This window comes from Heptranchias perlo, unplaced genomic scaffold, assembly GCF_035084215.1.
Source record: "Heptranchias perlo isolate sHepPer1 unplaced genomic scaffold, sHepPer1.hap1 HAP1_SCAFFOLD_931, whole genome shotgun sequence".
NCBI lineage: Eukaryota > Metazoa > Chordata > Chondrichthyes > Hexanchiformes > Hexanchidae > Heptranchias > Heptranchias perlo.
The window spans coordinates 1-72,089 of NW_027139972.1; the positions used below are offsets into that span (position 1 = coordinate 1).

At 52.4% G+C, this 72,089-nt stretch overlaps 1 protein-coding gene and 1 pseudogene across 2 annotated transcripts; both read right to left on the bottom strand.

Moving 5' to 3' along the window:
- Positions 1-690: 690 nt before the first annotated feature.
- Positions 691-27,549, bottom strand: LOC137319908 (rho guanine nucleotide exchange factor 3-like). Of its 2 annotated transcripts, XM_067981804.1 has the most exons (9): positions 27,272-27,548; positions 25,717-25,768; positions 17,421-17,486; positions 14,662-14,724; positions 8,785-8,946; positions 7,917-7,979; positions 2,147-2,243; positions 1,026-1,102; positions 691-940 (listed from the first exon to the last, which is right to left on the bottom strand). In XM_067981804.1, the coding sequence occupies exons 1-9, from the start codon at positions 27,328-27,330 to the stop codon at positions 743-745; spliced, it is 837 nt and encodes a 278-aa protein (XP_067837905.1). In that variant the 5' UTR covers positions 27,331-27,548; the 3' UTR covers positions 691-742. The 2 variants fall into 2 exon arrangements, with proteins under 2 accessions (XP_067837905.1, XP_067837906.1); XM_067981805.1 differs by lacking the exon at positions 7,917-7,979 and having other exon boundaries at positions 27,272-27,549.
- Positions 27,550-32,957: 5,408 nt separating this feature from the next.
- LOC137319909 (probable G-protein coupled receptor 173) lies at positions 32,958-34,118 on the bottom strand (annotated as a pseudogene).
- Positions 34,119-72,089: the final 37,971 nt, after the last annotated feature.

Consider the following 72,089-nt stretch of genomic DNA (forward strand, 5'->3'; position numbering starts at 1 on the left):
TGTTCCTCCTGTTTCCCCCTTTCCCTGTTCCCACCTGTTTCCCCCTCCCCCTGTTTCCCCCCTCCCCCTGTTTCCCCCCTCCTCCTGTTTCCCCTGTTTCCTCCTCCTGTTCCCCCTGTTTCCCCTCCCCCTCTTTCCCCTCCCCCTCTTTCCCCCTCCTGTTCCCCCTGTTTCCCCTCCCCCTCTTCCCCCTCCCCTCTTTCCCCCTCCTGTTCCCCCTGTTTCCCCACCTCCTGTTCCCCCTCCCCCTGTTCCTCCTGTTTCCCCCTTTCCCTGTTCCCCCTGTTTCCCCCTCCTCCTGTTCCCCCTGTTTCCCCCTCCCCCTGTTCCCCCTCCCCCTGTTTCCCCCTCCCCCTGTTCCTCCTGTTTCCCCCTCCCCCTGTTCCTCCTGTTTCCCCCTTCCCTGTTTCCCCCTCCCCCTGTTTCCCTCCCCTGTTTCCCCCCCTCCCCCTGTTTCCCCCTCCTCCTGTTTCCCCTGTTTCCTCCTCCTGTTCCCCCTCTTTCCCCCTTCCCCTCTTTCCCCCTCCCCCTCTTCCCCCCCCCCCTGTTTCCCCCACCTCCTGTTTCCCCCTCCTGTTCCCCCTCCCCCTCTTTCCCCCTTTCCCTGTTCCCCCTCCCCCCACTGTCCCCCTCCCCCCCCACTGTCCCCCCACCCCCCCGTTCCCCCCTCCCACTCTAACTCACGGCTGTGCCCAGGTGCTGTTGGTCAGAATGGTCAGTGGGGTGTGTCGGGCGATTTCCTTCAGTACAGTGGATATTTGACCAGACGACTCCGCGGCAGGTCCAGGAAGTTCCACAGGTCGAGCTTCCGGCTGAAGGACGATTCCTGGCAGAGCCGGAGGAACTCGTCCACGCGGTGCTGCTGCTTCTTGTAGTCGAGCAGCGCCTTGGCAGACACCTGGTTGCAGCAGTAGGTCTCGTAGGCGACGAGGGACGGGAGCTGGAGGGCAGAGAGGGGAGAGGTTGGTGATTGGGATCAGGAGCAGGGTTTAGAAAAAGGACTTTAGTTCAGGCTGAAAACTAACCCATTCGACCAGTGTGGGCCCCACTTCAAACACAGTCCCGTCCGCCCTCTGCAATCGCTGAAGGTCACTGAGGAGATCTAACAAAAGAGAGAGAGGCCAAAGTCATTCCGAGCTTTGGAGTAAACCCGTCACGGCCCGTGTGTGTCTCAGTGAACGATTCACTCCCGTCTGGGACTGTACGGCCCCGTGTGTGTCTCAGTGTCAGCTCCTGTACATTGTACAGTACACAGTGGGTAAAAGGGAACGATTCACTCCTGTCTGGGACTGTACGGCCCGTGTGTGTCTCAGTGTCAGCTCCTGTACATTGTACAGTACACAGTGGGTAAAAGGGAACGATTCACTCCTGTCTGGGACTGTACGCCCCGTGTGTGTCTCAGTGTCAGCTCCTGTACATTGTACAGTACACAGTGGGTAAAAGGGAACGATTCAGTCCTGTCTGGGACTGTACGGCCCGTGTGTGTCTCAGTGTCAGCTCCTGTACATTGGACAGTACACAGTGGGTAAAAGGGAACGATTCACTCCCGTCTGGACTGTACGGCCCCGTGTGTCTCTCAGTGTCAGCTCCTGTACATTGTACAGTACACAGTGGGTAAAAGGGAACGATTCACTCCTGTCTGGGACTGTACGGCCCGTGTGTGTCTCAGTGTCAGCTCCTGTACATGGACAGTACACAGTGGGTAAAAGGGAACGATTCACTCCTGTCTGGGACTGTACGGCCCCGTGTGTGTCTCAGTGTCAGCTCCTGTACATTGTACTGTACACAGTGGGTAAAAGGGAACGATTCACTCCCGTCTGGGACTGTACGGCCCCGTGTGTGTCTCAGTGTCAGTTCCTGTACATGGACAGTACACAGTGGGTAAAAGGGAACGATTCACTCCTGTCTGGGACTGTACGGCCGTGTGTGTCTCAGTGTGAGCTCCTGTACATGGACAGTACACGGTGGGCAGAAGTTTGTACACGTGCTCGGGGTGAGAGGAGGCTGCTGCCATCACACAGTGACCTTGCTCTGCGTTTGGCGGTGATGGCTGCGACGAGCCCAGGTATGATGGGGGCAAGTCGGGTGTAACTGGTGTGATGGGGCGGTACATTTGGCTGCAGACAGCGTGTGAGACGAAGCATACCTTGGTGTAACGGGATCAGTGAGTACAGGCTGCCGAATATTTGGTTCAGTTCCTCCTCGGACATGATGCAGAGTTTGAGCATGGGTTCGAAATAGGCCTGAGGAAGAGAGAAAGGCCTGAGTGGCAGAGAGAGTGGCAGAGAACGAAGGGGAGAGGCAGTCTCGACCGAAGCTCAGAGATCAACAGACATACAGAGAGTATCTGATTCTATTTAATATACAGAGACCCTCTCCCACTCCCCGTATCTGATTCTATTTAATATACAGAGACCCTCTCCCACTCCCCGTATCTGATTCTTTTTAATATACAGAGACCCTCTCCCACTCTCCGTATCTGATTCTATTTAATATACAGAGACCCTCTCCCACTCTCCGTATCTGATTCTATTTAATATACAGAGACCCTCTCCCACTCCCCGTATCTGATTCTATTTAATATACAGAGACCCTCTCCCACTCTCCGTATCTGATTCTATTTAATATACAGAGACCCTCTCCCACTCTCCGTATCTGATTCTATTTAATATACAGAGACCCTCTCCCACTCCCCGTATCTGATTCTATTTAATATACAGAGACCCTCTCCCACTCTCCGTATCTGATTCTATTTAATATACAGAGACCCTCTCCCACTCCCCGTATCTGATTCTATTTAATATACAGAGACCCTCTCCCACTCTCCGTATCTGATTCTATTTAATATACAGAGACCCTCTCCCACTCCCCGTATCTGATTCTATTTAATATACAGAGACCCTCTGCACTCCCCGTATCTGATTCTATTTAATATACAGAGACCCTCTCCACTCCCCGTATCTGATTCTATTTAATATACAGAGACCCTCTCCCACTCCCTGTATCTGATTCTATTTAATATACAGAGACCCTCTGCCACTCCCCGTATCTGATTCTATTTAATATACAGAGACCCTCTCCCACTCCCTGTATCTGATTCTATTTAATATACAGAGACCCTCTCCCACTCCCCGTATCTGATTCTATTTAATATACAGAGACCCTCTCCCACTCCCTGTATCTGATTCTATTTAATATACAGAGACCCTCTCCCACTCCCCGTATCTGATTCTATTTAATATACAGAGACCCTCCCCCACTCCCCGTATCTGATTCTATTTAATATACAGAGACCCTCTCCCACTCTCCGTATCTGATTCTATTAATATACAGAGACCCTCTCCCACTCCCCGTATCTGATTCTATTTAATATACAGAGACCCTCTCCCACTCCCCGTATCTGATTCTATTTAATATACAGAGACCCTCTCCCACTCCTCCGTATCTGATTCTATTTAATATACAGAGACCCTCTCCCACCCTCCGTATCTGATTCTATTTAATATACAGAGACCCTCTCCCACTCCCCGTATCTGATTCTATTTAATATACAGAGACCCTCTCCCACTCTCCGTATCTGATTCTATTTAATATACAGAGACCCTCTCCCACTCCCCGTATCTGATTCTATTTAATATACAGAGACCCTCTCCCACTCTCCGTATCTGATTCTATTTAATATACAGAGACCCTCTCCCACTCCCCGTATCTGATTCTATTTAATATACAGAGACCCTCTCCCACTCTCCGTATCTGATTCTATTTAATATACAGAGACCCTCTCCCACCCTCCGTATCTGATTCTATTTAATATACAGAGACCCTCTCCCACTCTCCGTATCTGATTCTATTTAATATACAGAGACCCTCTCCACTCCCCGTATCTGATTCTATTTAATATACAAAGACCCTCTCCCACTCTCCGTATCTGATTCTATTTAATATACAGAGACCCTCTCCCACTCTCCGTATCTGATTCTATTTAATATACAGAGACCCTCTCCCACCCTCCGTATCTGATTCTATTTAATATACAGAGACCCTCTCCCACTCCCCGTATCTGATTCTTTTTAATATACAGAGACCCTCTCCCACTCTCCGTATCTGATTCTATTTAATATACAGAGACCCTCTCCCACTCTCCGTATCTGATTCTATTTAATATACAGAGACCCTCTCCACTCCCCGTATCTGATTCTATTTAATATACAGAGACCCTCTCCCACTCTCCGTATCTGATTCTATTTAATATACAGAGACCCTCTCCCACTCTCCGTATCTGATTCTATTTAATATACAGAGACCCTCTCCCACTCCCCGTATCTGATTCTATTTAATATACAGAGACCCTCTCCCACTCTCCGTATCTGATTCTATTTAATATACAGAGACCCTCTCCCACTCCCCGTATCTGATTCTATTTAATATACAGAGACCCTCTCCCACTCTCCGTATCTGATTCTATTTAATATACAGAGACCCTCTCCCACTCCCCGTATCTGATTCTATTTAATATACAGAGACCCTCTGCCACTCCCCGTATCTGATTCTATTTAATATACAGAGACCCTCTCCCACTCCCCGTATCTGATTCTATTTAATATACAGAGACCCTCTCCCACTCCCTGTATCTGATTCTATTTAATATACAGAGACCCTCTGCCACTCCCCGTATCTGATTCTATTTAATATACAGAGACCCTCTCCCACTCCCCGTATCTGATTCTATTTAATATACAGAGACCCTCTCCCACTCCCCGTAATCTGATTCTATTTAATATACAGAGACCTCTCCCACCCTCCGTATCTGATTCTATTTAATATACAGAGACCCTCCCCCACTCCCCGTATCTGATTCTATTTAATATACAGAGACCCTCTCCCACTCCCCGTATCTGATTCTATTTAATATACAGAGACCCTCTCCCACCCTCCGTATCTGATTCTATTTAATATACAGAGACCCTCTCCCACTCTCCGTATCTGATTCTATTTAATATACAGAGACCCTCGCCCACTCTCCGTATCTGATTCTATTTAATATACAGAGACCCTCTCCCACTCCCTGCATCTGATTCTATTTAATATACAGAGACCCTCTCCCACTCTCGTATCTGATTCTATTTAATATACAGAGACCCTCTCCCACTCTCCGTATCTGATTCTATTTAATATACAGAGACCCTCTCCCACTCCCTGTATCTGATTCTATTTAATATACAGAGACCCTCTCCCACTCCCCGTATCTGATTCTATTTAATATACAGAGACCCTCTCCCACTCCCTGTATCTGATTCTATTTAATATACAGAGACCCTCTCCCACTCCCCGTATCTGATTCTATTTAATATACAGAGACCCTCTCCCACTCCCCGTATCTGATTCTATTTAATATACAGAGACCCTCTCCCACCCTCCGTATCTGATTCTATTTAATATACAGAGACCCTCTCCCACTCTCCGTATCTGATTCTATTTAATATACAGAGACCCTCTCCCACCCTCCGTATCTGATTCTATTTAATATACAGAGACCCTCTCCCACTCCCCGTATCTGATTCTATTTAATATACAGAGACCCTCTCCCACTCCCTGTATCTGATTCTATTTAATATACAGAGACCCTCTCCCACTCTCCGTATCTGATTCTATTTAATATACAGAGACCCTCTCCCACTCTCCGTATCTGATTCTATTTAATATACAGAGACCCTCTCCCACTCCCCGTATCTGATTCTATTTAATATACAGAGACCCTCTCCCACTCCCCGTATCTGATTCTATTTAATATACAGAGACCCTCTCCCACTCCCTGTATCTGATTCTATTTAATATACAGAGACCCTCCCCCACTCCCCGTATCTGATTCTATTTAATATACAGAGACCCTCTCCCACTCACCGTATCTGATTCTATTTAATATACAGAGACCCTCTCCCACTCTCCGTATCTGATTCTATTTAATATACAGAGACCCTCTCCCACTCCCTGTATCTGATTCTATTTAATATACAGAGACCCTCTCCCACTCCCCGTATCTGATTCTATTTAATATACAGAGACCCTCTCCCACTCCCTGTATCTGATTCTATTTAATATACAGAGACCCTCTCCCACTCCCCGTATCTGATTCTATTTAATATACAGAGACCCTCTCCCACTCCCCGTATCTGATTCTATTTAATATACAGAGACCCTCTCCCACCCTCCGTATCTGATTCTATTTAATATACAGAGACCCTCTCCCACTCTCCGTATCTGATTCTATTTAATATACAGAGACCCTCTCCCACCCTCCGTATCTGATTCTATTTAATATACAGAGACCCTCTCCCACCCTCCGTATCTGATTCTATTTAATATACAGAGACCCTCTCCCACTCCCCGTATCTGATTCTATTTAATATACAGAGACCCTCTCCCACTCCCTGTATCTGATTCTATTTAATATACAGAGACCCTCTCCCACTCCCCGTATCTGATTCTATTTAATATACAGAGACCCTCTCCCACTCTCCGTATCTGATTCTATTTAATATACAGAGACCCTCTCCCACTCTCCGTATCTGATTCTATTTAATATACAGAGACCCTCTCCCACTCTCCGTATCTGATTCTATTTAATATACAGAGACCCTCTCCCACTCCCCGTATTCTATTTAATATACAGAGACCCTCTCCCACTCCCTGTATCTGATACTATTTAATATACAGAGACCCTCTCCCACTCCCTGTATCTGATTCTATTTAATATACAGAGACCCTCTCCCACTCCCCGTATCTGATTCTATTTAATATACAGAGACCCTCTCCCACTCCCCGTATCTGATTCTATTTAATATACAGAGACCCTCTCCCACTCCCTGTATCTGATTCTATTTAATATACAGAGACCCTCCCCCACTCCCCGTATCTGATTCTATTTAATATACAGAGACCCTCTCCCACTCTCCGTATCTGATTCTATTTAATATACAGAGACCCTCTCCCACTCCCCGTATCTGATTCTATTTAATATACAGAGACCCTCTCCCACTCCCCGTATCTGATTCTATTTAATATACAGAGACCCTCTCCCACTCCCCGTATCTGATTCTATTTAATATACAGAGACCCTCCCCCACTCCCCGTATCTGATTCTATTTAATATACAGAGACCCTCTCCCACTCTCCGTATCTGATTCTATTTAATATACAGAGACCCTCTCCCACTCCCCGTATCTGATTCTATTTAATATACAGAGACCCTCTCCCACTCTCCGTATCTGATTCTATTTAATATACAGAGACCCTCTCCCACTCCCCGTATCTGATTCTATTTAATATACAGAGACCCTCTCCCACTCCCCGTATCTGATTCTATTTAATATACAGAGACCCTCTCCCACTCACCGTATCTGATTCTATTTAATATACAGAGACCCTCGCCCACTCTCCGTATCTGATTCTATTTAATATACAGAGACCCTCTTCCACTCCCCGTATCTGATTCTATTTAATATACAGAGACCCTCTCCCACTCCCCGTATCTGATTCTATTTAATATACAGAGACCCTCTCCCACTCCCCGTATCTGATTCTATTTAATATACAGAGACCCTCTCCCACTCCCCGTATCTGATTCTATTTAATATACAGAGACCCTCGCCCACTCTCCGTATCTGATTCTATTTAATATACAGAGACCCTCTCCCACTCCCCGTATCTGATTCTATTTAATATACATAGACCCTCTCCCACTCCCCGTATCTGATTCTATTTAATATACAGAGACCCTCTCCCACTCTCCGTATCTGATTCTATTTAATATACAGAGACCCTCTCCCACTCCCCGTATCTGATTCTATTTAATATACAGAGACCCTCTCCCACTCTCCGTATCTGATTCTATTTAATATACAGAGACCCTCTCCCACCTTCTTGGTGATGTTGAGATCGTCGATCAGTGATTTTTCTCCTTGTGTGAGCTCAAATATCACCTGCAGTTCAGAGAAAGGATTTGTTGCTGGACTGGAATAATGGCCTCCTTCCTCTCTCACACTCTCTGCTCCCTCTTCCCTCCCCCTCCGTCCCGTGCCCCCCTCCCCCTCCGTCCCGTGCCCCCCTCCGTCCCGTGCCCCCCTCCCCCTCCGTCCCTTGCCCCCCTCCGTCCCGTGCCCCCCTCCCCCTCCGTCCCTTGCCCCCCTCCGTCCCGTGCCCCCCTCCCCCTCCGTCCCTTGCCCCCCTCCGTCCCGTGCCCCCCTCCGTCCCGTGCCCCCCTCCCCCTCCGTCCCTTGCCCCCCTCCGTCCCGTGCCCCCCTCCCCCTCCGTCCCTTGCCCCCCTCCCCCTCTGTCCCGTGCCCCCCTCCCCCTCCGTCCCTTGCCCCCCTCCCCCTCTGTCCCGTGCCCCCCTCCCCCTCCGTCCCTTGCCCCCCTCCGTCCCATGCCCCCCTCCCCCTCCGTCTCTTGCCCCCCTCCGTCCCGTGCCCCCCTCCGTCCCGTGCCCCCCTCCCCCTCCGTCCCTTGCCCCCCTCCCCCTCCGTCCCGTGCCCCCCTCCCCCTCCGTCCCTTGCCCCCCTCCCCCTCTGTCCCGTGCCCCCTCTCCTCTCCCTCCACCCTGTGCCCCCCTCTCCTCTCCCTCCACCCCGTGCCCCCTCTCCCTCCACCCCGTGCCCCCCTCTCCTCTCCCTCCACCCTGTGCCCCCCTCCCCCTCTGTCCCGTGCCCCCTCTCCTCTCCCTCCACCCCGTGCCCCCTCTCCTCCCCCTCAGTCCCGTGCCCCCACCACTCCCCCTCCGTTCCCTACCTCCTGCCGTTTGATTTCTTTGGCGGACAGTTCCTCGCTGACACGGTCGAATGTCTCGCTCCAGAGTTTGCTGTTCCGTGATTTCGAGGACCCCGGGGAATTCTTGCCCCATGGCCGGGAGGGATAGTAAGCCGGCCGGGAATCACTGCGGAAACTCAGGCGCTGAAATAAACAACAGAATAATGAGGACCGAGGATCACCGAGTGAGAGAGATCCCCTCCATTAGAGCGAGGCTCACTCCCACACCGGGCGGTGATCTCCAGCTCCGTGTCTCCCGGTCCCACACCGGGCGGTGATCTCCCGCTCCGTGTCTCCCGGTCCCACACCGGGCGGTGATCTCCCACTCCGTGGGGCTCAGTCCCACACCGGGCGGTGATCTCCCGCTCCGTGTCTCTCGGTCCCACACCGGGCGGTGATCTCCCGCTCCGTGTCTCTCACTCCCACACCGGGCGGTGATCTCCCGCTCCGTGTCTCCCGGTCCCACACCGGGCGGTGATCTCCCGCTCCGTGTCTCTCGGTCCCACACCGGGCGGTGATCTCCCGCTCCGTGTCTCTCGGTCCCACACCGGGCGGTGATCTCCCGCTCCGTGTCTCCCGGTCCCACACCGGGCGGTGATCTCCCGCTCCGTGTCTCCCGGTCCCACACCGGGCGGTGATCTCCCGCTCCGTGTCTCTCGGTCCCACACCGGGCGGTGATCTCCCGCTCCGTGTCTCTCACTCCCACACCGGGCGGTGATCTCCCGCTCCGTGTCTCCCGGTCCCACACCGGGCGGTGATCTCCCGCTCCGTGGGGCTCAGTCCCACACCGGGCGGTGATCTCCCGCTCCGTGTCTCGGTCCCACACCGGGCGGTGATCTCCCGCTCCGTGTCTCCCGGTCCCACACCGGGCGGTGATCTCCCGCTCCGTGTCTCGGTCCCACACCGGGCGGTGATCTCCCGCTCCGTGTCTCGGTCCCACACCGGGCGGTGATCTCCCGCTCCGTGTCTCTCGGTCCCACACCGGGCGGTGATCTCCCGCTCCGTGTCTCCCGGTCCCACACCGGGCGGTGATCTCCCGCTCCGTGGGGCTCAGTCCCACACCGGGCGGTGATCTCCCGCTCCGTGTCTCCCGGTCCCACACCGGGCGGTGATCTCCCGCTCCGTGTCTCCCGGTCCCACACCGGGCGGTGATCTCCCGCTCCGTGTCTCTCGGTCCCACACTGGGCGGTGATCTCCCGCTCCGTGTCTCAGTCCCACACCGGGCGGTGATCTCCCGCTCCGTGTCTCCCGGTCCCACACCGGGCGGTGATCTCCCGCTCTGTGTCTCTCTGTCCCACACCAGGCGGTGATCTCCCGCTCCGTGGGGCTCAGTCCCACACCGGGCGGTGATCTCCCGCTCCGTGTCTCTCGGTCCCACACCGGGCGGTGATCTCCCACTCCGTGTCTCTCACTCCCACACCGGGCGGTGATCTCCCGCTCCGTGTCTCTCGGTCCCACACCGGGCGGTGATCTCCCGCTCCGTGTCTCCCGGTCCCACACCGGGCGGTGATCTCCCGCTCCGTGTCTCCCGGTCCCACACCGGGCGGTGATCTCCCACTCCGTGTCTCTCGGTCCCACACCGGGCGGTGATCTCCCGCTCCGTGTCTCCCGGTCCCACACCGGGCGGTGATCTCCCGCTCCGTGTCTCCCGGTCCCACACCGGGCGGTGATCTCCCACTCCGTGGGGCTCAGTCCCACACCGGGCGGTGATCTCCCGCTCCGTGTCTCTCACTCCCACACCGGGCGGTGATCTCCCGCTCCGTGTCTCTCACTCCCACACCGGGCGGTGATCTCCCGCTCCGTGTCTCTCGGTCCCACACCGGGCGGTGATCTCCCGCTCCGTGTCTCTCACTCCCACACCGGGCGGTGATCTCCCGCTCCGTGGGGCTCAGTCCCACACCGGGCGGTGATCTCCCACTCCGTGTCGCTCAGTCCCACACCGGGCGGTGATCTCCCGCTCCGTGTCTCTCTGTCCCACACCGGGCGGTGATCTCCCGCTCCGTGTCTCTCGGTCCCACACCGGGCGGTGATCTCCCGCTCCGTGTCTCTCGGTCCCACACCGGGCGGTGATCTCTCACTCCGTGTCTCTCGGTCCCACACCGGGCGGTGATCTCCCGCTCCGTGTCTCTCACTCCCACACCGGGCGGTGATCTCCCGCTCCGTGTCTCCCGGTCCCACACCGGGCGGTGATCTCCCGCTCCGTGTCTCTCGGTCCCACACCGGGCGGTGATCTCCCGCTCCGTGTCTCTCAGTCCCACACCGGGCGGTGATCTCCCGCTCCGTGTCTCCCGGTCCCACACCGGGCGGTGATCTCCCGCTCCGTGTCTCCCGGTCCCACACCGGGCGGTGATCTCCCGCTCCGTGTCTCCCGGTCCCACACCGGGCGGTGATCTCCCGCTCCGTGTCTCTCGGTCCCACACCGGCCGGTGATCTCCCGCTCCGTGTCTCCCGGTCCCACACCGGGCGGTGATCTCCCGCTCCGTGTCTCTCGGTCCCACACCGGGCGGTGATCTCCCGCTCCGTGTCTCCCGGTCCCACACCGGGCGGTGATCTCCCGCTCCGTGTCTCCCGGTCCCACACCGGGCGGTGATCTCCCGCTCCGTGGGGCTCGGTCCCACACCGGGCGGTGATCTCCCGCTCCGTGTCTCCCGGTCCCACACCGGGCGGTGATCTCCCGCTCCGTGTCTCTCGGTCCCACACTGGGCGGTGATCTCCCGCTCCGTGTCTCTCGGTCCCACACCGGGCGGTGATCTCCCGCTCCGTGTCTCTCGGTCCCACACCGGGCGGTGATCTCCCGCTCCGTGTCTCTCTGTCCCACACCGGGCGGTGATCTCCCGCTCCGTGGGGCTCAGTCCCACACCGGGCGGTGATCTCCCGCTCCGTGTCTCTCGGTCCCACACCGGGCGGTGATCTCCCGCTCCGTGTCTCTCGGTCCCACACCGGGCGGTGATCTCCCGCTCCGTGTCTCTCGGTCCCACACCGGGCGGTGATCTCCCGCTCCGTGTCTCTCGGTCCCACACCGGGCGGTGATCTCCCGCTCCGTGTCTCCCGGTCCCACACCGGGCGGTGATCTCCCGCTCCGTGTCTCCCGGTCCCACACCGGGCGGTGATCTCCCGCTCCGTGTCTCTCACTCCCACACCGGGCGGTGATCTCCCGCTCCGTGTCTCTCACTCCCACACCGGGCGGTGATCTCCCGCTCCGTGTCTCTCAGTCCCACACCGGGCGGTGATCTCCCGCTCCGTGTCTCTCGGTCCCACACCGGGCGGTGATCTCCCACTCCGTGTCTCTCGGTCCCACACCGGGCGGTGATCTCCCGCTCCGTGTCTCTCACTCCCACACCGGGCGGTGATCTCCCGCTCCGTGTCTCCCGGTCCCACACCGGGCGGTGATCTCCCGCTCCGTGTCTCCCGGTCCCACACCGGGCGGTGATCTCCCGCTCCGTGTCTCCCGGTCCCACACCGGGCGGTGATCTCCCGCTCCGTGTCTCCCGGTCCCACACCGGGCGGTGATCTCCCGCTCCGTGTCTCCCGGTCCCACACCGGGCGGTGATCTCCCGCTCCGTGTCTCCCGGTCCCACACCGGGCGGTGATCTCCCGCTCCGTGTCTCCCGGTCCCACACCGGGCGGTGATCTCCCGCTCCGTGTCTCTCGGTCCCACACCGGGCGGTGATCTCCCGCACCGTGGGGCTCAGTCCCACACCGGGCGGTGATCTCCCGCTCCGTGTCTCTCAGTCCCACACCGGGCGGTGATCTCCCGCTCCGTGTCTCTCGGTCCCACACCGGGCGGTGATCTCCCACTCCGTGTCTCTCGGTCCCACACCGGGCGGTGATCTCCCGCTCCGTGTCTCTCACTCCCACACCGGGCGGTGATCTCCCGCTCCGTGTCTCCCGGTCCCACACCGGGCGGTGATCTCCCGCTCCGTGTCTCCCGGTCCCACACCGGGCGGTGATCTCCCGCTCCGTGTCTCCCGGTCCCACACCGGGCGGTGATCTCCCGCTCCGTGTCTCCCGGTCCCACACCGGGCGGTGATCTCCCGCTCCGTGTCTCCCGGTCCCACACCGGGCGGTGATCTCCCGCTCCGTGTCTCCCGGTCCCACACCGGGCGGTGATCTCCCGCTCCGTGTCTCCCGGTCCCACACCGGGCGGTGATCTCCCGCTCCGTGTCTCTCGGTCCCACACCGGGCGGTGATCTCCCGCACCGTGGGGCTCAGTCCCACACCGGGCGGTGATCTCCCGCTCCGTGTCTCTCGGTCCCACACCGGGCGGTGATCTCCCGCTCCGTGTCTCCCGGTCTCACACCGGGCGGTGATCTCCCGCTCCGTGTCTCCCGGTCCCACACCGGGCGGTGATCTCCCGCTCCGTGTCTCCCGGTCTCACACCGGGCGGTGATCTCCCGCTCCGTGTCTCCCGGTCCCACACCGGGCGGTGATCTCCCGCTCCGTGTCTCCCGGTCCCACACCGGGCGGTGATCTCCCGCTCCGTGTCTCTCGGTCCCACACCGGGCGGTGATCTCCCGCTCCGTGTCTCTCGGTCCCACACCGGGCGGTGATCTCCCGCTCCGTGTCTCTCGGTCCCACACCGGGCGGTGATCTCCCGCTCCGTGTCTCTCGGTCCCACACCGGGCGGTGATCTCCCGCTCCGTGTCTCCCGGTCCCACACCGGGCGGTGATCTCCCGCTCCGTGTCTCCCGGTCCCACACCGGGCGGTGATCTCCCGCTCCGTGTCTCCCGGTCCCACACCGGGCGGTGATCTCCCGCTCCGTGTCTCCCGGTCCCACACCGGGCGGTGATCTCCCGCTCCGTGTCTCTCGGTCCCACACCGGGCGGTGATCTCCCGCTCCGTGTCTCCCGGTCCCACACCGGGCGGTGATCTCCCGCTCCGTGAGGCTCAGTCCCACACCGGGCGGTGATCTCCCGCTCCGTGTCTCTCGGTCCCACACCGGGCGGTGATCTCCCGCTCCGTGTCCCTCGGTCCCACACCGGGCGGTGATCTCCCGCTCCGTGTCTCTCGGTCCCACACCGGGCGGTGATCTCCCGCTCCGTGTCTCCCGGTCCCACACCGGGCGGTGATCTCCCGCTCCGTGTCTCTCACTCCCACACCGGGCGGTGATCTCCCGCTCCGTGTCCCTCGGTCCCACACCGGGCGGTGATCTCCCGCTCCGTGTCTCTCGGTCCCACACCGGGCGGTGATCTCCCGCTCCGTGTCTCTCGGTCCCACACCGGGCGGTGATCTCCCGCTCCGTGTCTCTCGGTTCCACACCGGGCGGTGATCTCCCGCTCCGTGTCTCTCACTCCCACACCGGGCGGTGATCTCCCACTCCGCGTCTCTCAGTCCCACACCGGGCGGTGATCTCCCGCTCCGTGTCTCTCAGTCCCACACCGGGCGGTGATCTCCCGCTCCGTGTCTCTCGGTCCCACACCGGGCGGTGATCTCCCGCTCCGTGGGGCTCAGTACCACACCGGGCGGTGATCTCCCACTCCGTGGGGCTCAGTCCCACACCGGGCGGTGATCTCCCGCTCCGTGTCTCCCAGTCCCACACCGGGCGGTGATCTCCCACTCCGTGGGGCTCAGTATCACACCGGGCGGTGATCTCCCGCTCCGTGGGGCTCAGTCCCACACCGGGCGGTGATCTCCCGCTCCGTGTCTCCCAGTCCCACACCGGGCGGTGATCTCCCGCTCCGTGTCTCCCAGTCCCACACCGGGCGGTGATCTCCCACTCCGTGGGGCTCAGTATCACACCGGGCGGTGATCTCCCGCTCCGTGTCTCTCGGTCCCACACCGGGCGGTGATCTCCCGCTCCGTGGGGCTCAGTACCAATGCCTCCCCAACCCGCACCCCGATTGGCTCATGTTTTGTACCTGAAACGATTGGCTGAAGCGTTTTAGTCGGGATACTGGCTTCACCCGCTTGTTACAGGGCTCCTGGGGAAAGAGAGAGGCAGTGAGACAGGGGGACAGAGAGATTGACCCCCTCCGCACTCAGTACAGGGGGACAGAGAGAAAGACCCCCTCCGCACTCAGTACAGGGGTACAGAGAGAGAGACCCCCTCCATCCCCAATCCCCTGTCCCCGGTGTGAGGGCCCTGTCCCCGGTGTGAGGACCCTGTCCCCGGTGTGAGGACCCTGTCCCCGGTCTCAGGACCCTGTCCCCGGTGTGAGGACCCTGTCCCCGGTGTGAGGGCCCTGTCCCCGGTGTGAGGACCCTGTCCCCGGTGTGAGGACCCTGTCCCCGGTGTGAGGGCCCTGTCCCCGGTGTGAGGGCCCTGTCCCCGGTGTGAGGACCCTGTCCCCGGTGTGAGGGCCCTGTCCCCGGTGTGAGGACCCTGTCCCCGGTGTGAGGACCCTGTCCCCGGTGTGAGGACCCTGTCCCCGGTGTGAGGACCCTGTCCCCGGTGTGAGGACCCTGTCCCCGGTGTGAGGACCCTGTCCCCGGTGTGAGGACCCTGTCCCCGGTCTCAGGACCCTGTCCCCGGTGTGAGGACCCTGTCCCCGGTGTGAGGACGCTGTCCCCGGTGTGAGGGCCCTGTCCCCGGTGTGAGGACCCTGTCCCCGGTGTGAGGACCCTGTCCCCGGTGTGAGGGCCCTGTCCCCGGTGTGAGGACCCTGTCCCCGGTGTGAGGACCCTGTCCCCGGTGTGAGGACCCTGTCCCCGGTGTGAGGACGCTGTCCCCGGTGTGAGGACCCTGTCCCCGGTGTGAGGACCCTGTCCCCGGTGTGAGGACCCTGTCCCCGGTGTGAGGACCCTGTCCCCGGTGTGAGGACCCTGTCCCCGGTGTGAGGGCCCTGTCCCCGGTGTGAGGACCCTGTCCCCGGTGTGAGGACGCTGTCCCCGGTGTGAGGACCCTGTCCCCGGTGTGAGGACCCTGTCCCCGGTCTCAGGACCCTGTCCCCGGTCTCAGGACCCTGTCCCCGGTGTGAGGACCCTGTCCCCGGTGTGAGGGCCCTGTCCCCGGTGTGAGGACCCTGTCCCCGGTGTGAGGACCCTGTCCCCGGTCTCAGGACCCTGTCCCCGGTCTCAGGACCCTGTCCCCGGTGTGAGGACCCTGTCCCCGGTGTGAGGACGCTGTCCCCGGTGTGAGGACCCTGTCCCCGGTGTGAGGACCCTGTCCCCGGTGTGAGGACCCTGTCCCCGGTGTGAGGACCCTGTCCCCGGTGTGAGGACCCTGTCCCCGGTGTGAGGACCCTGTCCCCGGTGTGAGGACCCTGTCCCCGGTGTGAGGACCCTGTCCCCGGTGTGAGGACCCTGTCCCCGGTGTGAGGACCCTGTCCCCGGTGTGAGGGCCCTGTCCCCGGTGTGAGGGCCCTGTCCCCGGTGTGAGGGCCCTGTCCCCGGTGTGAGGACCCTGTCCCCGGTGTGAGGACCCTGTCCCCGGTGTGAGGACCCTGTCCCCGGTGTGAGGACCCTGTCCCCGGTGTGAGGACCCTGTCCCCGGTGTGAGGACCCTGTCCCCGGTGTGAGGGCCCTGTCCCCGGTGTGAGGGCCCTGTCCCCGGTGTGAGGGCCCTGTCCCCGGTGTGAGGACCCTGTCCCCGGTGTGAGGACCCTGTCCCCGGTGTGAGGACCCTGTCCCCGGTGTGAGGACCCTGTCCCCGGTGTGAGGGCCCTGTCCCCGGTGTGAGGACCCTGTCCCCGGTGTGTGGACCCTGTCCCCGGTGTGAGGACCCTGTCCCCGGTGTGAGGGCCCTGTCCCCGGTGTGAGGACCCTGTCCCCGGTGTGAGGACCCTGTCCCCGGTGTGAGGACCCTGTCCCCGGTGTGAGGACCCTGTCCCCGGTGTGAGGGCCCTGTCCCCGGTGTGAGGGCCCTGTCCCCGGTGTGAGGACCCTGTCCCCGGTGTGAGGGCCCTGTCCCCGGTGTGAGGACCCTGTCCCCGGTGTGAGGACCCTGTCCCCGGTGTGAGGACCCTGTCCCCGGTGTGAGGACCCTGTCCCCGGTCTCAGGGCCCTGTCCCCGGTGTGAGGACCCTGTCCCCGGTCTCAGGACCCTGTCCCCGGTGTGAGGACCCTGTCCCCGGTGTGAGGACCCTGTCCCCGGTCTCAGGGCCCTGTCCCCGGTCTCAGGACCCTGTCCCCGGTGTGAGGACCCTGTCCCCGGTGTGAGGACCCTGTCCCCGGTGTGAGGACCCTGTCCCCGGTGTGAGGACCCTGTCCCCGGTGTGAGGACCCTGTCCCCGGTGTGAGGACCCTGTCCCCGGTGTGAGGGCCCTGTCCCCGGTGTGAGGGCCCTGTCCCCGGTGTGAGGACCCTGTCCCCGGTGTGAGGACCCTGTCCCCGGTGTGAGGACCCTGTCCCCGGTGTGAGGACCCTGTCCCCGGTGTGTGGACCCTGTCCCCGGTGTGAGGACCCTGTCCCCGGTGTGAGGGCCCTGTCCCCGGTGTGAGGACCCTGTCCCCGGTGTGAGGACCCTGTCCCCGGTGTGAGGACCCTGTCCCCGGTGTGAGGACCCTGTCCCCGGTGTGAGGACCCTGTCCCCGGTCTCAGGGCCCTGTCCCCGGTCTCAGGACCCTGTCCCCGGTGTGAGGACCCTGTCCCCGGTGTGAGGACCCTGTCCCCGGTGTGAGGACCCTGTCCCCGGTCTCAGGACCCTGTCCCCGGTGTGAGGGCCCAGCCTCACCAATACCTTCTCTTCCTCCTGATTCAGCTCGTTACAAATCTCCTCAATCACCGTCTCCTGTTTTCGCTTTTTCTGAAAAAAAACCCAGCACATTGGAGATTGTTGTAGAACACCGTCTGTTATACCCCACTCATTATAGAACACCGTCTGTTATACCCCACTCATTATAGAACATCGTCTGTTATACCCCACTCATTATACAACATCGTCTGTTATACCCCACTCATTATACAACACCGTCTGTTATACCCCACTCATTATAGAACACCGTCTGTTATACCCCACTCATTATACAACACCGTCTGTTATACCCCACTCATTATACAACACCGTCTGTTATACCCCACTCATTATAGAACACCGTCTGTTATACCCCACTCATTATACAACACCGTCTGTTATACCCCACTCATTATAGAACACCGTCTGTTATACCCCACTCATTATAGAACACCGTCTGTTATACCCCACTCATTATAGAACACTGTCTGTTATACCCCACTCATTATACAACACCGTCTGTTATACTCCACTCATTATACAACACCGTCTGTTATACCCCACTCATTATACAACACCGTCTGTTATACCCACTCATTATACAACACTGTCTGTTATACCCCACTCATTATAGAACACCGTCTGTTATACCCCACTCATTATAGAACACCGTCTGTTATACCCCACTCATTATAGAACACCGTCTGTTATACCCCACTCATTATACAACACCGTCTGTTATACCCCACTCATTATAGAACACTGTCTGTTATACCCCACTCATTATAGAACACTGTCTGTTATACCCCACTCATTATCGAACACAGTCTGTTATACCCCACTCATTATACAACACTGTCTGTTATACCCCACTCATTATAGAACACAGTCTGTTATACCCCACTCATTATAGAACACTGTCTGTTATACCCCACTCATTATACAACACTGTCTGTTATACCCCACTCATTATAGAACACAGTCTGTTATACCCCACTCATTATCGAACACAGTCTGTTATACCCCACTCATTATACAACACTGTCTGTTATACCCCACTCATTATAGAACACAGTCTGTTATACCCCACTCATTATAGAACACCGTCTGTTATACCCCACTCATTATACAACACTGTCTGTTATACCCCACTCATTATAGAACACTGTCTGTTATACCCCACTCATTATAGAACACCGTCTGTTATACCCCACTCATTATAGAACACAGTCTGTTATACCCCACTCATTATAGAACACCGTCTGTTATACCCCACTCATTATACAACACTGTCTGTTATACCCCACTCATTATAGAACACTGTCTGTTATACCCCACTCATTATACAACACAGTCTGTTATACCCCACTCATTATAGAACACCGTCTGTTATACCCCACTCATTATAGAACACCGTCTGTTATACCCACTCATTATAGAACACCGTCTGTTATACCCCACTCATTATAGAACACCGTCTGTTATACCCCACTCATTATACAACACTGTCTGTTATACCCCACTCATTATACAACACCGTCTGTTATACCCCACTCATTATACAACACCGTCTGTTATACCCCACTCATTATAGAACACCGTCTGTTATACCCCACTCATTATACAACACCGTCTGTTATACCCCACTCATTATAGAACACTGTCTGTTATACCCCACTCATTATACAACACTGTCTGTTATACCCCACTCATTATAGAACACCGTCTGTTATACCCCACTCATTATAGAACACCGTCTGTTATACCCCACTCATTATACAACACCGTCTGTTATACCCCACTCATTATACAACACCGTCTGTTATACCCCACTCATTATAGAACACCGTCTGTTATACCCCACTCATTATAGAACACCGTCTGTTATACCCCACTCATTATAGAACACTGTCTGTTATACCCCACTCATTATAGAACACCGTCTGTTATACCCCACTCATTATACAACACCGTCTGTTATACCCCACTCATTATACAACACTGTCTGTTATACCCCACTCATTATAGAACACCGTCTGTTATACCCCACTCATTATAGAACACTGTCTGTTATACCCCACTCATTATAGAACACCGTCTGTTATACCCCACTCATTATAGAACATCGTCTGTTATACCCCACTCATTATAGAACACTGTCTGTTATACCCCTCTCATTATAGAACACCGTCTGTTATACCCCACTCATTATACAACACCGTCTGTTATACCCCACTCATTATAGAACACCGTCTGTTATACTCCACTCATTATACAACACCGTCTGTTATACCCCACTCATTATACAACACCGTCTGTTATACCCCACTCATTATACAACACCGTCTGTTATACCCCACTCATTATACAACACTGTCTGTTATACCCCACTCATTATAGAACACCGTCTGTTATACCCCACTCATTATAGAACACTGTCTGTTATACCCCACTCATTATACAACACCGTCTGTTATACCCCACTCATTATACAACACCGTCTGTTATACCCCACTCATTATACAACACCGTCTGTTATACCCCACTCATTATACAACACTGTCTGTTATACCCCACTCATTATAGAACACCGTCTGTTATACCCCACTCATTATAGAACACCGTCTGTTATACCCCACTCATTATACAACACTGTCTGTTATACCCCACTCATTATAGAACACCGTCTGTTATACCCCACTCATTATAGAACACCGTCTGTTATACCCCACTCATTATAGAACATCGTCTGTTATACCCCACTCATTATAGAACACTGTCTGTTATACCCCACTCATTATAGAACACCGTCTGTTATACCCCACTCATTATAGAACACCGTCTGTTATACCCCACTCATTATAGAAAACTGTCTGTTATACCCCACTCATTATAGAACACCGTCTGTTATACCCCACTCATTATACAACACAGTCTGTTATACCCCACTCATTATAGAACACCGTCTGTTATACCCCACTCATTATAGAACACTGTCTGTTATACCCCACTCATTATAGAACACCGTCTGTTATACCCCACTCATTATAGAAAACTGTCTGTTATACCCCACTCATTATAGAACACCGTCTGTTATACCCCACTCATTATACAACACAGTCTGTTATACCCCACTCATTATACAACACTGTCTGTTATACCCCACTCATTATAGAACACCGTCTGTTATACCCCACTCATTATAGAACACTGTCTGTTATACCCCACTCATTATACAACACCGTCTGTTATACCCCACTCATTATACAACACCGTCTGTTATACCCCACTCATTATAGAACACCGTCTGTTATACCCCACTCATTATAGAACACCGTCTGTTATACCCCACTCATTATACAACACCGTCTGTTATACCCCACTCATTATACAACATCGTCTGTTATACCCCACTCATTATACAACACCGTCTGTTATACCCCACTCATTATACAACACCGTCTGTTATACCCCACTCATTATACAACACCGTCTGTTATACCCCACTCTCCCGGTCTAACTCTCTCTGTACTCTCTCTGACCCATGGTCTAACTCATTTGACCTCTGGTCTAACTCTCTCTGTCCCCTGGTCTAACTCTCTCTGTCCCCTGGTCTAACTCTCTCTGACCCCTTGTCTAACTCTCTCGGACCCCTGGTCTAACTCTCTCCATACTCTCTCTGACCCCCGGTCTAACTCTCTCAGACCCCTGGTCTAACTCTCTCTGAACACTGGTCTAACTAACTCTCTGTCCTCTGGTCTAACTCTCTCTGACCCCTGGTCTAAATCTCTCTGACCCCTGGTCTAACTCTCCCTGACCCCCGGTCGAACTCTCTCTGACCCCCGTTCTAAATCTGTCAGACCTCTGGTCTAACTCTCTCTGTCCTCTGGTCTAACTCTCTCTGTCCCCTGGTCTAACTCTCTCTATACTCTCTCTGTCCCCTGGTCTAACTCTCTCTGTCCCCTGGTCTAACTCTCTCAGACCCCTGGTCTAACTCTCCCTGACCCCTGGTCTAACTCTCTCTGACCCCTGGTCTAACTCTCTCTATACTCTCTCGGACCCCTGGTCTAAATCTCTCTGACCCCTGGTCTAACTCTCTCTGTCCCCTGGTCTAACTCTCTCTGACCCCCGTTCTAACTCTGTCAGACCTCTGGTCTAACTCTCTCTGTCCTCTGGTCTAACTCTCTCTGACCCCTGGTCTAACTCTCTCTATACTCTCTCTGTCCCCTGGTCTAACTCTCCCAGACCCTTGGTCTAACTCTCTCTGTACTCAGACCCCTGGTCTAACTCATTTGACCTCTGGTCTAACTCTCTCTGTCCCCTGGTCTAACTCTCTCTGACCCCTGGTCTAACTCTCTCTGTCCCCTGGTCTAACTCTGTCCTCTGGTCTAACTCTCTCTGTCCCCTGGTCTAACTCTCTCTGACCCCTGGTCTAACTCTCTCAGACCCCTGGTCTAACTCTCTCTGTCCCCGGTCTAACTCTCCCTGACCCCTGGTCTAACTCTCTCTGTCCCCTGGTCTAACTCTCTCTGTCCCCTGGTCTAACTCTCTCTGACCCTGGTCTAACTCTCTCTGTCCCCTGGTCTAACTCTCCCTGACCCCTGGTCTAACTCTCTCAGACCCCTGGTCTAACTCTCCCTGACCCCTGGTCTAACTCTCTCAGACCCCTGGTCTAACTCTCTCAGACCCCTGGTCTAACTCTCTCTATACTCTCTCGGACCCCTGGTCTAACTCTCTCTGACCCCTGGTCTAACTCTCTCTGTCCCCTGGTCTAACTCTCTCAGACCCCTGGTCTAACTCTCCCTGACCCCTGGTCTAACTCTCTCTGACCCCTGGTCTAACTCTCTCTATACTCTCTCGGACCCCTGGTCTAAATCTCTCTGACCCCTGGTCTAACTCTCTCTGTCCCCTGGTCTAACTCTCTCAGACCCCTGGTCTAACTCTCTCTGTCCTCTGGTCTAACTCTCTCTGACCCCTGGTCTAACTCTCTCTGACCCCTGGTCTAACTCTCTCTGTCCTCTGGTCTAACTCTCTCTGACCCCTGGTCTAACTCTCTCTGACCCCTGGTCTAACTCTCATAGAGTCATAGAGTTGTACAGCACGGATAGAGGCCCTTCGGCCCATCGTGTCCGCGCCGGCCATCAGCCCTGTCTACTCTAATCCCATATTCCAGCATTTGGTCCGTAGCCTTGTATGCTATGGCATTTCAAGTGCTCATCCAAATGCTTCTTGAATGTTGTGAGGGTTCCTGCCTCCACAACCCTTTCAGACAGTGAGTTCCAGACTCCAACCACCCTCTGGGTGAAAAAGTTCTTTCTCAAATCCCCTCTAAACCTCCTGCCTTTTACCTTGAATCTATGCCCCCTTGTTATAGAACCCTCAACGAAGGGAAAAAGCTCCTTAGTATCCATCCTATCTGTGCCCCTCATAATTTTGTACACCTCAATCATGTCCCCCCTCAGCCTCCTCTGCTCCAAGGAAAACAAACCCAATCTTCCCAGTCTCTCTTCATAGCTGAAGCGCTCCAGCCCTGGTAACATCCTGGTGAATCTCCTCTGCACCCTCTCCAAAGCGATCACATCCTTCCTGTAGTGTGGCGACCAGAACTGCACACAGTACTCCAGCTGTGGCCTAACCAGTGTTTTATACAGCTCCATCATAACCTCCTTGCTCTTATATTCTATGCCTCGGCTAATAAAGGCAAGTATCCCATATGCCTTCTTTACCACCTTATCTACCTGTTCCGCCGCCTTCAGGGATCTGTGAACTTGCACACCAAGATCCCTCTGACCCTCTGTCTTGCCTAGGGTCCTCCCATTCATTGTGTATTCCCTTGCCTTGTTAGTCCCTCCAAAGTGCATCACCTCGCACTTTTCCGGGTTAAATTCCATTTGCCACTGTTCCGCCCATCTGACCAACCCATCTATATCGTCCTGCAGACTGAGGCTATCCTCCTCGCTATTTACCACCCTACCAATCTTTGTATCATCAGCGAACTTACTGATCATACCCTTTACATTCATATCCAAGTCATTAATGTAGACCACAAACAGCAAGGGACCCAGCACCGATCCCTGTGGTACCCCACTGGCCACAGGCTTCCAGTCACAAAAACAACCTTCGACCATCACCCTCTGCCTTCTGCCACTAAGCCAGTTTTGTATCCAAAGTGCCAAGGCACCCTGGATTCCATGGGCTCGTACCTTCTTGACCAGTCTCCTGTGGGGGACTTTATCGAAGGCCTTACTGAAATCCATGTATACCACATCCACTGCGTTACCCTCATCCACACGCCTAGTCACCCCCTCAAAAAATTCAATCAAATTAGTCAGACATGATCTTCCCTTGACCCCTGGTCTAACTCTCTCAGACCCCTGGTCTAACTCTCTCTGTCCCCTGGTCTAACTCTCCCTGACCCCTGGTCTAACTCTCCCTGACCCCTGGTCTAACTCTCCCTGACCCCTGGTCTAACTCTCTCTGTCCCCTGGTCTAACTCTCTCTGTCCCCTGGTCTAACTCTCCCTGACCCCTGGTCTAACTCTCCCTGACCCCTGGTCTAACTCTCCCTGACCCCTGGTCTAACTCTCTCTGACCCCTGGTCTAACTCTCTCTGTCCCCTGGTCTAACTCTCTCTGTCCTCTGGTCTAACTCTCTCTGACCCCTGGTCTAACTCTCTCTATACTCTCTCTGTCCCCTGGTCTAACTCTCCCAGACCCTTGGTCTAACTCTCTCTGTACTCAGACCCCTGGTCTAACTCATTTGACCTCTGGTCTAACTCTCTCTGTCCTCTGGTCTAACTCTCTCTGTCCCCTGGTCTAACTCTCTCTGACCCCTGGTCTAACTCTCTCTGTCCCCTGGTCTAACTCTCTCTGTCCCCTGGTCTAACTCTCTCTGACCCCTGGTCTAACTCTCTCTGTCCCCGGTCTAACTCTCCCTGACCCCTGGTCTAACTCTCTCTGATCCCTGGTCTAACTCTCTCAGACCCCTGGTCTAACTCTCCCTGACCCCTGGTCTAACTCTCTCAGACCCCTGGTCTAACTCTCCCTGACCCCTGGTCTAACTCTCTCAGACCCCTGGTCTAACTCTCTCTGTCCCCTGGTCTAACTCTCTCAGACCCCTGGTCTAACTCTCTCTGACCCCTGGTCTAACTCTCTCTGACCCCTGGTCTAACTCTCTCTGACCCCTGGTCTAACTCTCTCAGACCCCTGGTCTAACTCTCTCTGACATCTGGTCTAACTCTCTCTGTCCTCTGGTCTAACTCTCTCTGACCCCTGGTCTAACTCTCTCTGACCCCTGGTCTAACTCTCTCTGACCCCTGGTCTAACTCTCTCTGTCCCCTCGTCGAACTCTCTCTGACCTCTGGTCTAACTCTCTCTGACCCCTGGTCTAACTCTCTCTGTCCCCTGTTCGAACTCTCTCTGACCTCTGGTCTAACTCTCTCTGACCCCTGGTCTAACTCTCTCTGACCTCTGGTCTAACTCTCTCTGACCTCTGGTCTAACTCTCTCGGACCCCTGGTCTAAATCTCTCTGACCCCTGGTCTAACTCTCTCTGTCCCCTGGTCTAACTCTCTCTGACCCCCGGTCTAACTCTCTCTGTCCCCTGGTCTAACTCTCTCAGACCCCAGGTCTAATTCTCTCTGTCCTCTGGTCTAACTCTCTCTGACCCCTGGTCTAACTCTCTCTGACCCCTGGTCTAACTCTCTCTGACCCCTGGTCTAACTCTCTCTGACCCCTGGTCTAACTCTCTCTGACCTCTGGTCTAACTCTCTCAGACCCCTGGTCTAACTCTCCCTGACCCCTGGTCTAACTCTCTCAGACCCCTGGTCTAACTCTCTCAGACCCCTGGTCTAACTCTCTCTGACCCCTGGTCTAACTCTCCCTGACCCCTGGTCTAACTCTCTCTGACCCCTGGTCTAACTCTCTCTGTCCCCTGGTCGAACTCTCTCAGACCCCTGGTCTAACTCTCCCTGACCCCTGGTCTAACTCTCCCTGACCCCTGGTCTAACTCTCCCTGACCACTGGTCTAACTCTCTCAGACCCCTGGTCTAACTCTCTCAGACCCCTGGTCTAACTCTCTCAGACCCCTGGTCTAATTCTCTCTGTCCCCTGGTCTAACTCTCTCTGTCCCCTGGTCTAACTCTCTCTGACCCCTGGTCTAACTCTCCCTGACCCCTGGTCTAACTCTCTCTGACCCCCGGTCTAACTCTCTCTGAGATGGGGGGATAGTATTCAGCTGGTTTAACCTCCTTGGATATCTTACTGAATCCTTCACCCTTACAGTAACGATGGTGAGAGTACTCACCCCCACATCAGACAGTGATCCCGAGGTGAACGATCTCTCCCGTCGGACAAAACTGCAAATAGAAATGTGGAAATGGATTTGGTCACTGGTCTCAATGTTTAAACTCTTTCCCGAAACTCAAAACCAGCTTTTAAACTCTGATTCCTAAGTTAAAACTCCTTCATCACCAGCTCTCAGCCTGTATGTCCACTATACACAATCCCAATCGATCAAACCCCTTCCCATTCACTCCCATTGTACACAATCCCAATGGACCAAAACCCCTTCCCATTCACTTCCATTGTACACAATCCCAATGGATCAAACCCCTTCCCATTCACTCCCACTGTACACAATCCCAATGGACCAAACCCCTTCCCATTCACTCCCACTGTACACAATCCCAATGGACCAAACCCTTTCCCATTCACTCCCATTGTACACAGTCCCAATGGATCAAACCCCTTCCCATTCACTCCCACTGTACACAGTCCCAATGGACCAAACCCCTTCCAATTCACTCCCACTGTACACAATCCCAATGGATCAAACCCCTTCCAATTCACTCCCACTGTACACAATCCCAATGGACCAAACCCCTTCCCATTCACTCCCATTGTACACAATCCCAATGGACCAAACCCCTTCCCATTCACTCCCATTGTACACAATCCCAATGGACCAAACCCCTTCCCATTCACTCCCATTGTACACAATCCCAATGGACCAAACCCCTTCCCATTCACTCCCATTGTACACAATCCCAATGGACCAAACCCCTTCCCATTCACTCCCACTGTACACAATCCCAATGGACCAAACCCCTTCCCATTCACTCCCACTGTACACAATCCCAATGGACCAAACCCCTTCCCATTCACTCCCATTGTACACAATCCCAATGGACCAAACCCCTTCCCATTCACTCCCACTGTACACAATCCCAATGGACCAAACCCCTTCCCATTCACTCCCACTGTACACAATCCCAATGGACCAAACCCCTTCCCATTCACTCCCACTGTACACAATCCCAATGGACCAAACCCCTTCCCATTCACTCCCACTGTACACAATCCCAATGGACCAAACCCCTTCCCATTCACTCCCATTGTACACAATCCCAATGGACCAATGCTGTGCTGGCTCCCTTCCTGTTTTGCAGTGATTACAATGAAAATAATATATGGTTGTCCTTCAGGTACTCTGCCAATCCTCAGCTCGGTCCGTATTTACAGAAGGACCTGAGACGTCAGCCATGACCCTAAACAAACTCTCTCACTGCTTCAGCTGCAGCGTTAACACACTCCAGTCCTGGTCCACTCTGGGTTCTATCTGGACACATCTGGATTACATCTGGTGTAATTAATCGACACAAACTGCATTCTTCTCAGGTCTGGTGGAAGATCCTGTTTCCTACAGGTCTCCCTCAGTCCTAAAAGTTCAATTTCGAGTCAGTCGTGGTGAAATGAACTGTTCAATCCATATTACAAGTATTAAAGGCCCAGTACCACCTCGAGCTCCCTCAGTTCCTGCAGCTAACCAGGTATTGTCTCAGTGAGTCGCGATGTCTCACCATGAATCTTGGTCAATGTCTTCCTCCTCAATCTCACACTCATCGATTCGCTTCTCCATTACGAAGTTGATTGCTGGCCACTCTATTTGTACAGTGCCATTATCTATCACTGCAGCATATCCACCATCACTATAGCAACAGCAAAGGCATCAGTTGGTCCCACTAGGCCTCAGCCATGGCCTGAAATGTCTCCTCCAGACTGGAAGTGAAAGGCACGGAGACGCAGAAAATTCCGTTGCTGCCCTTGACAAAACTTCACTTCAGAAATGTAAAAAAAATTTCCATCGCCATTGGTTAGCCCGACCACTTCCTGTTACAAAATAACAGTGCACAGCAGCACTTCCTGTCTGAGGAGATTGCAGATAAGGTTTGCATCGATGTCTTCAAACTTTGAGGTTAAATCTTTCCACAGAACAGTCTGTGAGTTCCGGGAGATGGCCCTCTGCACCTCACAGAATCTAGTCCAAACTTAGATCCCACAACTATCTCACAAGCCTTTCTCCAGACTATCTCGGGCTTCAGATCGATTGGACTTTATCACTGCAGGCCTGTGTGAGGGTGTAACTGTGGCAGGGTGTCTGTGTGTCATGTATGTGCATCTGTGTGGGTCTTGTGTAGCATGTATGTGTATCCGCGCGTGTATCTGTGTGTGTCAAAGTGGGTGCATGTGACTTTGTGTGTGAGAGCATGTGTGTGTGTTAAACGGTTAACCTGGTATGAGGGATAATCGGGGAGAAAGGTGTGAAAGGGTTAATCCGATGCGGGGTGTGAAAGGGTTAATCCGTTGCCCGGGTGTGAAAGGGTTAATCCGTTGCCGGGTGTGAAAGGGTTAATCCGTTGCGGGGTGTGAAAGGGTTAATCCGTCGCGGGGTGTGAAAGGGTTAATCCGTTGCGGGGTGTGAAAGGGTTAATACGTTGCCCGGGCGTGAAAGGGTTAATCCGTTGCGGGGTGTGAAAGGGTTAATCCGTTGCCTGGGTGTGAAGGGGTTAATCCGTTGCCTGGGTGTGAAGGGGCTAATCCGTCGCGGGGTGTGAAAGGGTTAATCCGTTGTGGGGTGTGAAAGGGTTAATACGTTGCCCGGGCGTGAAAGGGTTAATCCGTTGCGGGGTGTGAAAGGGTTAATCCGTTGCCTGGGTGTGAAGGGGTTAATCCGTTGCCCGGGTGTGAAAGGGTTAATCTGTTGTGGTGTGTGAAAGGGTTAATCGTTGCCCGGGTGTGAAAGGGTTAATCCGTTGCCCGGGTGTGAAAGGGTTAATCCGTTGCCCGGGTGTGAAGGGGTTAATCCGTTGCCGGTTGTGAAAGGGTTAATCCGTTGCCGGGTGTGAAAGGGTTAATCCGTTGCCCGGGTGTGAAGGGGTTAATCCGTTGCCGGGTGTGAAAGGGTTAATCCGTTGCCGGGTGTGAAAGGGGTTAATCAGTTGCCGGGTGTGAAAGGGTTAATCCGTTGCCCGGGTGTGAAACGGTTAATCCGTTGCCCGGGTGTGAAAGGGGTTAATCCGTTGCCCGGGTGTGAAAGGGTTAATCTGTTGTGGTGTGTGAAAGGGTTAATCGTTGCCCGGGTGTGAAAGGGTTAATCCGTTGCCCGGGTGTGAAAGGGTTAATCCGTTGCCCGGGTGTGAAGGGGTTAATCCGTTGCCGGTTGTGAAAGGGTTAATCCGTTGCCGGGTGTGAAAGGGTTAATCCGTTGCCCGGGTGTGAAGGGGTTAATCCGTTGCCGGGTGTGAAAGGGTTAATCCGTTGCCGGGTGTGAAAGGGGTTAATCAGTTGCCGGGTGTGAAAGGGTTAATCCGTTGCCCGGGTGTGAAAGGGGTTAATCCGTTGCCGGGTGTGAAAGGGGTTAATCCGTTGCCCGGGTGTGAAAGGGGTTAATCCGTTGCCGGGTGTGAAAGGGTTAATCAGTTGCCGGGTGTGAAACGGTTAATCAGTTGCCGGGTGTGAAAGGGTTAATCCGTTGCCCGGGTGTGAAAGGGTTAATCAGTTGCCGGGTGTGAAAGGGTTAATCAGTTGCCGGGTGTGAAAGGGGTTAATCAGTTGCCGGGTGTGAAACGGTTAATCAGTTGCCGGGTGTGAAAGGGTTAATCTGTTGCCCGGGTGTGAAAGGGTTAATCAGTTGCCGGGTGTGAAAGGGTTAATCTGTTGCCCGGGTGTGAAAGGGTTAATCAGTTGCCGGGTGTGAAAGGGTTAATCTGTTGCCCGGGTGTGAAAGGGTTAATCAGTTGCCGGGTGTGAAAGGGGTTAATCAGTTGCCGGGTGTGAAACGGTTAATCAGTTGCCGGGTGTGAAAGGGTTAATCAGTTGCCGGGTGTGAAGGGGTTAATCCGTTGCCCGGGTGTGAAAGGGTTAATCTGTGTTTTGACAGGAGGTGCTGCCACCTGCTGGGCCTGGAGGAAGCGGCACTGGGTATTTCCCCCGGGCTCGTCGCCAAACAAAACCGTCCCCCCCTCCCATGAGGGACATACGGAGGGACAGAGGGACAGAGGGACATACAGAGGGACAGAGGGACATACAGAGGGACGTACGGAGGGACAGAGGGACATACAGAGGGACATACGGAGGGACAGAGGGACGGACAGAGGGACATACGGAGGGACATACGGAGGGACAGAGGGACGTACAGAGGGACGTACGGAGGGACAGAGGGACATACAGAGGGACATACGGAGGGACAGAGGGACGTACGGAGGGACAGAGGGACGTACGGAGGGACAGAGGGACATACAGAGGGACAGAGGGACGTACGGAGGGACAGAGGGACATACAGAGGGACAGAGGGACGTACGGAGGGACAGAGGGACATACAGAGGGACAGAGGGACGTACGGAGGGACAGAGGGACGTACAGAGGGACAGAGGGTCGTACGGAGGGACGTACGGAGGGACAGAGGGACATACAGAGGGACATACGGAGGGACAGAGGGACGTACGGAGGGACAGAGGGACATACAGAGGGACAGAGGGACGTACGGAGGGACAGAGGGACGTACAGAGGGACAGAGGGTCGTATGGAGGGACAGAGGGTCGTATGGAGGGACAGAGGGTCGTACAGAGGGACAGAGGGACATACAGAGGGACAGAGGGTCGTATGGAGGGACACCGGATGATACACAGGGACAAACATAGAGACATGTGAACGTGCATTGGGACATACACAGGGATATAGAAACATAGGAACTGGAGAAGGCCATTCAGCCCCTCGAGCCTGTTCCATTTTACCAGTTCATTGTGCAGCGATTTTCCAATCTTCTTGCGGGAGACAGGACTGTCCGGTTCTCTCTCGCACGCTGCCAAATTGCAGGGTCCGCGGCGCCGGTGAGCTGGGTGGTGAGCTGACCAGAATCGAGTCCCTCGGTAACTCGATCTTTATTGACCAGAGACAGTCCGTAGGTCTCAGGATCCCTCCCTTCATCTCCCTCACTCCCCCACCCCACAAATAATATAATCAAACATTACCAGACCCGGGCTCAAATCAGGTGGGGAGTGGGGCCGAGAAACACTTCAAATTAAGACAGAGATAATTCACTCTCCCTCACACCCAAACGTTAAATTGTTTTAAACAATTACAGGTCTCAAGAGAGCAGCAAGTGGACAGCGTACAGCACAATCCTCACACCTCATTCCTGTGATCATACTCACCACAAAAACTACAAGGTCAGACACCAAGAAACTTTACTTCAAAATCATCATCATCTTTAGTGTGTCCTATCAAAGAGCTTGTTCTGACTCTGCTCCTCGAGGTGATGAAGGCAGTGGTGACGGTCTCTCTCTCTCGTCCTTTTGACTCAGCTGGAGAGGGGCGTCATGTCCGCAGGCTCCAGCTTTCTGCTTGTGCCCCATAACTAATGAAATCGCAACCAGGCCCGAGTGGGGATGGAGCCAGAGGAGAATGTTGTTTCAAAGCTTTCCCTCTAACCCCCGCCCCCCTGCAGCTCCCCTCCTCTTCACTGCCCCCCCAGGACTGCTCCCGAGGCCTTGTAGATCAACTCATTGATGAATGTCTCATTTGGCCGGTCGAGCACAGGCCCCACCCGAGGTTCATCCTGTGAGACCCTGCCCCCATGGCGTGTCACCAGATTAGGCGTCCCAATAGGACCAGAGTTTTTCTGTTCCACTTCTCAATCGGGCTTTGGTCAGTAATGATGAGCACGCTGCTGCGTGATGCCTCGATTGGCGGTGCTGGGAGCACTGGTTTGGACCGCCATTGTGGGCTGGGAATGGCTATTAGGGCCGAATGGACTTAGTTAGCTCAGATCACACCGTCCCAGCCAGGCAGTGAGTGAACGAGGGAGTTAGAACAACCTGCTGCTCTGACCTGATGAGGGGTCCTGGGTGAAGGGTTAGTCACAATCTTTCAAAGCTCTCGATTCGGGAATTAAATCGGAAAGTTGCGAATGTCACTCCATTATTTAAGAAGGGAGGGAGAGAGAAACCAGTAACCCAGAGGCTGTCAATTTAACATCAGTCATGGGGAAGCTACTCGAATCTGTCGTTAGGGATGGAGGTGACTGGAGATGGTCAGAGCGAGTCAGCATGGATTTGTGACGGGGAGGTCATGTCAGACTAATCTCGTTGAATTTTTTGAGGAGGTCACTAACATGGTGGATGAGGGAGTGTCGATGGATGTTGTCTACATGGACTTCCAGAAGGCATTCGATAAGGTTCCACACAAAAGATTATTGACCAAAATGAGGAGTAGCCTTGTGACTTGGGCTGGAAATTGGTTCGGAGGTATGAGACAGTGAGTGGGGATAATGGGGGTGTGCTCAGATTGGCAGGATGTGACTAGTGGTGTCCCCAGGGATCTGTACTGGGGCATCAGCTTTTCACTATATTTCTAAATGTCTTGGATGAGGGACAGAGAGCCAAACATCCAAGTTTGCTGATGACACTAAGTTCGGTGGCACAGTAAATAGTGTAGATGGGAGCAGAAAGTTATAAAGGGACTTTGAGAGATTAAGTGAGTGGGTAAAACTGGGGCAGATGGGGTTCTATGTGGGGAAGTGTGAGTCATCCACTTTGGACCTAAGAAGGAGATCAGAGTATTTTCCAAATAGTGAGAAGCTCGGAACTGTGGAGGAGCCGAGAGATTGAGGGGTCCAAGTACAGAAATCACTAAAAGCTGGTGAACAGGTACAAGAAATAACTAAAAAGGCTCGTGGAAAGTTGGCCTTTATCTCGAGGGCTGGATTACTAAGGGATGGAAATGATTTTACAGCTGGACAGAGCTCTGGTCAGACCCCATCGGGAGATACTGGGTTCAGTTCTGGGCACCGCACCTCAGGGCTTTTTAATTGTATGTGTAAGGTGACAGAGCAGTGAACTGGTTAAATAACTCCTCCTGGGGCTCATTTTGAAATCATTAACAGCAACCAGGTGCGTGCTCCTGATGCCCGCGTACAAAACCCAGCCAGATGGTCAGCTGCGGCATTAAATGGGTGGACATTGGACCTAACCAATCTCCATCCATTTGTCTAATCACTGACCTCAATTTTACAGCTGCTGATTGTAAAATTTGTCCTATTGACTCCGCCAGTATCTGCCTGGTGAGAGACCCTTTGCCACAATCATACCAGGTTAACTCCTCACTATCCCTCCTTATTGTCCATGGAGACTAATTAGCCAGGCTGCTCAGAGTCTGAGCACTAAAACCAAACCTTGTTGGACCATTCCATCTCTCGCAAATGTGGCCCTAAGTGACCTGGTACGGTTCCCTGGGCAAAGCAGGGCAAGTTCTAGAACAGGGAACGAGGGCAGCCAAGCATCCCTTGAGTTCCCTGCTGAAGAGGAAGCTGATACTCAGGTCGACACCAGCCTGCCTGAAGCTTATCCAGACAGTGGTGGTCGAAGAGCTGTGAGGAACAGTACAGGTTTTGATAAAGACCCACCACAGGCAGGCAATGATGTAGGGCAACGAGAGGAGCAGGGAAAAATAACATCGAGCTCAGGTTCTTCTCCGCCTTGTATTCGTCTGTCAGCGGGAGCCTCCTGTTCTGATTGTAGGACGTTGGCCTGATCCCTACCAGGGTGAGGGGCATGGGCCCTCTCCCAAAGCCAGCTATCCAGTTGGCAACCGCTTGGCCTGTTGCCCCAGGTCCGTGGAAGGTCCAGTTGTGGCTGATTGCAGGGGCCATCTGAGCAGACTTCATCTTGTGATGTTTGTACTCAAACAGAGTCAACTTGATGTAGACCACATGAGTCGCCTCGATGAGGTCGGACACCAGCAATATGAAGCCCAAGGTGTCATTGGCTTTGAAGTATCTGCGCTCAGAGATGCACTGGTCTTCTTCCCTTGTGAACTTGTAGGTGTCCACGTTAAAGACCAGTGGGAAGGCCATGGCCACAGACAAGGTCCACGCCATGCAGATGGTGGCAAGGCAAGTCCAGAAGAGTCATTCTGTTTGAGTAGAAGTGGTGGTGAGCGACCACCATGTATCTGCTGACACTGATGCAGATCAAGTTGAAGCCAGTGTGAAAGCAGAACGGGCCCGTGATGGCCACGATCTTGGAGCTGAACGTACTGTAGGTCCAAGCCGAGCCATTCTTGACCGAGACCAGGACGAAGGGGAGGCAGATGGTGGAGCGGACGGTGTCGGCCAAACAGAGGACCTGTGCAAGGACCTATCCCTCAGCACCAACACCGGCAGCAGCAAGATGTCCAGATTATCACTCCCAGAAAAAACAACTTGATGTAGAAGGAAATCGCAGCAGAGAGATGGAGAGGATGGGTTTGAACGCTGGAGCTTGCCAAATAAACACTGCAGGCTCGGCCCAGACTCACCCTGTTTAAATAACACTCAGTCCTTAATCTGGAAAAGACATTATAAAATGGTTTAAAAACACCGGCCACCATTGTACCCCCAACAATGCCACTGAAAAAAAGGCCAGCACTACTGGTCCTCCAACAAAACCACCCCAACCTGCAAACTCTTCAGTCTTCATATCCCGTTGTCACTGGGAACTTTCCACATCAGAACAGCCTTCCCCGACCTCCTCGGTCCCTCTCTCTGCTTCCCTGAAAACACCAGGGAATCCTCAAGGGCAAATCAATGATCGTTGGAAAATAGACCAAGAGAGATCCCGACTGCCAGGAGCAGTGAGCACCTTGCTCTTTATTAATAGTTAAGCAGGTCATTGGATGTAGGTATACAGGGACTGAGCAGATCAGATACAACACAAGGGACAGAGCCATGTCCCCAACACTGCCTCACCCTCTCCGACTGGATGAGACCCTCTGCCCGACTCTCTCTCACCCCGGCCCATTTAAACATTAAATCCAGGCTGGGCACTGGGTAAACAGACGAGAGTGTCTCCGAGAGCAGCCACAGTCCTCCAACAAAAGTTTCTGCATAAAACCCATTCCATTTCTTGCAATAAGAACCAAATGCAAACCAACACCAATCCACACCTGCACAACACATCGATCCATTCAACTCCCCCACAGGCAGCAGTTATATCCTCAATCATCATCAGTTATATCCTCAATCTCCATCAGTTATATCCTCAATCTCCATCAGTTATATCCTCAATCATCATCAGTTATATCCTCAATCACCATCAGTTATATCCTCAATCACCATCAGTTATATCCTCAATCTCCATCAGTTATATCCTCAATCATCATCAGTTATATCCTCAATCTCCATCAGTGATATCCTCAATCACCATCAGTTATATCCTCAATCATCATCAGTTATATCCTCAATCATCATCAGTTATATCCTCAATCTCCATCAGTTATATCCTCAATCATCATCAGTTATATCCTCAATCTCCATCAGTGATATCCTCAATCATCATCAGTTATATCCTCAATCTCCATCAGTTATATCCTCAATCTCCATCAGTTATATCCTCAATCATCATCAGTTATATCCTCAATCACCATCAGTGATATCCTCAATCACCATCAGTTATATCCTCAATCATCATCAGTTATATCCTCAATCATCATCAGTTATATCCTCAATCACCATCAGTTATATCCTCAATCACCATCAGTTATATCCTCAATCTCCATCAGTTATATCCTCAATCTCCATCAGTGATATCCTCAATCACCATCAGTTATATCCTCAATCATCATCAGTTATATCCTCAATCATCATCAGTTATATCCTCAATCACCATCAGTTATATCCTCAATCACCATCAGTTATATCCTCAATCATCATCAGTTATATCCTCAATCTCCATCAGTTATATCCTCAATCACCATCAGTTATATCCTCAATCATCATCAGTTATATCCTCAATCATCATCAGTTATATCCTCAATCACCATCAGTGATATCCTCAATCACCATCAGTTATATCCTCAATCATCATCAGTTATATCCTCAATCATCATCAGTTATATCCTCAATCACCATCAGTCATATCCTCAATCACCATCAGTTATATCCTCAATCTCCATCAGTTATATCCTCAATCATCATCAGTGATATCCTCAATCACCATCAGTTATATCCTCAATCATCATCAGTTATATCCTCAATCATCATCAGTTATATCCTCAATCACCATCAGTTATATCCTCAATCATCATCAGTTATATCCTCAATCACCATCAGTTATATCCTCAATCTCCATCAGTGATATCCTCAATCATCATCAGTTATATCCTCAATCATCATCAGTTATATCCTCAATCTCCATCAGTTATATCCTCAATCACCATCAGTTATATCCTCAATCTCCATCAGTTATATCCTCAATCACCATCAGTTATATCCTCAATCTCCATCAGTTATATCCTCAATCATCATCAGTTATATCCTCAATCTCCATCAGTTATATCCTCAATCACCATCAGTGATATCCTCAATCTCCATCAGTTATATCCTCAATCTCCATCAGTTATATCCTCAATCATCATCAGTTATATCCTCAATCTCCATCAGTTATATCCTCAATCATCATCAGTTATATCCTCAATCATCATCAGTTATATCCTCAATCTCCATCAGTTATATCCTCAATCACCATCAGTTATATCCTCAATCTCCATCAGTGATATCCTCAATCATCATCAGTTATATCCTCAATCATCATCAGTTATATCCTCAATCACCATCAGTTATATCCTCAATCTCCATCAGTGATATCCTCAATCATCATCAGTTATATCCTCAATCATCATCAGTTATATCCTCAATCACCATCAGTTATATCCTCAATCTCCATCAGTGATATCCTCAATCATCATCAGTTATATCCTCAATCATCATCAGTTATATCCTCAATCTCCATCAGTTATATCCTCAATCACCATCAGTTATATCCTCAATCTCCATCAGTGATATCCTCAATCATCATCAGTTATATCCTCAATCATCATCAGTTATATCCTCAATCTCCATCAGTTATATCCTCAATCACCATCAGTGATATCCTCAATCACCATCAGTTATATCCTCAATCATCATCAGTTATATCCTCAATCATCATCAGTTATATCCTCAATCACCATCAGTTATATGCTCAATCTCCATCAGTTATATCCTCAATCATCATCAGTTATATCCTCAATCATCATCAGTTATATCCTCAATCACCATCAGTGATATCCTCAATCTCCATCAGTTATATCCTCAATCTCCATCAGTGATATCCTCAATCATCATCAGTGATATCCTCAATCTCCATCAGTTATATCCTCAATCTCCATCAGTGATATCCTCAATCTCCATCAGTTATATCCTCAATCATCATCAGTTATATCCTCAATCTCCATCAGTTATATCCTCAATCATCATCAGTTATATCCTCAATCATCATCAGTTATATCCTCAATTTCCATCAGTTATATCCTCAATCATCATCAGTTATATCCTCAATCACCATCAGTTATATCCTCAATCTCCATCAGTGATATCCTCAATCATCATCAGTTATATCCTCAATCATCATCAGTTATATCCTCAATCTCCATCAGTTATATCCTCAATCACCATCAGTGATATCCTCAATCACCATCAGTTATATCCTCAATCATCATCAGTTATATCCTCAATCATCATCAGTTATATCCTCAATCACCATCAGTTATATCCTCAATCACCATCAGTTATATCCTCAATCTCCATCAGTTATATCCTCAATCTCCATCAGTGATATCCTCAATCATCATCAGTGATATCCTCAATCTCCATCAGTTATATCCTCAATCTCCATCAGTGATATCCTCAATCATCATCAGTGATATCCTCAATCATCATCAGTTATATCCTCAATCACCGTCAGTGATATCCTCAATCTCCATCAGTTATATCCTCAATCACCATCAGTTATATCCTCAATCATCATCAGTTATATCCTCAATCTCCATCAGTTATATCCTCAATCTCCATCAGTTATATCCTCAATCTCCATCAGTTATATCCTCAATCATCATCAGTTATATCCTCAATCACCATCAGTTATATCCTCAATCATCATCAGTTATATCCTCAATCTCCATCAGTTATATCCTCAATCACCATCAGTTATATCCTCAATCATCATCAGTTATATCCTCAATCACCATCAGTTATATCCTCAATCATCATCGGTTATATCCTCAATCACCATCAGTTATATCCTCAATCTCCATCAGTTATATCCTCAATCACCATCAGTTATATCCTCAATCATCATCAGTTATATCCTCAATCACCATCAGTAATATCCTCAATCATCGTCAGATATATCCTCAATCATCATCAGTTATATCCTCAATCACCATCAGTTATATCCTCAATCTCCATCAGTTATATCCTCAATCATCATCAGTTATATCCTCAATCACCATCAGTTATATCCTCAATCATCATCAGTTATATCCTCAATCTCCATCAGTTATATCCTCAATCATCATCAGTTATATCCTCAATCACCATCAGTTATATCCTCAATCATCATCAGTTATATCCTCAATCACCATCAGTTATATCCTCAATCACCATCAGTTATATCCTCAATCATCATCAGTGATATCCTCAATCATCATCAGTTATATCCTCAATCACCGTCAGTGATATCCTCAATCTCCATCAGTTATATCCTCAATCACCATCAGTTATATCCTCAATCATCATCAGTTATATCCTCAATCTCCATCAGTTATATCCTCAATCACCATCAGTTATATCCTCAATCATCATCAGTTATATCCTCAATCACCATCAGTAATATCCTCAATCATCGTCAGATATATCCTCAATCATCATCAGTTATATCCTCAATCACCATCAGTTATATCCTCAATCTCCATCAGTTATATCCTCAATCTCCATCAGTTATATCCTCAATCACCATCAGTTATATCCTCAATCATCATCAGTTATATCCTCAATCACCATCAGTAATATCCTCAATCATCGTCAGATATATCCTCAATCATCATCAGTTATATCCTCAATCTCCATCAGATATATCCTCAATCTCCATCAGTTATATCCTCAATCTCCATCAGTTATATCCTCAATCATCATCAGTTATATCCTCAATCATCATCAGTTATATCCTCAATCTCCATCAGTTATATCCTCAATCATCATCAGTTATATCCTTAATCATCATCAGTGATATCCTCAATCTCCATCAGTTATATCCTCAATCACCATCAGTTATATCCTCAATCACCATCAGTTATATCCTCAATCTCCATCAGTTATATCCTCAATCTCCATCAGTTATATCCTCAATCTCCATCAGTTATATCCTCAATCTCCATCAGTTATATCCTCAATCTCCTTCAGTTATATCCTCAATCATCATCAGTTATATCCTCAATCTCCATCAGTTATATCCTCAATCACCATCAGTAATATCCTCAATCATCATCAGTTATATCCTCAATCACCATCAGTTATATCCTCAATCATCATCAGTTATATCCTCAATCTCCATCAGTTATATCCTCAATCATCATCAGTTATATCCTCAATCTCCATCAGTTATATCCTCAATCACCATCAGTAATATCCTCAATCATCATCAGTTATATCCTCAATCTCCATCAGTTATATCCTCAATCACCATCAGTTATATCCTCAATCACCATCAGTTATATCCTCAATCTCCATCAGTTATATCCTCAATCTCCATCAGTTATATCCTCAATCATCATCAGTTATATCCTCAATCATCATCAGTTATATCCTCAATCTCCATCAGTGATATCCTCAATCATCATCAGTTATATCCTCAATCATCATCAGTTATATCCTCAATCTCCATCAGTGATATCCTCAATCACCATCAGTTATATCCTCAATCATCATCAGTTATATCCTCAATCACCATCAGTTATATCCTCAATCTCCATCAGTTATATCCTCAATCTCCATCAGTTATATCCTCAATCATCATCAGTTATATCCTCAATCACCATCAGTTATATCCTCAATCACCATCAGTTATATCCTCAATCTCCATCAGTGATATCCTCAATCTCCATCAGTTATATCCTCAATCATCATCAGTTATATCCTCAATCATCATCAGTTATATCCTCAATCATCATCAGTTATATCCTCAATCTCCATCAGTTATATCCTCAATCTCCATCAGTTATATCCTCAATCTCCATCAGTTATATCCTCAATCATCATCAGTTATATCCTCAATCATCATCAGTTATATCCTCAATCTCCATCAGTGATATCCTCAATCTCCATCAGTTATATCCTCAATCATCATCAGTTATATCCTCAATCATCATCAGTGATATCCTCAATCATCATCAGTTATATCCTCAATCTCCATCAGTTATATCCTCAATCACCATCAGTTATATCCTTAATCATCATCAGTGATATCCTCAATCATCATCAGTTATATCCTCAATCACCATCAGTTATATCCTCAATCTCCATCAGTTATATCCTCAATCATCATCAGTTATATCCTCAATCTCCATCAGTTATATCCTCAATCTCCATCAGTTATATCCTCAATCATCATCAGTTATATCCTCAATCTCCATCAGTTATATCCTCAATCATCATCAGTTATATCCTCAATCATCATCAGTTATATCCTCAATCACCATCAGTTATATCCTCAATCACCATCAGTTATATCCTCAATCTCCATCAGTTATATCCTCAATCATCATCAGTTATATCCTCAATCATCATCAGTTATATCCTCAATCATCATCAGTTATATCCTCAATCTCCATCAGTGATATCCTCAATCTCCATCAGTTATATCCTCAATCTCCATCAGTTATATCCTCAATCATCATCAGTTATATCCTCAATCATCATCAGTTATATCCTCAATCATCATCAGTTATATCCTCAATCACCATCAGTGATATCCTCAATCATCATCAGTTATATCCTCAATCACCATCAGTTATATCCTCAATCTCCATCAGTTATATCCTCAATCATCATCAGTTATATCCTCAATCTCCATCAGTTATATCCTCAATCACCATCAGTTATATCCTCAATCATCATCAGTTATATCCTCAATCACCATCAGTTATATCCTCAATCACCATCAGTTATATCCTCAATCTCCATCAGTTATATCCTCAATCATCATCAGTTATATCCTCAATCATCATCAGTTATATCCTCAATCATCATCAGTTATATCCTCAATCTCCATCAGTGATATCCTCAATCTCCATCAGTTATATCCTCAATCTCCATCAGTTATATCCTCAATCATCATCAGTTATATCCTCAATCATCATCAGTTATATCCTCAATCATCATCAGTTATATCCTCAATCACCATCAGTGATATCCTCAATCTCCATCAGTTATATCCTCAATCATCATCAGTTATATCCTCAATCACCATCAGTTATATCCTCAATCTCCATCAGTTATATCCTCAATCTCCATCAGTTATATCCTCAATCATCATCAGTTATATCCTCAATCATCATCAGTTATATCCTCAATCATCATCAGTTATATCCTCAATCACCATCAGTTATATCCTCAATCATCATCAGTGATATCCTCAATCATCATCAGTTATATCCTCAATCATCATCAGTTATATCCTCAATCACCATCAGTTATATCCTCAATCTCCATCAGTTATATCCTCAATCATCATCAGTTATATCCTCAATCATCATCAGTGATATCCTCAATCTCCATCAGTTATATCCTCAATCACCATCAGTTATATCCTCAATCTCCATCAGTTATATCCTCAATCATCATCAGTGATATCCTCAATCATCATCAGTTATATCCTCAATCTCCATCAGTTATATCCTCAATCACCATCAGTTATATCCTCAATCTCCATCAGTGATATCCTCAATCATCATCAGTTATATCCTCAATCTCCATCAGTTATATCCTCAATCTCCATCAGTTATATCCTCAATCACCATCAGTTATATCCTCAATCATCATCAGTTATATCCTCAATCATCATCAGTTATATCCTCAATCTCCATCAGTTATATCCTCAATCACCATCAGTTATATCCTCAATCATCATCAGTTATATCCTCAATCTCCATCAGTTATATCCTCAATCATCATCAGTTATATCCTCAATCACCATCAGTTATATCCTCAATCATCATCAGTTATATCCTCAATCTCCATCAGTTATATCCTCAATCATCATCAGTTATATCCTCAATCATCATCAGTTATATCCTCAATCATCATCAGTTATATCCTCAATCTCCATCAGTTATATCCTCAATCATCATCAGTTATATCCTCAATCATCATCAGTTATATCCTCAATCTCCATCAGTGATATCCTCAATCATCATCAGTTATATCCTCAATCATCATCAGTTATATCCTCAATCTCCATCAGTGATATCCTCAATCACCATCAGTTATATCCTCAATCATCATCAGTTATATCCTCAATCACCATCAGTTATATCCTCAATCACCATCAGTTATATCCTCAATCTCCATCAGTTATATCCTCAATCATCATCAGTTATATCCTCAATCATCATCAGTTATATCCTCAATCTCCATCAGTTATATCCTCAATCTCCATCAGTTATATCCTCAATCATCATCAGTTATATCCTCAATCACCATCAGTTATATCCTCAATCACCATCAGTTATATCCTCAATCTCCATCAGTGATATCCTCAATCTCCATCAGTTATATCCTCAATCATCATCAGTTATATCCTCAATCATCATCAGTTATATCCTCAATCATCATCAGTTATATCCTCAATCTCCATCAGTTATATCCTCAATCTCCATCAGTTATATCCTCAATCTCCATCAGTTATATCCTCAATCATCATCAGTTATATCCTCAATCATCATCAGTTATATCCTCAATCTCCATCAGTGATATCCTCAATCTCCATCAGTTATATCCTCAATCATCATCAGTTATATCCTCAATCATCATCAGTGATATCCTCAATCATCATCAGTTATATCCTCAATCTCCATCAGTTATATCCTCAATCACCATCAGTTATATCCTTAATCATCATCAGTGATATCCTCAATCATCATCAGTTATATCCTCAATCACCATCAGTTATATCCTCAATCTCCATCAGTTATATCCTCAATCATCATCAGTTATATCCTCAATCTCCATCAGTTATATCCTCAATCATCATCGGTTATATCCTCAATCTCCATCAGTTATATCCTCAATCATCATCAGTTATATCCTCAATCTCCATCAGTTATATCCTCAATCATCATCGGTTATATCCTCAATCTCCATCAGTTATATCCTCAATCATCATCAGTTATATCCTCAATCACCATCAGTTATATCCTCAATCACCATCAGTTATATCCTCAATCATCATCAGTTATATCCTCAATCACCATCAGTTATATCCTCAATCACCATCAGTTATATCCTCAATCTCCATCAGTTATATCCTCAATCATCATCAGTTATATCCTCAATCATCATCAGTTATATCCTCAATCATCATCAGTTATATCCTCAATCTCCATCAGTGATATCCTCAATCTCCATCAGTTATATCCTCAATCTCCATCAGTTATATCCTCAATCATCATCAGTTATATCCTCAATCATCATCAGTTATATCCTCAATCATCATCAGTTATATCCTCAATCACCATCAGTGATATCCTCAATCATCATCAGTTATATCCTCAATCACCATCAGTTATATCCTCAATCTCCATCAGTTATATCCTCAATCATCATCAGTTATATCCTCAATCTCCATCAGTTATATCCTCAATCACCATCAGTTATATCCTCAATCATCATCAGTTATATCCTCAATCACCATCAGTTATATCCTCAATCACCATCAGTTATATCCTCAATCTCCATCAGTTATATCCTCAATCATCATCAGTTATATCCTCAATCATCATCAGTTATATCCTCAATCATCATCAGTTATATCCTCAATCTCCATCAGTTATATCCTCAATCTCCATCAGTTATATCCTCAATCATCATCAGTTATATCCTCAATCTCCATCAGTTATATCCTCAATCACCATCAGTTATATCCTCAATCATCATCAGTTATATCCTCAATCACCATCAGTTATATCCTCAATCACCATCAGTTATATCCTCAATCTCCATCAGTTATATCCTCAATCATCATCAGTTATATCCTCAATCATCATCAGTTATATCCTCAATCTCCATCAGTGATATCCTCAATCTCCATCAGTTATATCCTCAATCTCCATCAGTTATATCCTCAATCATCATCAGTTATATCCTCAATCATCATCAGTTATATCCTCAATCATCATCAGTTATATCCTCAATCACCATCAGTGATATCCTCAATCTCCATCAGTTATATCCTCAATCATCATCAGTTATATCCTCAATCACCATCAGTTATATCCTCAATCTCCATCAGTTATATCCTCAATCTCCATCAGTTATATCCTCAATCATCATCAGTTATATCCTCAATCATCATCAGTTATATCCTCAATCATCATCAGTTATATCCTCAATCACCATCAGTTATATCCTCAATCATCATCAGTGATATCCTCAATCATCATCAGTTATATCCTCAATCTCCATCAGTTATATCCTCAATCATCATCAGTTATATCCTCAATCACCATCAGTTATATCCTCAATCTCCATCAGTTATATCCTCAATCATCATCAGTTATATCCTCAATCATCATCAGTGATATCCTCAATCTCCATCAGTTATATCCTCAATCACCATCAGTTATATCCTCAATCTCCATCAGTTATATCCTCAATCATCATCAGTTATATCCTCAATCATCATCAGTGATATCCTCAATCTCCATCAGTTATATCCTCAATCATCATCAGTTATATCCTCAATCATCATCAGTTATATCCTCAATCATCATCAGTTATATCCTCAATCACCATCAGTTATATCCTCAATCATCATCAGTGATATCCTCAATCATCATCAGTTATATCCTCAATCATCATCAGTTATATCCTCAATCACCATCAGTTATATCCTCAATCTCCATCAGTTATATCCTCAATCATCATCAGTTATATCCTCAATCACCATCAGTTATATCCTCAATCTCCATCAGTTATATCCTCAATCATCATCAGTTATATCCTCAATCATCATCAGTTATATCCTCAATCACCATCAGTTATATCCTCAATCTCCATCAGTTATATCCTCAATCTCCATCAGTTATATCCTCAATCATCATCAGTTATATCCTCAATCATCATCAGTTATATCCTCAATCACCATCAGTTATATCCTCAATCTCCATCAGTTATATCCTCAATCATCATCAGTTATATCCTCAATCACCATCAGTGATATCCTCAATCATCATCAGTTATATCCTCAATCACCATCAGTTATATCCTCAATCTCCATCAGTTATATCCTCAATCACCATCAGTTATATCCTCAATCTCCATCAGTTATATCCTCAATCTCCATCAGTTATATCCTCAATCATCATCAGTGATATCCTCAATCATCATCAGTTATATCCTCAATCTCCATCAGTTATATCCTCAATCATCATCAGTTATATCCTCAATCATCATCAGTTATATCCTCAATCTCCATCAGTTATATCCTCAATCACCATCAGTGATATCCTCAATCTCCATCAGTTATATCCTCAATCATCATCAGTGATATCCTCAATCATCATCAGTTATATCCTCAATCACCATCAGTTATATCCTCAATCATCATCAGTTATATCCTCAATCACCATCAGTGATATCCTCAATCACCATCAGTTATATCCTCAATCATCATCAGTTATATCCTCAATCACCATCAGTTATATCCTCAATCACCATCAGTTATATCCTCAATCTCCATCAGTGATATCCTCAATCATCATCAGTTATATCCTCAATCTCCATCAGTGATATCCTCAATCATCATCAGTTATATCCTCAATCATCATCAGTTATATCCTCAATCACCATCAGTTATATCCTCAATCACCATCAGTGATATCCTCAATCATCATCAGTTATATCCTCAATCTCCATCAGTTATATCCTCAATCTCCATCAGTTATATCCTCAATCACCATCAGTGATATCCTCAATCTCCATCAGTGATATCCTCAATCTCCATCAGTTATATCCTCAATCTCCATCAGTTATATCCTCAATCATCATCAGTTATATCCTCAATCATCATCAGTGATATCCTCAATCATCATCAGTTATATCCTCAATCATCATCAGTTATATCCTCAATCTCCATCAGTTATATCCTCAATCTCCATCAGTTATATCCTCAATCTCCATCAGTTATATCCTCAATCTCCATCAGTTATATCCTCAATCACCATCAGTTATATCCTCAATCTCCATCAGTTATATCCTCAATCACCATCAGTTATATCCTCAATCACCATCAGTTATATCCTCAATCATCATCAGTTATATCCTCAATCATCATCAGTTATATCCTCAATCTCCATCAGTGATATCCTCAATCTCCATCAGTTATATCCTCAATCTCCATCAGTTATATCCTCAATCATCATCAGTTATATCCTCAATCTCCATCAGTTATATCCTCAATCTCCATCAGTTATATCCTCAATCACCATCAGTTATATCCTCAATCATCATCAGTTATATCCTCAATCTCCAAAAGTTATATCCTCAATCTCCATCAGTTATATCCTCAATCACCATCAGTTATATCCTCAATCACCATCAGTTATATCCTCAATCACCATCAGTTATATCCTCAATCATCATCAGTTATATCCTCAATCATCATCAGTTATATCCTCAATCTCCATCAGTGATATCCTCAATCATCATCAGTTATATCCTCAATCTCCATCAGTGATATCCTCAATCATCATCAGTTATATCCTCAATCATCATCAGTTATATCCTCAATCACCATCAGTTATATCCTCAATCATCATCAGTTATATCCTCAATCTCCATCAGTTATATCCTCAATCATCATCAGTTATATCCTCAATCATCATCAGTTATATCCTCAATCATCATCAGTGATATCCTCAATCATCATCAGTTATATCCTCAATCTCCATCAGTCATATCCTCAATCATCATCAGTTATATCCTCAATCATCATCAGTTATATCCTCAATCATCATCAGTGATATCCTCAATCTCCATCAGTTATATCCTCAATCACCATCAGTTATATCCTCAATCATCATCAGTTATATCCTCAATCTCCATCAGTTATATCCTCAATCACCATCAGTTATATCCTCAATCATCATCAGTTATATCCTCAATCACCATCAGTTATATCCTCAATCATCATCAGTTATATCCTCAATCACCATCAGTTATATCCTCAATCACCATCAGTTATATCCTCAATCACCATCAGTTATATCCTCAATCTCCATCAGTTATATCCTCAATCATCATCAGTGATATCCTCAATCTCCATCAGTTATATCCTCAATCACCATCAGTTATATCCTCAATCTCCATCAGTTATATCCTCAATCATCATCAGTTATATCCTCAATCTCCATCAGTTATATCCTCAATCATCATCAGTTATATCCTCAATCACCATCAGTTATATCCTCAATCTCCATCAGTTATATCCTTAATCATCATCAGTGATATCCTCAATCATCATCAGTTATATCCTCAATCACCATCAGTTATATCCTCAATCACCATCAGTTATATCCTCAATCATCATCAGTGATATCCTCAATCATCATCAGTTATATCCTCAATCATCATCAGTTATATCCTCAATCTCCATCAGTTATATCCTCAATCTCCATCAGTTATATCCTCAATCACCATCAGTTATATCCTCAATCTCCATCAGTTATATCCTCAATCATCATCAGTGATATCCTCAATCATCATCAGTGATATCCTCAATCATCATCAGTTATATCCTCAATCTCCATCAGTTATATCCTCAATCATCATCAGTTATATCCTCAATCATCATCAGTTATATCCTCAATCATCATCAGTTATATCCTCAATCTCCATCAGTTATATCCTCAATCATCATCAGTTATATCCTCAATCTCCATCAGTGTCCCTCTCTGTGGGTGATTGTTTCAGGGACACAGGGGCACAGTGTGACCCTCTCTGTGGGTGATTGTTTCAGGGGCACAGGGGCACAGTGTGTCCCTCTCTGTGGGGAATTGTTTCAGGGACACAGGGGCACAGTGTGTCCCTCTCTGTGGGTGATTGTTTCAGGGACACAGGGGCACAGTGTGTCTCTCTCTGTGGGGAATTGTGTCAGGGACACAGGGGCACAGTGTGACCCTCTCTGTGGGGAATTGTTTCAGGGACACAGGGGCACAGTGTGACCCTCTCTGTGGGTGATTGTTTCAGGGACACAGGGGCAGAGTGTGTCCCTCTCTGTGGGGAATTGTTTCAGGGACACAGGGGCACAGTGTGTCCCTCTCTGTGGGGAATTGTTTCAGGGACACAGGGGCACAGTGTGTCCCTCTCTGTGGGGAATTGTTTCAGGGACACAGGGGCACAGTGTGTCCCTCTCTGTGGGGAATTGTTTCAGGGACACAGGGGCACAGTGTGTCCCTCTCTGTGGGTGATTGTTTCAGGGACACAGGGGCACAGTGTGTCCCTCTCTGTGGGTGATTGTTTCAGGGGCACAGTGTGACCCTCTCTGTGGGGAATTGTTTCAGGGACACAGGGGCACAGTGTGTCTCTCTCTGTGGGGAATTGTTTCAGGGACACAGGGGCACAGTGTGTCCCTCTCTGTGGGTGATTGTTTCAGGGGCACAGTGTGACCCTCTCTGTGGGGAATTGTTTCAGGGACACAGGGGCACAGTGTGTCTCTCTCTGTGGGGAATTGTTTCAGGGACACAGGGGCACAGTGTGTCCCTTTCTGTGGGTGATTGTTTCAGGGACACAGGGGCACAGTGTGTCCCTCTCTGTGGGGAATTGTTTCAGGGACACAGGGGCACAGTGTGTCCCTCTCTGTGGGTGATTGTTTCAGGGACACAGGGGCACAGTGTGTCCCTCTCTGTGGGTGATTGTTTCAGGGACACAGGGGCACAGTGTGACCCTCTCTGTGGGTGATTGTTTCAGGGGCACAGGGGCACAGTGTGTCCCTCTCTGTGGGGAATTGTTTCAGGGACACAGGGGCACAGTGTGACCCTCTCTGTGGGGAATTGTTTCAGGGACACAGGGGCACAGTGTGTCTCTATCTGTGGGTGATTGTTTCAGGGACACAGGGGCACAGTGTGACCCTCTCTGTGGGGAATTGTTTCAGGGACACAGGGGCACAGTGTGACCCTCTCTGTGGGGAATTGTTTCAGGGACACAGGGGCACAGTGTGACCCTCTCTGTGGGGAATTGTTTCAGGGACACAGCGGCACAGTGTGTCCCTCTCTGTGGGGAATTGTTTCAGGGACACAGGGGCACAGTGTGTCCCTCTCTGTGGGTGATTGTTTCAGGGACACAGGGGCACAGTGTGTCCCTCTCTGTGGGTGATTGTTTCAGGGACACAGGGGCACAGTGTGTCCCTCTCTGTGGGTGATTGTTTCAGGGACACAGGGGCACAGTGTGTCCCTCTCTGTGGGGAATTGTTTCAGGGACACAGGGGCACAGTGTGTCCCTCTCTGTGGGGAATTGTTTCAGGGACACAGGGGCACAGTGTGTCCCTCTCTGTGGGTGATTGTTTCAGGGACACAGGGGCACAGTGTGACCCTCTCTGTGGGGAATTGTTTCAGGGACACAGGGGCACAGTGTGTCCCTCTCTGTGGGGAATTGTTTCAGGGACACAGGGGCACAGTGTGTCCCTCTCTGTGGGGAATTGTTTCAGGGACACAGGGGCACAGTGTGTCCCTCTCTGTGGGTGATTGTTTCAGGGACACAGGGGCACAGTGTGTCCCTCTCTGTGGGGAATTGTTTCAGGGACACAGGGGCACAGTGTGACCCTCTCTGTGGGGAATTGTTTCAGGGACACAGGGGCACAGTGTGTCCCTCTCTGTGGGGAATTGTTTCAGGGACACAGGGGCACAGTGTGACCCTCTCTGTGGGTGATTGTTTCAGGGACACAGGGGCACAGTGTGACCCTCTCTGTGGGGAATTGTTTCAGGGACACAGGGGCACAGTGTGTCCCTCTCTGTGGGTGATTGTTTCAGGGACACAGGGGCACAGTGTGACCCTCCCTGTGGGGAATTGTTTCAGGGACACAGGGGCACAGTGTGTCCCTCTCTGTGGGGAAATGTTTCAGGGACACAGGGGCACGGTGTGTCCCTCTCTGTGGGTGATTGTTTCAGGGACACAGGGGCACAGTGTGTCCCTCTCTGTGGGTGATTGTTTCAGGGACACAGGGGCACAGTGTGACCCTCTCTGTGGGGAAATGTTTCAGGGACACAGGGGCACAGTGTGACCCTCTCTGTGGGTGATTGTTTCAGGGACACAGGGGCACAGTGTGTCCCTCTCTGTGGGGAATTGTTTCAGGGACACAGGGGCACAGTGTGTCCCTCTCTGTGGGGAATTGTTTCAGGGACACAGGGGCACAGTGTGTCCCTCTCTGTGGGGAATTGTTTCAGGGACACAGGGGCACAGTGTGACCCTCTCTGTGGGGAATTGTTTCAGGGACACAGGGGCACAGTGTGTCCCTCTCTGTGGGGAATTGTTTCAGGGACACAGGGGCACAGTGTGTCCCTCTCTGTGGGGAATTGTTTCAGGGACACAGGGGCACAGTGTGTCCCTCTCTGTGGGGAATTGTTTCAGGGACACAGGGGCACAGTGTGTCCCTCTCTGTGGGGAATTGTTTCAGGGACACAGGGGCACAGTGTGTCCCTCTCTGTGGGTGATTGTTTCAGGGACACAGGGGCACAGTGTGTCCCTCTCTGTGGGGAATTGTTTCAGGGACACAGGGGCACAGTGTGTCCCTCTCTGTGGGTGATTGTTTCAGGGACACAGGGGCACAGTGTGTCCCTCTCTGTGGGTGATTGTTTCAGGGACACAGGGGCACAGTGTGTCCCTCTCTGTGGGTGATTGTTTCAGGGACACAGGGGCACAGTGTGTGCCTCTCTGTGGGTGATTGTTTCAGGGACACAGGGGCACAGTGTGACCCTCTCTGTGGGTGATTGTTTCAGGGACACAGGGGGACAGTGTGACCCTCTCTGTGGGTGATTGTTTCAGGGACACAGGGGCACAGTGTGACCCTCTCTGTGGGTGATTGTTTCAGGGACACAGGGGCACAGTGTGTCCCTCTCTGTGGGTGATTGTTTCAGGGACACAGGGGCACAGTGTGTCCCTCTCTGTGGGGAATTGTTTCAGGGACACAGGGGCACAGTGTGTCCCTCTCTGTGGGTGATTGTTTCAGGGACACAGGGGCACAGTGTGTCCCTCTCTGTGGGTGATTGTTTCAGGGACACAGGGGCACAGTGTGACCCTCTCTGTGGGTGAGTGTTTCAGGGACACAGGGGCACAGTGTGACCCTCTCTGTGGGTGAGTGTTCCAGGGACACAGGGGGACAGTGTGTCCCTCTCTGTGGGTGATTGTTTCAGGGACACAGGGGCACAGTGTGTCCCTCTCTGTGGGTGATTGTTTCAGGGACACAGGGGCACAGTGTGACCCTCTCTGTGGGTGAGTGTTTCAGTGACACAGGGGCACAGTGTGACCCTCTCTGTGGGTGAGTGTTTCAGGGACACAGGGGCACAGTGTGTCTCTCTCTGTGGGTGATTGTTTCAGGGGCACAGTGTGACCCTCTCTGTGGGGAATTGTTTCAGGGACACAGGGGCACAGTGTGTCCCTCTCTGTGGGGAATTGTTTCAGGGACACAGGGGCACAGTGTGACCCTCTCTGTGGGTGATTGTTTCAGGGACACAGGGGCACAGTGTGTCCCTCTCTGTGGGGAATTGTTTCAGGGACACAGGGGCACAGTGTGACCCTCTCTGTGGGTGATTGTTTCAGGGACACAGGGGCACAGTGTGACCCTCTCTGTGGGGAATTGTTTCAGGGACACAGGGGCACAGTGTGACCCTCTCTGTGGGGAATTGTTTCAGGGACACAGGGGCACAGTGTGTCTCTCTCTGTGGGGAATTGTTTCAGGGACACAGGGGCACAGTGTGACCCTCTCTGTGGGGAATTGTTTCAGGGACACAGGGGCACAGTGTGACCCTCTCTGTGGGTGATTGTTTCAGGGACACAGGGGCACAGTGTGACCCTCTCTGTGGGTGATTGTTTCAGGGACACAGGGGCACAGTGTGTCCCTCTCTGTGGGTGATTGTTTCAGGGACACAGGGGCACAGTGTGACCCTCTCTGTGGGTGATTGTTTCAGGGACACAGGGGCACAGTGTGACCCTCTCTGTGGGGAATTGTTTCAGGGACACAGGGGCACAGTGTGTCCCTCTCTGTGGGTGATTGTTTCAGGGACACAGGGGCACAGTGTGTCCCTCTCTGTGGGGAATTGTTTCAGGGACACAGGGGCACAGTGTGTCCCTCTCTGTGGGGAATTGTTTCAGGGACACAGGGGCACAGTGTGACCCTCTCTGTGGGTGATTGTTTCAGGGACACAGGGGCACAGTGTGACCCTCTCTGTGGGGAATTGTTTCAGGGACACAGGGGCACAGTGTGACCCTCTCTGTGGGTGATTGTTTCAGGGACACAGGGGCACAGTGTGTCCCTCTCTGTGGGTGATTGTTTCAGGGACACAGGGGCACAGTGTGTCCCTCTCTGTGGGTGATTGTTTCAGGGACACAGGGGCACAGTGTGTCCCTCTCTGTGGGGAATTGTTTCAGGGACACAGGGGCACAGTGTGTCCCTCTCTGTGGGGAATTGTTTCAGGGACACAGGGGCACAGTGTGTCCCTCTCTGTGGGGAATTGTTTCAGGGACACAGGGGCACAGTGTGACCCTCTCTGTGGGTGATTGTTTCAGGGACACAGGGGCACAGTGTGTCTCTCTCTGTGGGTGATTGTTTCAGGGACACAGGGGCACAGTGTGACCCTCTCTGTGGGGAATTGTTTCAGGGACACAGGGGCACAGTGTGACCCTCTCTGTGGGTGATTGTTTCAGGGACACAGGGGCACAGTGTGACCCTCTCTGTGGGTGATTGTTTCAGGGACACAGGGGCACAGTGTGACCCTCTCTGTGGGGAATTGTTTCAGGGACACAGGGGCACAGTGTGACCCTCTCTGTGGGTGATTGTTTCAGGGACACAGGGGCACAGTGTGTCCCTCTCTGTGGGGAATTGTTTCAGGGACACAGGGGCACAGTGTGACCCTCTCTGTGGGTGATTGTTTCAGGGACACAGGGGCACAGTGTGTCCCTCTCTGTGGGTGAGTGTTTCAGGGACACAGGGGCACAGTGTGACCCTCTCTGTGGGTGATTGTTTCAGGGACACAGGGGCACAGTGTGTCCCTCTCTGTGGGGAATTGTTTCAGGGACACAGGGGCACAGTGTGTCCCTCTCTGTGGGGAATTGTTTCAGGGACACAGGGGCACAGTGTGTCCCTCTCTGTGGGGAATTGTTTCAGGGACACAGGGGCACAGTGTGTCCCTCTCTGTGGGGAATTGTTTCAGGGACACAGGGGCACAGTGTGTCCCTCTCTGTGGGGAATTGTTTCAGGGACACGGGTGTTCAGGCCTGTGAGATGCTGCTAAATATAACAGAGTGACACAACACCAGAATCGTTAGAGATTGGAGACTCAGCTTATTTTAGGACTGAAATTGTGAGAAGTTGAGCACAGGCATGTGATTGGATTTGGACTGGATTTATTCTCCATCCCCTCCAGCGAGCAGGCCTGTGTCTCTCTCGGGAGGCAGTTTATTAATAGACAGCTTAGGGTTTCAGCTCTGACTGAAATAAACTCTCACGTAAATCCAAGGCTGTTGAACTGTAACATCGTCTGTTCAGCAGAACTGGACACGGCAGGAAATTATCCCTCAATAGGATCCCTCTCTCTCGATTAACCGTCTATCCCTTCTATAGGAACCCTCTCTCTCTCAATTAACCATCTATCCCTTCTATAGGATCCCCCTCTCTCTCAATTAACCATCTATCCCTTCTATAGGATCCCTCTCTCTCAATTAATCATCTATCCCTTCTATAGGATCCCTCTCTCTCAATTAACCGTCTATCCCTTCGATAGGATCCCTCTCTCTCAATTAACCATCTATCCCTTCTATAGGATCCCCCTCTCTCAATTAACCATCTATCCCTTCTATAGGATCCCCCTCTCTCAATTAACCATCTATCCCTTCTATAGGATCCCTCTCTCTCAATTAACCGTCTATCCCTTCGATAGGATCCCTCTCTCTCAATTAACCATCTATCCCTTCTATAGGATCCCCCTCTCTCTCAATTAACCATCTATCCCTTCTATAGGATCCCCCTCTCTCTCAATTAACCATCTATCCCTTCTATAGGATCCCCCTCTCTCAATTAACCATCTATCCCTTCTATAGGATCCCCCTCTCTCAATTAACCGTCTATCCCTTCTATAGGATCCCTCTCTCTCAATTAACCGTCTATCCCTTCTATAGGATCCCTCTCTCTCAATTAACCATCTATCCCTTCTATAGGATCCCTCTCTCTCAATTAACCATCTATCCCTTCTATAGGATCCCCCTCTCTCTCAATTAACCATCTATCCCTTCTATAGGATCCCCCTCTCTCTCAATTAACCATCTATCCCTTCTATAGGATCCCTCTCTCTCAATTAACCGTCTATCCCTTCTATAGGATCCCCCTCTCTCAATTAACCATCTATCCCTTCTATAGGATCCCCCTCTCTCAATTAACCATCTATCCCTTCTATAGGATCCCCCTCTCTCAATTAACCATCTATCCCTTCTATAGGATCCCCCTCTCTCAATTAACCATCTATCCCTTCTATAGGATCCCTCTCTCTCAATTAACCGTCTATCCCTTCGATAGGATCCCTCTCTCTCAATTAACCATCTATCCCTTCTATAGGATCCCCCTCTCTCTCAATTAACCATCTATCCCTTCTATAGGATCCCCCTCTCTCTCAATTAACCATCTATCCCTTCTATAGGATCCCCCTCTCTCAATTAACCGTCTATCCCTTCTATAGGATCCCCCTCTCTCAATTAACCATCTATCCCTTCTATAGGATCCCCCTCTCTCAATTAACCGTCTATCCCTTCTATAGGATCCCTCTCTCTCAATTAACCGTCTATCCCTTCTATAGGATCCCTCTCTCTCAATTAACCGTCTATCCCTTCTATAGGATCCCTCTCTCTCAATTAACCATCTATCCCTTCTATAGGATCCCTCTCTCTCAATTAACCATCTATCCCTTCTATAGGATCCCCCTCTCTCTCAATTAACCATCTATCCCTTCTATAGGATCCCCCTCTCTCTCAATTAATCATCTATCCCTTCTATAGGATCCCCCTCTCTCAATTAACCATCTATCCCTTCTATAGGATCCCCCTCTCTCAATTAACCATCTATCCCTTCTATAGGATCCCCCTCTCTCTCAATTAACAATCTATCCCTTCTATAGGATCCCCCTCTCTCTCAATTAACCATCTATCCCTTCTATAGGATCCCCCTCTCTCTCAATTAACCGTCTATCCCTTCTATAGGATCCCTCTCTCTCAATTAACCGTCTATCCCTTCTATAGGATCCCCCTCTCTCTCAATTAACCATCTATCCCTTCTATAGGATCCCCCTCTCTCTATTAACCATCTATCCCTTCTATAGGATCCCTCTCTCTCAATTAACCATCTATCCCTTCTATAGGATCCCTCTCTCTCAATTAACCATCTATCCCTTCTATAGGATCCCCCTCTCTCAATTAACCATCTATCCCTTCTATAGGATCCCCCTCTCTCAATTAACCATCTATCCCTTCTATAGGATCCCCCTCTCTCTCAATTAACCGTCTATCCCTTCTATAGGATCCCCCTCTCTCAATTAACCATCTATCCCTTCTATAGGATCCCCCTCTCTCAATTAACCGTCTATCCCTTCTATAGGATCCCCCTCTCTCAATTAACCATCTATCCCTTCTATAGGATCCCCCTCTCTCAATATTAACCGTCTATCCCTTCTATAGGATCCCCCTCTCTCAATTAACCATCTATCCCTTCTATAGGATCCCCCTCTCTCTATTAACCGTCTATCCCTTCTATAGGATCCCCCTCTCTCAATTAACCATCTATCCCTTCTATAGGATCCCCCTCTCTCTCAATTAACCATCTATCCCTTCTATAGGATCCCCCTCTCTCAATATTAACCGTCTATCCCTTCTATAGGATCCCCCTCTCTCAATTAACCATCTATCCCTTCTATAGGATCCCCCTCTCTCTATTAACCGTCTATCCCTTCTATAGGATCCCCCTCTCTCAATTAACCATCTATCCCTTCTATAGGATCCCCCTCTCTCAATTAACCATCTATCCCTTCTATAGGATCCCCCTCTCTCTCAATTAACCATCTATCCCTTCTATAGGATCCCTCTCTCTCAATTAACCGTCTATCCCTTCGATAGGATCCCCCTCTCTCAATATTAACCGTCTATCCCTTCTATGGGATCCCTCTCTCTCAATTAATCCCTGTTCCCCTCTCTATGACCCCAGTTCCCCTCTCTCTGACCCCAGTTCCCCTCTCTCTGACCCCAGTTCCCCTCTCTCTGACCCCAGTCCCCCTCTCTCTGACCCCAGTCCCCCTCTCTCTGACCCCAGTTCCCCTCTCTCTGAACCCAGTTCCTGTCTCTGACCCCAGTTCCCCTCTCTCTGACCAGAGTTCTCCCCTCTCTGACCCCAGTTCCTCTCTCTCTGACCCCAGTCCCCCTCTCTCTGACCCCAGTCCCCCTCTCGCTGACCCCAGTTCCCCTCTCTCTGACCCCAGTTCCCCTCTCTCTGAACCCAGTTCCTGTCTCTGACCCCAGTTCCCCTCTCTCTGACCAGAGTTCTCCCCTCTCTGACCCCAGTTCCTCTCTCTCTGACCCCAGTCCCCCTCTCTCTGACCCCAGTCCCCCTCTCGCTGACCCCAGTTCCCCTCTCTCTGACCCCAGTTCCCCTCTCTCTGACCCCAGTTCCCCTCTCGCTGACCCCAGTTCCCCTCTCTCTGACCCCAGTTCCCCTCTCTCTGACGCCAGTTCCCCTCTCTCTGACCCCAGCTCCCCTCTCTCTGACCCCAGCTCCCCTCTCTGACCCCAGTTCCTCTCTCTCTGACCCCAGTTCCCCTCTCTCTGACCCCAGCTCCCCTCTCTGACCCCAGTTCCCCTCTCTCCGACCCCAGCTCCCCTCTCTGACGCCAGTTCCCCTCTTTCTGACCCCAGTTCCCCTCTTTCTGACCCCAGTTCCCCTCTCTCTCACCCCAGTTCCCCTCTCTCTGACCCCAGCTCCCCTCTCTGACCCCAGTTCCCCTCTCTCTGACCCCAGTTCCCCTCTCTGACCCCAGTTCCCCTCTCTCTGACCCCAGTCCCCTCTCTCTGACCCCAGTCCCCCTCTCTCTGAACCCAGTCCCCCTCTCTCTGACCCCAGTTCCCCTCTCTCTGACCCCAGTTCCCCTCTCTCTGACCCCAGTTCCCCTATCTCTGACCCCAGTTCCCCTCTTTCTGACCCCAGTTCCCCTCTCTCTCACCCCAGTTCCCCTCTCTCTGACCCCAGCTCCCCTCTCTCTGACCCCAGTTCCCCTCTCTCTGACGCCAGTCCCCCTCTCTCTGACCCCAGTTCCTCTCTCTCTGACCCAGTTCCCCTCTCTCTGACCCCAGTTCCCCTGTCTCTGACCCCAGCTCCCCTCTCTCTGACCCCAGTTCCCCTCTCTCTGACGCCAGTCCCCCTCTCTCTGACCCCAGTTCCTCTCTCTCTGACCCAGTTCCCCTCTCTCTGACCCCAGTTCCCCTCTCTCTGACCCCAGTTCCCTGCTCTCTGACCCCAGTCCCCCTCTCTCTGACCCCAGTCTCCCTCTCTCTGACCCCATTTCCCCTCTCTCTGACCCCATTTCCCCTCTCTCCGACCCCAGTTCCCCTCTCTCTGACCCCAGTCCCCCTCTCTCTGACCCCAGTTCCCCTCTCTCTGACCCCAGTCCCCCTCTCTCTGACCCCAGTTCCCCTCTCTCTGACCCCATTTCCCCTCTCTCCGACCCCAGTTCCCCTCTCTCTGACCCCAGTCCCTCTCTCTCTGACCCCAGTTCCCCTCTCTCTGACCCCAGTTCCCCTCTCTCTGACCCCATTGCCCCTCTCTCCGACCCGAGTTCCCCTCTCTCTGACCCCAGTTCCCCTCTCTCTGACCCCAGTTCCCCTCTCTCTGACCCCATTTCCCCTCTCTCCGACCCCAGTTCCGCTCTCTTTGACCCCAGTTCCCCTCTCTCTGACCCCAGTTCCCATCTCTCTGACCCCAGTTCCTCTCTCTGACCCCAGTTCCTCTCTCTGACACCAGTCCCCTCTCTGACCCCAGTTCCTCTCTCTGACCCCAGTTCCTCTCTCTGACCCCAGTTCCCCTCTCTGACCCCAGTTCCTCTCTCTGACCCCAGTCCCCTCTCTCTGACCCCAGTTCCTCTCTCTGACCCCTGTTCCTCTCTCTGACCCCAGTCCCCCTCTCTCTGACACCAGTCCCCTCTCTGACCCCAGTTCCTCTCTCTGACCCCTGTTCCTCTCTCTGACCCCAGTTCCCCTCTCTGACCCCAGTTCCTCTCTCTGAACCCAGTTCCTCTCTCTGACCCCAGTTCCTCTCTCTGACACCAGTTCCTCTCTCTGACACCAGTCCCCCTCTCTGACCCCAGTTCCTCTCTCTGACCCCAGTTCCCCTCTCTCTGACCCCAGTTCCCCTCTCTCTGACCCCAGTTCCTCTCTCTGACCCCAGTTCCTCTCTCTGACCCCAGTCCCCTCTCTCTGACCCCAGTTCCCCTCTCTCTGACCCCAGTTCCCCTCTATCCGACCCCAGTTCCTCTCTCTGACCCCAGTTACCCTCTCTCTGACCCCAGTTCCCTGCTCTCTGACCCCAGTCCCCCTCTCTTTGACCCCATTTCCCCTCTCTCTGACCCCATTTCCCCTCTCTGACCCCAGTCCCCTCTCTCTGACCCCAGTTCACCCCTCTCTCTGACCCCAGTTCCCCTCTCTCTGACCCCATTTCCCCTCTCTCTGCCACCAGTCCCCTCTCTCTGACCCCAGTTCCCCTCTCTCTGACCCCAGTCCCCCTCTCTCTGACCCCAGTCCACTCTCTCTGACCCCAGTTCCCCTCTCTCTGACCCCAGTCCCCTCTCTCTGACCCCAGTTCCCCCCTCTCTGCCACCAGTCCGCCCTCTCTGCCACAAGTCCACTCTCTCTGACCCCAGTTCCCCTCTCTCTGACCCCAGTCCCCTCTCTCTGAACCCAGTTCCTCTCTCTGACCCCAGTTCCTCTCTCTGACCCCAGTCCCCCTCTCTCTGACCCCAGTCCCCTCTCTCTGACCGCAGTTCCTCTCTCTGACCCCAGTCCCGCTCTCTCTGACCCCAGTTCCTCTCTCTGACCCCAGTTCCTCTCTCTGACCCCAGTTCCCCTCTCTCTGACCCCAGTCCCCCTCTCTCTGACCCCAGTCCCCTCTCTCTGACCCCAGTTCCCCCCTCTCTGACCCCAGTTCCCCTCTCTCTGACTCCAGTCCCCCTCTCTCTGACCCCAGTTCCCCTCTCTCTGACCCCAGTTCCCCTCTCTCTGACCCCAGTTCCTCTCTCTCTGACCCCAGTTCCCCTCTCTCTGACACCAGTCCCCCTCTCTCTGACCCCAGTTCCCCTCTCTCTGACCCCAGTTCCTCTCTCTGTGACCCCAGTTCCCCTCTCTCTGACCCCAGTTCCCCTCTCTCTGACCCCAGTTCCTCTCTCTCTGACCCCAGTTCCCCTCTCTCTGACCCCAGTTCCCCTCTCTCTGACCCCAGTTCCCCTCTCTCTGACCCCAGTTCCCCTCTCTCTGACCCCAGTTCCCCTCTCTCTGACCCCAGTTCCCCTCTCTCTGACCCCAGTTCCCCTCTCTCTGACCCCAGTTCCCCTCTCTCTGACCCCAGTTCCTCTCTCTGACCCCAGTCACCTCTCTCTGACCCCAGTCCCCCTCTCTCTGACCCCAGTTCCCCTCTCTCTGACCCCAGTCCCCTCTCTCTGACCGCAGTTCCTCTCTCTGACCCCAGTCCCCTCTCTCTGACCCCAGTTCCCCTCTTTCTGACACCAGTTCCTCTCTCTGACCCCAGTCCCCCTCTCTCTGAACCCAGTCCCCCTCTCTCTGACCCCAGTCCCCTCTCTCTGACCGCAGTTCCTCTCTCTGACCCCAGTTCCTCTCTCTCTGACCCCAGTCCCCCTCTCTCTGACCCCAGTTCCCCTCTCTCTGACCCCAGTCCCCTCTCTCTGACCCCAGTTCCTCTCTCTGACACCAGTTCCTCTCTCTGACCCCAGTCCCCTCTCTCTGACCGCAGTTCCTCTCTCTGACCCCAGTTCCTCTCTCTCTGACCCCAGTTCCCCTCTCTCTGACCCCAGTTCCCCTCTCTCTGACCCCAGTTCCCCTCTCTCTGACCCCAGTTCCCCTCTCTCTGACCCCAGTCCCCCTCTCTCTGACCCCAGTCCCCTCTCTCTGACCCCAGTTCCTCTCTCTGACCCCAGTTCCTCTCTCTGACCCCAGTTCCCCTCTCTCTGACCCCAGTTCCCCTCTCTCTGACCCCAGTCCCCCTCTCTCTGACCCCAGTTCCTCTCTCTGACCCCAGTTCCTCTCTCTGATCCCAGTTCCCCTCTCTCTGACCCCAGTTCCTCTCTCTCTGACCCCAGTTCCCCTCTCTCTGACACCAGTCCCCCTCTCTCTGACACCAGTCACCTCTCTCTGACACCAGTCCCCCTCTCTGACCCCAGTTCCTCTCTCTGACCCCAGTTCCCCTCTCTCTGACCCCAGTCCCCCCCTCTCTGACCCCAGTCCCCTCTCTCTGACCCCAGTTCCCCTCTCTCGGACCCCAGTTCCCCTCTCTCTGACCCCAGTCCCCCTCTCTCTGACACCAGTTCCCCTCTCTCTGACCCCAGTTCCTCTCTCTGACCCCAGTTTCCCTCTCTCTGACCCCAGTTCCTCTCTCTGACCCCAGTTCCTCTCTCTGACCCCAGTCCCCCTCTCTCTGACCCCAGTCCCCTCTCTCTGACCCCAGTTCCTCTCTCTGACCCCAGTTCCCCTCTCTCTGACCCCAGTCCCCTCTCTCTGACCCCAGTTCCTCTCTCTGACCCCTGTTCCTCTCTCTGACCCCAGTTCCCCTCTCTGACCCCAGTTCCCCTCTCCCTGACACCAGTCCCCTCTCACTGACCCCAGTCCCCCTCTCTCTGACCCCAGTCCCCCTCTCTCTGACCCCAGTTCCCCTCTCTCTGACCCCAGTTCCTCTCTCTGACCCCAGTTTCCCTCTCTCTAACCCCAGTCCCCCTCTCTCTGACCCCAGTCCCCTCTCTCTGACCCCAGTTCCTCTCTCTGACCCCAGTTCCCCTCTCTCTGACCCCAGTTCCTCTCTCTGACCCCAGTTCCCCTCTCTCTGACACCAGTCCCCTCTGACTGACCCCAGTCCCCCTCTCTCTGACCCCAGTCCCCCTCTCTCTGACCCCAGTCCCCCTCTCTCTGACCCCAGTTCCCCTCTCTCTGACACCAGTCCCCCTCTCTGACCCCAGTTCCTCTCTCTGACCCCAGTTCCCCTCTCTCTGACCCCAGTTCCCCTCTCTCTGACCCCAGTTCCCCTCTCTCTGACCCCAGTTCCCCTCTCTCTGACCCCAGTTCCCCTCTCTCTGACCCCAGTTCCCCTCTCTCTGACCCCAGTTCCCCTCTCTCTGACCCCAGTTCCTCTCTCTGACCCCAGTCCCCCTCTCTTGACCCCAGTTCCCCTCTCTCTGACCCCAGTTCCCCTCTCTCTGACCCCAGTTCCCCTCTCTCTGACACCAGTCCCCCTCTCTCTGACCCCAGTTCCCATCTCTCTGATCCCAGTTCCCCTCTCTCTGACCCCAGTCCCCCTCTCTCTGACCCCAGTTCCCCTCTCTCTGACCCCAGTTCCCCTCTCTCTGACCCCAGTCCCCCTCTCTGACACCAGTCCCCCTCTCTCTGACCCCAGTTCCCCTCTCTCTGACCCCAGTCCCCTCTCTCTGACCCCAGTTCCCCTCTCTCTGACCCCAGTTCCCCACTCTCTGACCCCAGTTCCTCTCTCTGACACCAGTCCCCTCTCTCTGACACCAGTCCCCTCTCTCTGACCCCAGTCCCCTCTCTCTGACAACAGTCCCGTCTCTGACCCCAGTTCCCCTCTCTCTGACCCCAGTTCCTCTCTCTGACCCTAGTTCCCCTCTCTCTGACACCAGTCCCCCTCTCTCTGACCCCAGTCCCCTCTCTCTGACCCCAGTTCCCCTCTCTCTGACCCCAGTCCCCTCTCTCTGATCCCAGTCCCCTCTCTCTGACCCCAGTTCCCCTCTCTCTGACCCCAGTCCCCTCTATCCGACCCCAGTTCCTCTCTCTCTGACCCCAGTTCCTCTCTCTCTGACCCCAGTTCCCCTCTCTCTGACCCCAGTTCCCCTCTCTCTGACCCCAGTTCCCCTCTCTCTGACCCCAGTTCCCCTCTCTCTGACCCCAGTTCCCCTCTCTCTGACCCCAGTTCCTCTCTCTGACCCCAGTTCCCCTCTCTCTCACCCCAGTTCCCCTCTCTCTGACCCCAGTTCCCCTCTCTCTGACCCCAGTTCCCCTCTCTCTGACCCCAGTTCCTCTCTCTGACCCCAGTTCCCCTCTCTCTCACCCCAGTTCCTCTCTCTCTGACCCCAGTTCCCCTCTCTCTGACCCCAGTTCCTCTCTCTGACCCCAGTTCCCCTCTCTCTCACCCCAGTTCCCCTCTCTCTAACCCCAGTTCCCCTCTCTCTGACCCCAGTTCCCCTCTCTCTGACCCCAGTTCCTCTCTCTGACCCCAGTTCCTCTCTCTGACCCCAGTTCCTCTCTCTGACCCCAGTTCCTCTCTCTGACCCCAGTTCCCCTCTCTGACCCCAGTTCCCCTCTCTCTGACCCCAGTCCCCCTCTCTCTGACCCCAGTTCCCCTCTCTCTAACCCCAGTTCCCCTCTCTCTGACCCCAGTTCCTCTCTCTCTGACCCCAGTCCCCCTCTCTCTGAACCCAGTTCCCCTCTCTCTGACCCCAGTTCCCCTCTCTCTGACCCCAGTTCCCCTCTCTCTGACCCCAGTTCCCCTCTCTCTAACCCCAGTTCCCCTCTCTCTGACCCCAGTTCCCCTCTCTCTGACCCCAGTTCCCCTCTCTCTGACCCCAGTTCCCCTCTCTCTGACCCCAGTTCCCCTCTCTCTGACCCCAGTTCCCCTCTCTCTGACCCCAGTTCCCCTCTCTCTGACCCCAGTTCCCCTCTCTCTGACCCCAGTTCCCCTCTCTCTGACCCCAGTTCCCCTCTCTCTGACCCCAGTTCCCCTCTCTCTGACCCCAGTTCCCCTCTCTCTGACCCCAGTTCCCCTCTCTCCGACCCCAGTTCCTCTCTCTGACCCCAGTTCCCCTCTCTCCGACCCCAGTTCCTCTCTCTGACCCCAGTTCCCCTCTCTCTGACCCCAGTTCCCCTCTCTCTGACCCCTGTTCCCCTCTCTCTGACCCCTGTTCCCCTCTCTCCCTGCTCTGACTCAGTAACGGTGAAATCCTGGCTGATGATGTCCGTGTGAACAGGAGGAACCGTGAAGGCAGCGGGTTATTGATGGTGGCTGTGCTCAGGGGCTCTGAATCCCAAACCTCCTGCAGACTGGGGTCAGGCATCGAGTTCCCAACCCGTTTGAGAATGTACCATGACCCCAGCGTTTGACTCCTGGAAAATGCAGGTGACCTTTCCGCAGCTGGGAGCTTGTGATCAGAGAAGGTCTCTGGTGACACCCCGATATATCGGGCCTTGTCCAGACGCTGCGAGGCAGATCAGTGAGATCTGTAGCTCACAGGTTCCAGGGACATTCCTGGTTAAACGAAACCCAAAACCCCCCCAAAACCACCCCCGCCCCCCCTGTCCGCAGCCACCCGCCAACAAGGAGCTGCTGTCAAACACACATTTAATGGGAGGGAGATCAAAGAGGGTGACACCCTGCCCAGAGCCGAGACAGTAAACAGCCGGCCTGTCGAAGTGTTGATAAAGAGTCTGTACTGCAGCTGCTTGACCTTTTCGTGGAGAGCGAGTCTGATGAGATACAGACTGGGGTCTTACACCAGGCACAACCTTGCCTGGGGTCCGTCTGATCAATACCAGACGACCACATCCCCCGGAGCAGGCGAGGGGTCAAAGGGCAATGTTGGGGGGACGTCCCCCTGGTCAGTCTGCCTCACCCCTGCCTGGCCGGATCGAACCGCCCAGACGTCCAGACTTTTCACCTCTCCCCGTTACTCTTTTACAGAGAGTGTGTGGTCCAGATCTCAAACTGCTCAGTCCCTGCGGAGGGTCGAGCACAGAGCAGTTACTGGCGATCTCGTCCCATCCCCCACCACCTCACTGCCTCTCCCTCATCCCCGAGTGGGATAAAGGTTTCACTGTCCAGGCTTTGACCCAGCGAGCGGGAGTCACAGGGAGCGGGAGTCACAGGGAGCGGGAGTCACAGGGAGCGGGAGTCACAGGGAGCGGGAGTCACAGGGAGCGGGAGTCACAGGGAGCGGGAGTCACAGGGAGCGGGAGTCACAGGGAGCGGGAGTCACAGGGAGCGGGAGTCACAGGGAGCGGGAGTCACAGCGAGCGGGAGTCACAGCGAGCGGGAGTCACAGGGAGAGGGAGTCACAGCGAGAGGGAGTCACAGCGAGAGGGAGTCACAGGGAGCGGGAGTCACAGGGAGCGGGAGTCACAGGGAGCGGGAGTCACAGGGGAGTCACAGGGAGCGGGAGTCACAGGGAGCGGGAGTCACAGGGAGCGGGAGTCACAGGGAGCGGGAGTCACAGGGAGAGGGAGTCACAGGGAGCGGGAGTCACAGCGAGCGGGAGTCACAGGGAGCGGGAGTCACAGGGAGCGGGAGTCACAGGGGAGTCACAGGGAGCGGGAGTCACAGGGAGCGGGAGTCACAGGGAGCGGGAGTCACAGGGAGAGGGAGTCACAGGGAGCGGGAGTCACAGGGAGCGGGAGTCACAGCGAGAGGGAGTCACAGGGAGAGGGAGTCACAGGGAGAGGGAGTCACAGGGAGAGGGAGTCACAGCGAGAGGGAGTCACAGGGAGCGGGAGTCACAGGGAGCGGGAGTCACAGGGAGCGGGAGTCACAGGGGAGTCACAGGGAGCGGGAGTCACAGGGAGCGGGAGTCACAGGGAGAGGGAGTCACAGGGAGAGGGAGTCACAGGGAGAGGGAGTCACAGGGAGAGGGAGTCACAGGGAGTGGGAGTCACAGGGAGCGGGAGTCACAGGGAGCGGGAGTCACAGGGGAGTCACAGGGAGCGGGAGTCACAGGGAGCGGGAGTCACAGGGAGAGGGAGTCACAGGGAGAGGGAGTCACAGCGAGAGGGAGTCACAGCGAGAGGGAGTCACAGCGAGAGGGAGTCACAGGGAGAGGGATTCACATGGGAGAGGGAGTCACAGGGAGAGGGAGTCACAGGGAGAGGGAGTCACAGGGAGAGGGAGTCACAGGGAGAGGGAGTAACAGCGAGCGGGAGTCATAGGGAGCGGGAGTCACAGGGAGCGGGAGTCACAGCGAGAGGGAGTAACAGCGAGCGGGAGTCACAGCGAGAGGGAGTCACAGCGAGAGGGAGTCACAGGGAGCGGGAGTCACAGGGAGCGGGAGTCACAGCGAGAGGGAGTAACAGCGAGCGGGAGTCACAGCGAGAGGGAGTAACAGCGAGAGGGAGTCACAGGGAGCGGGAGTCACAGCGAGAGGGAGTCACAGGGAGAGGGAGTCACAGGGAGAGGGAGTCACAGGGAGAGGGAGTCACAGGGAGAGGGAGTAACAGGGAGCGGGAGTCACAGGGAGAGGGAGTAACAGCGAGCGGGAGTCACAGCGAGAGGGAGTCACAGGGAGCGGGAGTCACAGCAAAGTATGATCTTTTCCTCAACCGATGCTCACACACTGGACAGTGGTCAGGAGCAGGAACCCTGGCTGATTTCCCCCTCTCTCTAACCCAGGGGTCACTGGACAGTGATCAGGAGCAGGAACCCTGGCTGATTTCCCCTCTCTCTCTAACCCAGGGGTCACTGGACAGTGATCAGGAGCAGGAACCCTGGCTGATTTCCCCCCTCTCTCTAACCCAGGGGTCACTGGACAGTGATCAGGAGCAGGAACCCTGGCTGATTTCCCCTCTCTCTCTCTCTAACCCAGGGGTCACTGGACAGTGATCAGGAGCAGGAACCCTGGCTGATTTCCCCTCTCTCTAACCCAGGGGTCACTGGACAGTGATCGGGAGCAGGAACCCTGGCTGATTTCCCCTCTCTCTAACCCAGGGGTCACTGGACAGTGATCAGGAGCAGGAACCCTGGCTGATTTCCCCCTCTCTCTAACCCAGGGGTCACTGGACAGTGATCGGGAGCAGGAACCCTGGCTGATTTCCCCCTCTCTCTAACCCAGGGGTCACTGGACAGTGATCAGGAGCAGGAACCCTGGCTGATTTCCCCTCTCTCTAACCCAGGGGTCACTGGACAGTGATCAGGAGCAGGAACCCTGGCTGATTTCCCCTCTCTCTAACCCAGGGGTCACTGGACAGTGATCGGGAGCAGGAATCCTGGCTGATTTCCCACCCCGGTTCAGATCAATAACAGCACAGGCATTGGAAAGAAACCGTCAAAAACAGAATAACTATTTCTACTGGTGGGTGTGTCAGTGACTAGGGGGATAAATTTAAAAACCAGAATGAGGGGAGCGGTCAGGAGAGTGTTTACACAGAGGGTCTGTTAGAACCAGAAACAGTGGGAGGTCCAGACTCCAAAATCACCCAGCTTTTAAAACGGACGGGGAAAAATAGTCGGAAAAGAAAAATTTAAAAGTGTTAGGGAAAAGCGGAATGGGACTGAGGGGAGCGGTCGTTCAGAGGGGGGACGCACAGGGGGTGATGGGGTAAATGGGGAATGGGACTGAGGGGAGAGGTCGTTCAGAGAGGGGGGCGCACAGGGGGTGATGGGGTAAATGGGGAATGGGACTGAGGGGAGCGGTCGTTCAGAGGGGGGACGCACAGGGGGTGATGGGGTAAATGGGGAATGGGACTGAGGGGAGAGGTCGTTCAGAGAGGGGGGCGCACAGGGGGTGATGGGGTAAATGGGGAATGGGACTGAGGGGAGAGGTCGTTCAGAGAGGGGGGCGCACAGGGGGTGATGGGGTAAATGGGGAATGGGACTGAGGGGAGAGGTCGTTCAGAGACGGGGGCGCACAGGGGGTGATGGGGTAAATGGGGAATGGGACTGAGGGGAGAGGTCGTTCAGAGACGGGGGCGCACAGGGGGTGATGGGGTAAATGGGGAATGGGACTGAGGGGAGAGGTCGTTCAGAGAGGGGGGCGCAGGGGGTGATGGGGTAAATGGGGAATGGGACTGAGGGGAGAGGTCGTTCAGAGACGGGGGCGCAGGGGGTGATGGGGTAAATGGGGAATGGGACTGAGGGGAGCGGTCGTTCAGAGAGGGAGGCGCAGGGGGTGATGGGGTAAATGGGGAAAGGGGGAATGGGACTGAGGGGAGAGGTGGTTCTCGAGAGAGGGGGTTAGGGGGGTAGGGGGCGATGAGTTGTACAGGCCCCCTCCTGTGCTGTTAATTCTCCGATTGCCCAGGAGGTGCAGTGATGTGTCAGGGGCCGATCATAGCCCAGTGACATCGAAACCCAGAGAAACAGGAATTTGAGGAGCAAGTGGGAGATGGGGGATAATATCAGTGAGGTGCAGAGTGTGAGAGAGAGAGAGAGAGAGAGAGGCAGCGATCAGCAGGCCCAGGTCGATCATCAAACTCTCGATAATTTATTAAAACTCAAAAACAATACAGATCTTTAATGAGACACAAACACAAGCATTTCATTAGAGCAATAAATCACTGAGAGTCTGGCATTGGTCAGGGGGACTGGACCAGGCCAGGGGGGAGGGGGGACTGGGCCCGGCCAGGGGGGAGGGGGACTGGACCAGGCCAGGGGGGAGGGGGACTGGGCCCGGCCAGGGAGGAGGGGGGACTGGGCCAGGCCAGGGGGGAGGGGGACTGGGCCAGGCCAGGGGGGAGGGGGACTGGGCCAGGCCAGGGGGGAGGGGGACTGGACCAGGCCAGGGGGGAGGGGGACTGGACCAGGCCAGGGGGGAGGGGGACTGGACCAGGCCAGGGGGGAGGGGGACTGGACCAGGCCAGGGGGGAGGGGGACTGGACCAGGCCAGGGGGGAGGGGGACTGGACCAGGCCAGGGGGGAGGGGGGACTGGGCCAGGCCAGGGGGGAGGGGGACTGGGCCAGGCCAGGGGGGGAGGGGGACTGGGCCAGGCCAGGGGGGGAGGGGGACTGGGCCAGGCCAGGGGGGAGGGGGACTGGACCAGGCCAGGGGGGAGGGGGACTGGACCAGGCCAGGGGGGAGGGGGGACTGGACCAGGCCAGGGGGGAGGGGGACTGGACCAGGCCAGGGGGGAGGGGGACTGGACCAGGCCAGGGGGGAGGGGGACTGGACCAGGCCAGGGGGGAGGGGGACTGGGCCAGGCCAGGGGGGAGGGGGACTGGGCCAGGCCAGGGGGGAGGGGGACTGGGCCAGGCCAGGGGGGAGGGGGACTGGGCCAGGCCAGGGGGGAGGGGGACTGGGCCAGGCCAGGGGGGAGGGGGGACTGGGCCAGGCCAGGGGGGGAGGGGGACTGGGCCAGGCCAGGGGGGGAGGGGGACTGGGCCAGGCCAGGGGGGAGGGGGACTGGGCCAGGCCAGGGGGGAGGGGGACTGGGCCAGGCCAGGGGGGAGGGGGACTGGGCCAGGCCAGGGGGGAGGGGGACTGGGCCAGGCCAGGGGGGAGGGGGGACTGGACCAGGCCAGGGGGGAGGGGGATTGGACCAGGCCAGGGGGGAGGGGGACTGGGCCCGGCCAGGGGGGAGGGGGACTGGACCAGGCCAGGGGGGAGGGGGACTGGACCAGGCCAGGGGGGAGGGGGACTGGACCAGGCCAGGGGGGAGGGGGACTGGGCCAGGCCAGGGGGGAGGGGGACTGGGCCAGGCCGGGGGGAGGGGGACTGGGCCAGGCCGGGGTGGGGGGTTGAGGGAGGGAGACCGGGCCATCAGTATTATGAATACTCACACGCCACACGAAAAAATCCACCGCAAAGCACTCGGGGAGACAGATGGTGAACACACAGTCGTGAGGTGGGGGAGGGGGAGATGGTGAACACACAGTCGTGAGGTGGGGGGGGAGGGGGAGATGGTGAACACACAGTCGTGAGGTGGGTGGGGGAGGGGGAGATGGTGAACACACAGTCGTGAGGTGGGGGGGGGGAGATGGTGAACACACAGTCGTGAGGTGGGGAGGGGGAGGGGGAGATGGTGAACACACGGTCGTGAGGTGGGGGAGGGGGAGGGGGAGATGGTGAACACACAGTCGTGAGGTGGGGGAGGGGGAGATGGTGAACTCACGGTCGTGAGGTGGGGGAGGGGGAGATGGTGAACACACAGTCGTGAGGTGGGGAGGGGGAGGGGGAGATGGTGAACACACAGTCGTGAGGTGGGGGAGGGGGAGATGGTGAACACACGGTCGTGAGGTGGGGGGGGGGGGCGGAGATGGTGAACACACGGTCGTGAGGTGGGGGGAGGGGGAGATGGTGAACACACAGTCGTGAGGTGGGGGAGGGGGAGATGGTGAACACACGGTCGTGAGGTGGGGGGAGGGAGATGGTGAACACACAGTCGTGAGGTGGGGGAGGGGGAGATGGTGAACACACGGTCGTGAGGTGGGGGGGGGGGCGGAGATGGTGAACACACAGTCGTGAGGTGGGGGAGGGGGAGATGGTGAACACACGGTCGTGAGGTGGGGGGGGGGAGATGGTGAACACACAGTCGTGAGGTGGGGGGGGGGAGGGGGAGATGGTGAACACACGGTCGTGAGGTGGGGGGGGGGGAGATGGTGAACACACGGTCGTGAGGTGGGGGGGGGGGGGAGATGGTGAACACACAGTCGTGAGGTGGGGGAGGGGGAGATGGTGAACACACGGTCGTGAGGGTGGGGGAGGGGGAGATGGTGAACACACAGTCGTGAGGTGGGGGAGGGGGAGATGGTGAACACACAGTCATGAGGTGGGGGAGGGGGAGATGGTGAACACACAGTCGTGAGGTGGGGGAGGGGGGAGATGGTGAACACACAGTCGTGAGGTGGGGGAGGGGGAGATGGTGAACTCACAGTCGTGAGGTGGGGGAGGGGGAGATGGTGAACACACAGTCATGAGGTGGGGGAGGGGGAGATGGTGAACTCACAGTCGTGAGGTGGGGGAGGGGGAGATGGTGAACACACAGTCGTGAGGTGGGGGAGGGGGAGATGGTGAACACACGGTCGTGAGGTGGGGGGGGGGGAGATGGTGAACACACAGTCATGAGGTGGGGGAGGGGGAGATGGTGAACACACGGTCGTGAGGTGGGGGAGGGGGAGATGGTGAACACACGGTCGTGAGGTGGGGGAGGGGGAGATGGTGAACACACAGTCGTGAGGTGGGGGAGGGGGAGATGGTGAACACACGGTCGTGAGGTGGGGGAGGGGGAGATGGTGAACACACAGTCATGAGGTGGGGGAGGGGGAGATGGTGAACACACGGTCGTGAGGTGGGGGAGGGGGAGATGGTGAACACACGGTCGTGAGGTGGGGGAGGGGGAGATGGTGAACACACAGTCGTGAGGTGGGGGAGGGGGAGATGGTGAACACACAGTCGTGAGGTGGGGGAGGGGGAGATGGTGAACACACAGTCATGAGGTGGGGGAGGGGGAGATGGTGAACACACGGTCGTGAGGTGGGGGAGGGGGAGATGGTGAACACACGGTCGTGAGGTGGGGGAGGGGGAGATGGTGAACACACAGTCGTGAGGTGGGGGAGGGGGAGATGGTGAACACACAGTCATGAGGTGGGGGAGGGGGAGATGGTGAACACACGGTCGTGAGGTGGGGGAGGGGGAGATGGTGAACACACAGTCGTGAGGTGGGGGAGGGGAGATGGTGAACTCACGGTCGTGAGGTGGGGGAGGGGGAGATGGTGAACACACAGTCATGAGGTGGGGGAGGGGGAGATGGTGAACTCACGGTCGTGAGGTGGGGGAGGGGGAGATGGTGAACACACAGTCGTGAGGTGGGGGAGGGGGAGATGGTGAACACACAGTCATGAGGTGGGGGGGGGAGGGGGAGATGGTGAACACACGGTCGTGAGGTGGGGGGAGGGGAGATGGTGAACACACAGTCGTGAGGTGGGGGGGGGGAGGGGGAGATGGTGAACACACAGTCGTGAGGTGGGGGAGGGGGAGATGGTGAACACACAGTCATGAGGTGGGGGAGGGGGAGATGGTGAACACACGGTCGTGAGGTGGGGGGGGAGGGGGAGATGGTGAACACACGGTCGTGAGGTGGGGGAGGGGGAGATGGTGAACACACAGTCATGAGGTGGGGGAGGGGGAGATGGTGAACACACAGTCATGAGGTGGGGGAGGGGGAGATGGTGAACACACAGTCGTGAGGTGGGGGAGGGGGAGATGGTGAACACACAGTCGTGAGGTGGGGGAGGGGGAGATGGTGAACACACAGTCGTGAGGTGGGGGGGGAGGGGGAGATGGTGAACACACAGTCGTGAGGTGGGGGGGGGAGGGGGAGATGGTGAACACACAGTCGTGAGGTGGGGGAGGGGGAGATGGTGAACACACGGTCGTGAGGTGGGGGGAGGGGGAGATGGTGAACACACAGTCGTGAGGTGGGGGGGGGGAGATGGTGAACACACTGTCGTGAGGTGGGGGGAGGGGGAGATGGTGAACACACAGTCGTGAGGTGGGGGGGGGGAGATGGTGAACACACTGTCGTGAGGTGGGGGGAGGGGGAGATGGTGAACACACGGTCGTGAGGTGGGGGGAGGGGGAGATGGTGAACACACGGTCGTGAGGTGGGGGGGAGGGGGAGATGGTGAACACACGGTCGTGAGGTGGGGGGAGGGGGAGATGGTGAACACACGGTCGTGAGGTGGGGGGAGGGGGAGATGGTGAACACACTGTCGTGAGGTGGGGGGGGGGGGGAGATGGTGAACACACGGTCGTGAGGTGGGGGGGAGGGGGAGATGGTGAACACACGGTCGTGAGGTGGGGGAGGGGGAGATGGTGAACACACGGTCGTGAGGTGGGGGGAGGGGGAGATGGTGAACACACGGTCGTGAGGTGGGGGGAGGGGGAGATGGTGAACACACGGTCGTGAGGTGGGGGAGGGGGAGATGGTGAACACACAGTCGTGAGGTGGGGGGGGGGAGATGGTGAACACACTGTCGTGAGGTGGGGGGAGGGGGAGATGGTGAACACACAGTCGTGAGGTGGGGGGGGGGAGATGGTGAACACACT

Excerpts from the sequence above, each read along its gene's own strand:
- LOC137319908 (XM_067981804.1), bottom strand. The coding sequence starts at position 27,330 with ATGGAGAAGCGAATCGATGAGTGTGAGATTGAGGAGGAAGACATTGAC. Across the intron at positions 25,769-27,271 it reads GACATTGACCAAGATTCATG|TTTTGTCCGACGGGAGAGAT; the intron begins GTGAGACATCGC and ends TTCTATTTGCAG. Across the intron at positions 2,244-7,916 it reads ATCTCAACATCACCAAGAAG|GCCTATTTCGAACCCATGCT; the intron begins GTGGGAGAGGGT and ends TCTCTTCCTCAG.